Source organism: Myotis daubentonii, chromosome X, assembly GCF_963259705.1.
Source record: "Myotis daubentonii chromosome X, mMyoDau2.1, whole genome shotgun sequence".
NCBI classification, from domain to species: domain Eukaryota; kingdom Metazoa; phylum Chordata; class Mammalia; order Chiroptera; family Vespertilionidae; genus Myotis; species Myotis daubentonii.
This window is the reverse complement of record NC_081861.1, coordinates 4,203,519-4,272,185: the sequence shown is the minus strand read 5'-3', so window position 1 is coordinate 4,272,185 and position 68,667 is coordinate 4,203,519. Positions and strand designations below refer to the sequence as shown.

At 50.9% G+C, this 68,667-nt stretch overlaps 4 protein-coding genes and 1 pseudogene across 22 annotated transcripts in view; 2 read left to right on the top strand and 3 right to left on the bottom strand.

Annotated features, from left to right (window-relative positions):
* Window positions 1-885, bottom strand: part of CDK16 (cyclin dependent kinase 16) — a 10,520-nt gene extending 9,635 nt beyond the window's left edge. For 2 of the 7 annotated variants that reach the window (XM_059678836.1, XM_059678842.1), the window contains exon 1: window positions 497-885. In XM_059678836.1, the coding sequence (XP_059534819.1) occupies window positions 497-549 (53 nt within the window). In that variant the 5' untranslated portion in view covers window positions 550-885. Of the gene's footprint in view, window positions 1-49; window positions 462-496 lie in introns of those variants that run through there. The other 5 variants (XM_059678840.1, XM_059678841.1, XM_059678837.1 and 2 more) reach the window with 4 other exon arrangements.
* A 1,773-nt stretch (window positions 886-2,658) lies between these two features.
* UBA1 (ubiquitin like modifier activating enzyme 1) lies at window positions 2,659-19,640 on the bottom strand. Of its 2 annotated transcripts, XM_059678830.1 has the most exons (27): window positions 19,421-19,640; window positions 14,960-15,076; window positions 14,780-14,838; window positions 14,509-14,677; window positions 14,290-14,424; window positions 13,243-13,349; window positions 12,668-12,758; window positions 12,426-12,558; window positions 11,815-11,912; window positions 11,574-11,720; window positions 11,277-11,453; window positions 11,046-11,150; window positions 10,875-10,955; window positions 10,365-10,520; window positions 8,786-8,951; window positions 8,488-8,684; window positions 7,706-7,770; window positions 7,278-7,473; window positions 6,547-6,621; window positions 6,241-6,430; window positions 5,834-5,866; window positions 5,052-5,140; window positions 4,535-4,627; window positions 4,216-4,407; window positions 3,324-3,425; window positions 3,106-3,206; window positions 2,659-2,966 (listed from the first exon to the last, which is right to left on the bottom strand). In XM_059678830.1, exons 2-27 carry the CDS (start codon window positions 15,074-15,076, stop codon window positions 2,831-2,833), a joined length of 3,210 nt encoding a protein of 1,069 aa, XP_059534813.1. In that variant the 5' UTR covers window positions 19,421-19,640; the 3' UTR covers window positions 2,659-2,830. The 2 variants fall into 2 exon arrangements, with proteins under 2 accessions (XP_059534813.1, XP_059534814.1); XM_059678831.1 differs by lacking the exon at window positions 5,834-5,866.
* A 6,862-nt stretch (window positions 19,641-26,502) lies between these two features.
* RBM10 (RNA binding motif protein 10) lies at window positions 26,503-57,161 on the bottom strand. Of its 12 annotated transcripts, none has more exons than XM_059678978.1 (25): window positions 56,855-57,161; window positions 54,847-54,988; window positions 41,802-41,985; window positions 40,081-40,311; window positions 38,041-38,110; window positions 36,124-36,197; window positions 34,660-34,746; window positions 34,190-34,282; window positions 32,106-32,166; window positions 31,839-32,015; window positions 31,292-31,452; window positions 31,025-31,122; window positions 30,851-30,938; window positions 30,066-30,180; window positions 29,821-29,963; window positions 29,612-29,729; window positions 29,438-29,529; window positions 29,182-29,346; window positions 28,170-28,319; window positions 28,013-28,078; window positions 27,741-27,929; window positions 27,576-27,650; window positions 27,183-27,289; window positions 26,978-27,107; window positions 26,503-26,837 (listed from the first exon to the last, which is right to left on the bottom strand). In XM_059678978.1, the coding sequence occupies exons 2-25, from the start codon at window positions 54,861-54,863 to the stop codon at window positions 26,712-26,714; spliced, it is 2,817 nt and encodes a 938-aa protein (XP_059534961.1). In that variant the 5' UTR covers window positions 54,864-54,988; window positions 56,855-57,161; the 3' UTR covers window positions 26,503-26,711. The 12 variants fall into 12 exon arrangements, with proteins under 12 accessions (XP_059534961.1, XP_059534959.1, XP_059534960.1 ...); XM_059678976.1 differs by having other exon boundaries at window positions 30,066-30,252; window positions 56,855-57,158; XM_059678977.1 differs by having other exon boundaries at window positions 30,066-30,252; window positions 31,295-31,452; window positions 56,855-57,158.
* A 497-nt stretch (window positions 57,162-57,658) lies between these two features.
* On the top strand, window positions 57,659-59,875 carry NDUFB11 (NADH:ubiquinone oxidoreductase subunit B11). The gene is made up of 3 exons (XM_059678992.1): window positions 57,659-57,904; window positions 59,375-59,505; window positions 59,679-59,875. Exons 1-3 carry the CDS (start codon window positions 57,698-57,700, stop codon window positions 59,800-59,802), a joined length of 462 nt encoding a protein of 153 aa, XP_059534975.1. The 5' UTR covers window positions 57,659-57,697; the 3' UTR covers window positions 59,803-59,875.
* Window positions 59,876-59,995: 120 nt separating this feature from the next.
* On the top strand, window positions 59,996-61,274 carry LOC132223953 (reactive oxygen species modulator 1-like; annotated as a pseudogene).
* The last annotated feature ends 7,393 nt before the right edge of the window (window positions 61,275-68,667 follow it).

Here is a 68,667-nt window from a genome sequence, read left to right as displayed (position 1 = left end):
CTGTAGAAGAAAGGGCAGCCCCCACCCCACATCTCGGTGACGCGCTCACCGGCGGGGGCGCGCGAGCAACCTCAGCGCCGCGGGGCCGGCGCGGAGGCGCCTGGGGCGGCGGCCCGCGCTGAGGCCGCGCGACCTCCTTCTCCTCCTCCGGTTCGCCGCAGGCGCCCGTCCCAGTAGTCTTCGGCCATGGCTGCTGGGCCCGGGCCGCCGCCGGCTGAGGAGGAGGAGGCGGCGGCGGCGGCGGCGGTGGCTGAGGCGGCGGCGGCGTCCCGCTCAGCCGGCCATGAGCTTGGCCGCTGCGGGCGATGCCCCCGAGGTCGTCGGCGCCGCTTGGAATCCGAGCGCTCACGGCGGCTCGCGGCTCGGAGCCCACTGCCTGAGGAGACGCGGTGGCTCCCAGGGCCGGACTGCCTGCGACCCAACTACCGCGCGCGCCGCGCTCCGCGCATGCGCACGCACGCGCTGGCCGGGGCGCAGTGGGAAGGAGGGGACTCACCTCGGGCTGCGCGTACCAAAGGAGCCGTCCGCCGCGGGAGGGGGCGCCGCCATTGCGCGCCCCGCAGAGAATGTGGCACCAGCCCTGGGACGGCGCCAAGGAGAGGTGGAGAGGTTGCTTGGTTCTCGGTTACGATCGTGCTAGAAATCTGCTCGTGAGCGGGCAGCAGCTGTGAACCGGCGGACCAGTCACCACCTGCTCCCCCTACTCGGTCTCACTTGGTACAGCCCCATGGTAGCAAATGGGACTTTTGCAAGGAGGAAAAAGAAGAGGCAGCCTTACTCCCTTGAGGTGCTCTGGGAAGCAGGGATTTTAAAGGTTCGAGAGATGACTTTTCCCGGGAGAGGCTGCCCCGAGAAGCATTGGCCTTTACCCGCTCAGCAGCTCTCCCTCCCACTTGCCCCCACTCCCACACCGCTAGCTTATTCCCACTGTGACGGTGCGCGGCCCCGCCCTTTGAGGCCGCCCAGCCAATCGGATCTGCTCCCTGGGGTGAGGCAGTGCAAGAATGAAGGGCGTGGCTGAGCCGAGGAGGCGTGACTTCACTGCCTACCACACCTCTGCCTGGTTTTCATGGCCGGGAGGCGGGCCCTCCTTTTTGTTCTGAGCTCCTTTCATTATAGGCCAAATATCCCGCAAGGTGATTGGTCAAAAGAACGTTCAATCAACTTTTGTCCCGCCTTTAACCCTCCCTCCATCCTTTCTCAGCGAGGCCCACGGGGTGGAACCTAGGCTAAGAAAGGCGGACCTTTGGGCGAGTACATTACTGCGCATGCTTGCGACTTAGGGCTAAAACCGGGGTTTCTTTTCCGCTTCAAGAGAACTTTTATGTTTGCTCCCAGAATTGGTGTTTCCTGCCACCTCTCAACTTATCTTTTTTGCCCGCCAGAGCCCTGCTCTTGACTCTCCTGGCTCGGGTTTTTTACTTACTGGGTGCCTGTTGTGTCAAAGCACTGCCAGACAGACCTAATCCCTCACCCCTCTGCCTATAAGATTCCCCACCAAGCCCAACTCACAGGACAGCAACCTTCAGCAGGCCTTCCGGGACAACTCTACACTGCACCTCAGTCCAAAGCCAGCTTCACCGCCTGTCCTGGGCTGTCCTTTATGACAGCCTTGCTCACACCAGTTAGTTCTTCAGTAAGGTTTATCCTAGTGGCGATATACCAGACCATAATGGGAGAAGAAACACTGTATTTGACAAGTCTACTGTGGGCTAGTCAGGTCCATGACTTATCTGACCTCATCTCCTACCCTTCTTTCTCTCACTCCACTCCAGCCATACTAGTCCCCTAGCTGGTGCTGAATAAAGCCGGCACAATCCAGCCTCTGGGACTTTGCCCTTGCTGTTGTTCCCTTTGTTGGGAATGCTCCTCCCTCAGATAGTCACGGTCTCATCCCCTCACCTTTTCCAAGTCCTTGCTACAATGTCACCTTCATGAAGCCTGCCCTGACTACCCTCTTTAAAAATGTCTACCTGAAGCCCCATCATTCCAGGTTGTGCTACTCCCAATATCCAGACCTGAGTGAAGGGATGAGGCGTCTGTTTCCAAGTGGCTGGGTGAGGGACAGAGGGATGAGTGGCACCTTAGGCACAAAGAGGCCACATTGGTGCTTTCAATTGTCTGGAGTGTTCAGCCAAGATCAAGGGCAGACAGAGTATGCAGCCCTGTTGGGGGCCTGAGGTGAGCCTCCTATTGCCTACTCTAACCAATCAGCCACCCACAGCTGACTCTTCTCAAAGTTAAGAGGCCTCAGGTCAGACAGACCAGGTGGGGGGCAGGGGAAAGAGACGGGAAGGACGGGGCAGGAAAGGGTCCTTTCCTTTACAGGTGTCCTCAGCTAAACACTTTCATAAGCCCTGCTGACCTAACAATATAGCATGGCAGGGTGTTAAGGAGATGGAGAAGGTAGAATTGGAACCCAGCTCAAGTAAATTGGACCCCGGTACCTGTTCTCTATGGCCTCACCGGTGCCTCCACTTCTTCCTAAGCAGGGAGGGAAGGAGGAAGAAGGTGGCAATTCCCACATGTTCTCTGCCCAGAAAACAGGCAGCTGGGGTGGGGTGGTGGTGGTGCTGGGGTTAGCTTTTTGGGTTACCATCTGACCCAGACAGCTCCAGGAAGTCCTTTCCTTCCCTGGAACCAGCAGGACATGCCATGTCCGAGTTAATAACTGTTTATTAGGATTCAAGGTTCTGAACAATGTAGGAAGCAGTGGCAAGAGGGATCAGGTAGGGGGATGAGGGAATACCAGGCTTGGCTAGCTGGGCCACTGCCACAAGTCAAATGGGAGCCCTGGGCGGGAAGGGCTCTGGAGAAGGGGAACTTGGGGTCAGCGAATGGTATATCGGACGTAGGGGACCTCGACATCCTCGCCGCTCTCGTCGTTGCAGCATAGCTCAAGCACCAGTGCCCGCACATGGCGGCCCAGCTTTCGCTTCGACACACGGCTTACGATCTCTGTCATCCTGGGGGCAGGGCAGCAGAGTGTCAGGGAGGCAGAAGGGAGAGAGAGGAAGGGCAGGTGGGTGGGTGGGGGCCCAGGAGCTGAAGGGTGGTGAACAGGAGTGGGATAGCTGCAGGCTGAGGCTCTGCCACCCAACTCACGGTTGATCCAACCGTTCCTTGAGCTTGGCAGCTGGCATGAAGAAGGAGTAGAGCATCGACACGCCCTGGGACAGCATGGTGATCTCCAATTTATGCTCTGTCTGGAGGAGGAAAGGGGGGTGGGCATGTCACAGGGGTGGACGTGTCACAAGGGTGGACAGGTCAGTCACATGCACACTCCGCCTCTATGTGGGGTAAGAGTGAGGGAGGGGCCTCACCTTGAAGTAGTCAAGGAACTGTTTGAGGGTCATCTCCTCGCCATTAGGCTGCAGCCCCTGTACCTCAAAGCGATCCCACAACGTCCATTCTCGGTTATAGTACTGGGGGACAAGAAGCAGACCAGTGTTATGGGGGTCCAGCCCCATCACTCTCCCCCTCCACTTATGCAGACATGCTAAGCAAGATCACTCTTTTGTCCAAAGCTCTCGTGGCTTCCGCCTCACCCTAAGCACTGAAACCTTATGATAGCCATGACCAACAAGGCCCTACATCATTGCAGTCCTCCTCTCTGTTCCTCCCCTCACTCACTCACTGTGCTCTAGCTACTTCTTTCTCAAACATGCCAGGCAGGCACACTGCTACCCTTACAGAGACTGGTCCCTCTGTCTGAAATGCCCTCCTCCCAGAAGCCTGCATGGTCTGTCTCTTCACCTCCTTCAATATTGGACTCAAACTTTGTCTTTTCAGCAAGGTCTTCTGTGGCCATCTCACATTTAAAATCCCCAAACCAACCCCTTACCACCCGGTACTCTCAAGTCTTCCTTAGCCTGCTCTATTTTGGGGTTGCTCAAGAAATACTTAAGTGAATTAATAAATGAAGCAAGTAAAAGAACTTAGTAGAGTAAGCACCTAATAAATGCTGGTTGCTATTACTGTACAGTTATTAACAATCTCCTATTAAATGTCCCATCTTTTCTGAGGGCTTCCACAGGTAGAATAAGACCAGTGCTTAGCACACAGAAGGTGCTCAAAAAAACAAGGGGCACACAAAAGGAGCAGCTACACACTGACTGAAACCTCACCTGGCAAAAGCCTGTGAGGCAAACTAGAGCCAGCTCTAGAGAGAAACACCCCAACCAGAAGCCCACCTCCCCTGATGCAGACCCTCACCTGGTGACGGGGTGCAGGTAGGGGTTCAGAGAAGGCGAAGAAAGGCAGGGCCAAGTTGAGGAAACCATTCTTATAGGAGTCAAGCCTTCGGTGCCCCTGAACCACCTTGTATAGCTCCAGGCACACAAGGCCAACCACAGCGGCTGTGGTTGTGGCGATGGCTGGGATGATTTTCCCTGCAATCAGCTTGCTCTGTGAGGGCAGGAGAAATCAAGGAAGGTTGTAGTTGAGGAGGAGGATGCGCCCAGTCTACAGAAAGGATGGAATGCAGGGAACTCAAGCCTGGGAGGGGGTGACACATCAGTCTAGATCCCCTCACCTTGTGCCGGTCTGCAGCGGGAATGTCATAGTTCTCTGCCCGAAGGTTGGATGCAGCCACAATGAAGTCGATATGGAAGTTGGTGTCGTCATCCTTTTATGGGCAGGGGGAGTATAGGAAGATAATGAGATCAGAGGAGGAAGAGGACTCCTGGCCTTCGGGGACACTGCAATTACCTGCTGGGCTCTCTCAGATCACAAAGGCATGGCTGGGAACACCTATTTGTTCAAGGCCGCATGGAAAGCCTGTGATCCAAGCCCTACAAAGGCCTGGGGCCGCTTCCAGATCCCCAGGGGGGATGTAGAAGATACACGAAGGGGAAGTTGGGGGGAAATATGCAGACATGGATGTAGAGGAATGATATGGAGGGGGAGAAAGAAGACATGAAAGGGGAGAATAGAGGCATGTAAGAGGTTGAGACAGGCAGGAGATCTTATATACATTTTACAATTCTGTCCTGCCCAGCCCACGTGTGCTTAGCCCACCCCCTTGCCTGCCCAGGGTCCCCACCCAGCACCTTCTCAAAGTCGATGGGGTACATCTTGAACCCAGGGAGCTTTTCTGGACTAGGCAGTGTCGCCTTGAGCTCCTCTAGACGGCTGTCATCTGCAGGAAGAGAGAAGACACAACAGCTCCTTAGATCCCAAGCCAGGGTCCGAGAAGAAAACAGAAGCCCAGGTTGGGGCAAAAGGAGTTCACATAGATAAAGGATTTGAAAAGGAAAGCCATCCTGGAAGAGGGGGCAGGGGGAGAGTAAAGCAAGGCAACAGAGCATAAACCTGAAAACAGGAAGGGGGAGGCGGGATAGTCAGATCTCTAGAAATACTATGGAACTTAACACGAGAAAGTGGAGATCCAGGTGGGAGAGCTGGAGATCTTGGGGAGAATGTACAGAGAGGTGGGGAGACATGGAGGAAGAGATGGGGAAGGGGGGATGTAGAAGATACACGAAGGGGAAGTTGGGGGGAAATATGCAGACATGGATGTAGAGGAATGATATGGAGGGGGAGAAAGAAGACATGAAAGGGGAGAATAGAGGCATGTAAGAGGTTGAGATAGGCAGGAGATCTTATATACATTTTACAAATACCCCATATACATACAAGAAGAGGCAGTATATGGGTGAAAGTAAATGAAAGAAGTAAAGAGAAGACAGGAAAAAACATACAGAGAGGAACATGTAGGGATATATATTTGGAAAGGAAGATGGGAGAGGACGAGAGACAGAAGACATATGGAGAGTAAGGGGGGAGATGGAAGGAAAATGCAGGGGGAATAACATAGGTACAGACACATTACCTCTGGAGGGAGACAGATGGAAGGGAAGGGTACCTGGATAAACACATAGATCAAGGGTCAGCAAGCTTAGGCCAAGGGACAAAGGTCATTGGTGGATATCTTATCTCCCCCCCTCCATGAAAAGATCAAGAGGAAACAACACTTTTTCTTTCAAGGTGGATATGCGTGGAACAAGAAAAATAAACAGCTAGCTCTCCTGAGGGCTTGCGAGCGGTAAGGGAGAGGGAGTAAAGGAGAATATGCCCTAACCAACCCTCTTCATTTCAGAAAGGGAGGCTCAAAGGCAGGTGTGGGGGAAGCCTCGGGCTTGGAGTCGCAAAGCAGAGCCAGGGGGGCTAAGGACCAGTGGGGAGGCTGAGCTGGGCAGGGGACAAGTAGGATGGCGACTCCTAGCCAAAAACCCTCACCAACAGAGGCACTGGCGCTCTGCAGCTCCTGGTCAGAGACGTGGATCTTGACGCCAGACTTGGGGGTGAACTCGGGGACCTGAACAGACCGTAAGAAGGTGGCCACAGCAGCTCGGTCCTGAGAGCCTCCCAGTCCGTAGGTCTGGGCAAAGAGGTTAGCGGCAGCCATCACGTAGTCCAGATGCAGGGGCTAGGAGAAAGCAGGGCACAGAAGGGAGAGCATATCAGCCCTCATCTGGGGAGTCTCTGCCTCCTTCTCACCCACCCACTCACTGACCCTAGGAGACCCCAAGGGAGGAGACTTACATTGTTGACATCAAAAGTCAGTGGGTGTGGACATCGTTTGGGTCCAGACCAGAAGGGAGCTCCTGAGCTTGTGAGCTAAGGGAGTAGAGATTTTTGAGAAGGACTGTGAGTGGAGGCCTCTTTAAAATCCTAACTCCTCACCGTGGCCCTGGATGGGCCCTGACCCACTACAGCTTGGCACGCACAGGGTCCTGTAGATGGAAGTTCCAATGCCTGGCTGAAGCAGGGACCTTGTTGAAAAAATTACCAATTCCTGGGCATTTGCTTTGTGCAAGACACACAGGCATTCAATTAACTTTTATGGATTGGCAAACACTGTACAAACTTAGTATTAGTAAATACCAATAAGTCCTCCAAAAATCCCCACGAAGTAGGTACTATTATCTCTACTTCACTGAGGAGGAAACCGAGGTGCAAAGAGGTTATGTGACTTGCCCAAGTGCAAATGGAGCTGGGGTTTGAATCCACACAGATTCCTGCGCTCTCAACTCCAAAACTTCTCCCCCATAATCCCTATAGCCCTGGAAGTCGGTATGACTCAGCCCACAGCACAAGTAAGGGGAACAAAGTCTCCTGCTCAAAGGAAAAGGAATGGAAAAAACAAGCTCCCCATGCCTTGGGGCACCTGCCACAGTTGGACTAATGACCGGGAGGAGCCACGTGGTTGGGGTGGGGAAGCCCACAGCAGGTTCTTATTTCAGATTTTGTCAGACCTGGCAAGTGGGCATTACCTGGTCAGGAGGGAAGTTGTGCAGCAGCTGCCGGATGTTGTTAGAGTACTGGGTGTGCCAGTGGTGGCAGGCCCAGGTCACACAGTCGGCCCAGGTCTGTGGCCGCTGCAGCAACAGGCTGCGCTGCAAGGCCTCCAGCACCTCCAAGGGTTGGGTGCCCGCCAGCCGCAGGGTCCGCTCCACAAACTTGGGGTCTCTATCAGGAATTGGAGTGGTCAAAGGGGCAGGATTACATAGCAGCCCTACAGTGGGCTCCAGGGAAACCCCACTTTTTCCTCAGAAAGCTAGTCCTGACCCGCAGTGGTATGAAGCCCAAGCATTCACTAGTTCATGTGAAGTTTCCCTGGTGCTGGGTGTTATTGAGGAAAGCAGACAGGATGCCTTGGCTGGTAGGCAGGGGAAGGAGCAAGGGGGCATTTGGTACATACGTGAGGTATTGGTTGACGTTTTCTGCTGGCTGCTTGAAGAGGCCTTCAAACTCATCCCGAGCCCACTGCAGGCAGAGCAAACGAATTACTTGGGGGCAATGGCTGACAAAGTGGGTTTCCAGAGACATTACAGAAAGACCATCAGTGAATAAATCAAATACGAAGAACACTGCTCTGGGAGAAGGAAAGCCCCCCTCAAACACTGCTCCTAAACTTCCCCACTCCCCCACCCCTAGCACCTCAACTTAGAAACCAATGGTTACAATAGTCAATGTAACCACTTAAAAATGAAAATAAAGTATTCCTAAGCTTCCTGTACCTTACTTGATGTTAATCCTCAATAAAAAAAAAAAAGTCAAGGTTGAGACTTTGTATGTGGAAACACATCCTCCCTTTACAGAAGCATACTGAAGTATCAGGGAGTGCAGTGTTGTGATGTCCATGACTTACTTCAGCACAAAGAAAAAAACCCCATAAATCTAAGCAGAAAATGTGACAAAACAGGAACAACTGTTAAATCTAGATGACGAGTGGTATTTGAGTTCACCATACTACTCTTTATACTTGTTTACATGCTGAAAAAATTCTAAGATAAAAGTTAAAAAAAAAAAAAAAGAACCAACCATGCTAAAAATCTAGGCTGCTGGATAAGAAGTGAGGGACGAAGGTTTGGAGAAAAAGCACATCTTGTATGTACTTAGGCTTGTGACACCTCAAGGCCAGGGCCCTGGATGTCGAGAGGCAGGGTGCTGACTGCCTTCCCTCACCCCCCAGCTAATCACCTGCAGGGTGTGCTCGATGGCGTTGGGGAAGTTCTTCAGCGTGCAGATGGGGATGGACTTCTCAGGCGGGTCCTGGCTAGAGCTGTACGACTCTGTCAGGAAGGGGATCACCACCTGCACGTTGCCCTTGGTGCCCAATGTGCCCGACTCCAGCAGTGGCTTCCGGTAGTACACACAGCGGCGGTCCATGTACATGCCTGGGGCGGGCGGGAGGGACATTAGGAGAGGACAGAAAGGCACCCCTGACACACACACACCACCATCTGCCCTTGACCTCCTCACCCGCCTCTAAACTTACGGGCATCCACGTTGTCCAGGGCATTGGCCACCCCATCCAGGTTTTGAAAGAAATCGTCGTCATAGATGCGCTCCGTGTCAGGACCCACTCGGTTCTGGTGGCTTATCACCCGGATATGCGGATTCATCTGGCGCACAGCCGCAGCAGCGGTATCAGACTTTAACTTCTGGCAAGGGTGAGGGTGGGAATGGGGAAATAGAACTCAGTTATTTGTGCATTCACCAAACCAACCTCAGGAGGCTCCCTGGTTTAGCAGGAAACAGTCCATGACATTGCCACATGGCTGGGGCTGTGATGAATGTGGCAGGGACTCAGTGGAAAGGGAAGCAGTGACCAGACACAGACTGGAGACAACAGGTGACCCATCTGGTCTTTTGCCTACCCAACATCTATTATTCTTTCAGGTAACAGCACCCAGGGTTGGGGTACTCCCCCCACAAATAAAACAGGATGTAAGCACACAGATAAGCAGGATGCTCTCAAAGCCCCAAGTCAGGTCCTGTCCCTCCTCTGCTCATAACAATACCCCAGAACCCACCTCCACTGAGGGTCAAAGGAGCTGACCCACTTCCTCTATGTCATCTCCTACTACCCTCCCACTCTGGATCATGGCCTGGGCACTACCCTACTCCCTAACACCTTTCGAGTCTGCAGACCCTTCTTCAACCACAGTGATCAAAACTGCAAACCCAAAAAAAAAAAAACACAAAAACAAAAACAAAAAAAACCCTGCAAACCCATGTTTTGCTATTTCCTGTGCACTGCATTTATCATGAACTATAAACGACGTTGTCCCCCACAGGCAGCTTCCCAGCTAGATCCCTGTATAACCCAGCTCCCATGTGCGTAGAGAACAATGAACCTAGCAGGCATAAAGCACTCCCCGAGGAAAGGCCTGCTTGGAAGGCTGGCCCTTGGCTGGCATCTGGGAACTTGGATTTGGGGAGTGTTCTCACCATTCCTGATAAGGAGACTCTGTGCGCTTAGACTACCTATGCAAACAACGTGGTTTGTGCCCAACACCTGCTTTCCTTCTGGACGTCTGCAACTTAGGTATGTGCCCAGCAGAGGGTGCCTATGTGACCAGCCCACAGTAAAAACCCTGGGTGCTGAGTCTCTAAAAAGATCCTCTGGTTGACAACATTTCACATGTTGCAACTGGCTACTGGGGGGGGAATTAAGCGTGTTCTGTGCGACTCCACTGGGAAAGGAGACTTCACCGCCAGTGCCCTTTCCCTTTGCTGATGTTACTCTGCATTCTTTGGTGGAAGAATTCATAGCTGTGAATATGACTGACTATATGCTGAGTCCTGTGAGTTCTCTCAGTGAGTCACTGAACTTGGGGGTAGTTTGGAAGACCCCCAACATACTGTCCCAACAGCACTGATAAGAGGTCAAGGGGGGAAAAACAGACGAAAAATTATAGATTCAATGAAGGTTACTCAAATAAATGTTTGTTGAATGAGTGACAGAGAGAAGAAACTGAAGGAAAGGAAAAGGCGGAAAGGCCTCCTTTCCAGAATGGGAACAAAGAACAGGAGGAACGCTGAGATGAAAAAGCACCCCGTCCCCAACTTACCGTAACATCCCAGGGCCGGAACAGAAACTGTCTGTTCAGATTTGACTTCTCAATGGTGTCCATGTCTGTGACTACAACTTCTCCACCCTCTCCACAGCCCAACCCAATCATGGTGAAGTTCTTAAGCAGCTCACAGCCAATGGCTCCAGCACCCACCTAGGAAGCAGCCAAGAGACAGAGCCTGGTTAATGCAGACTAGCTTAGAGTCACCCATCACTCCTCACTCCCCCTAAAGACAGTAGGAGCCTGGATGAGGGTCTAGTGCCATATACTTAAGTCTCAGGGCTGTACGAAATAACCAACCAGTCATGTGAGGGAGGCAGCACCAGAGGGGGGTTAATAGAAGGCTGCACTAGGCTTTGCCTCAAGATAGGTAACAGCAAAAGGCATGTGATAGAGGTATAAGAACCGAAAGACCCTCCCTCAGGAGACAGGAGACCCCTGAAGGGATAGCCACAGGCCAGGAGAGGTGAGGGACAACGTGTCCGGGGGGGGGGGGGTGTCACTCACCAGGAAGTACTTCTGTTTGCCCAGTTTCTCTTGCATGTCTGAGCCAAATACGGCCACCTGCCCATCATAACGGTTGTGGCGCTGGGGAATGAGAAGGAAGAGGGTCAAAGAGGGGCCTTACCAGAAACGATCCCCCCAGTGGTGCCTTCCCCATGGGCCACACTCACATACCGGGAGGCACTTGTCCTCTGTGAGGGCCTCTTTGTCCTCAGGGAGACACTCCAGGGCATCAAAGTACAGCCATTGCATGATGGGCATAAACTTCCCAGAGCAGGCCTGGAAACAGGGGAAGAGAGGGAAAGTGGTCAGTGGTTAATGCGGGCAAAACATAGAATAGCAAGTGATGGAGTCAGGGAGGTGCCTGGCCCATCCCCAACCCTGCCATTCTACACCCATGCTGACCTTCATGACCTCTTGGGCAGCCAGGCCCCCAATGAAGGCATTGATGGGTGCCAGGTCCCCAGCAGCCACATATGCCAGCTTCCGGATGAGGTCCTCATCCAGACTCTCCTGCTGCACTCCTGGCAGGGCTCGAGCATTTACAGCCTGGGCTATGGCCACCAGCTCTGTGGCATCCTCCTGGTGGGGCAGAATGAACCAAGAATGCACCTATCAGACCACTGTGGGTAAGGGTGGAGAGGCAGAGAGGCATGGTGGGCCTTCAGTGCCAAGGTCACCTGCCCTGGCTCATCCACCTACCTTATTGTGGGGCCGAGGGGGCTGGCCGTGCTGAGCACAGAACTGGTGAAGGGCCTGGAAGCCAATATGCAGCTGAGCAGGGCGGGAAAACTTGGCAAAGTCCGTCATCACAAAGTCAGGCTCTACCAGAGAGGTCAGCAAAGATTTCTGTGGGAGGCAGGACATCAGAACCAGAAGAGAGGAATGGAGAACCTGGAAATTCCCAGAACCACCCCTAGAGCCCCTGACCCTCCATACTCACAAAGCTGATCTTCTTAGGTACTTTGACCTGACTGACGATACCGCCACGGATATAGTCAGAGAAGTTGGAGGTGTCACAGATACTAAAGGTGTAAGGACCTATGGGAGATGGGGAAGCTGTCAGGCTGCCTACCCTCCCGAAAAGCCACAACACCCACAAGCTAAGGAAAAATCCACTCATGATCTAGCTCAGACACCAGGAACCATCTCTCCTCCACCCCAGGTCCCACTTGGACATCAGAAACCATCTCCCTTCTGCCCTAGATCCAGCTCTGAGCCCACGGGACCCCGTGTCCCTGACCCCAAGTCTACACTGGAAGACATTCCCTTCTCCCTGTCCAAATCAGCTCAGACACAAGGGGATCCTTTGATCTGCTCTGTTCAAGTACCAGAGACCTTTCCCCCTCGGCATAAATACCAGGGAACTACTCTCCCGGGATCAGCTCCGACACAAGACAGCACCTCTCCCCCATGCCCACCAGCTGTGACTGGACCCCTAGGGTCTGTTTCTGGTTCAACTCAGCCACTCAGACTGTTTCTGGTTCAACTCCTCTTGCTCAGAGCCCAGGGACACACCTCCTATTTTCCAATTCCCCAACGGCCCTAGCTTACCCAGGACTTTGATCTCTATGGGCCGATTTCCGTTGAGTTCAACCATGCCCTGTACTTCTGAAAAGGAGACAAAGTCGCCACTCTCAAACCCGTGCCGGGCCTCGTCCAGGCAGGTAACCACACCAGGGTTGTCCTGGTTAAAGGAAGAATGAGTCTTCAGAGGCACGCTTAGGGTAACAGGAGCAGACAAAGCCTGCTACTGCCCATCTGCCTGCCAGGACCCCTGAGGCTGGTCTCCTCACCTTGGTAATCATAGAAACCATAGCACTGAGTGGCTGTTCCCCATTGGAATCAGTGAGGATCATTTCCTCTCCAAAGTCACAGAAGAGTTGCCTGTAGAGGGGACAACAGGGCTGATGCCTGAGTTCCATGCAGAGGGGGGCCCCATATGTCCCTCAAAATGCTGCAAATACTTGCTGAGCAAACTCAGCCCATCCCTACTGGGAATTGGACGGCATTCTTGCCACATGGGGAGGTGAACACACAGAAGCTAAAACCCAGGTAGCTGCCCTGGCCAGTTTGGCTCAGTGGATAGAGCATCATCCTGTGGACCAAAGGGCTACAGGTTCAATTCCGGTCAAGGGCATGTACCTTGGTTGCAGGTTCCTCCCCGGCCCAGGCCCTTAGGGCACATGCAGGAGGCAACCAATCGCTGTGTTTCTCTCTGTCTTTCCCTCTCTCTAAACATCAATGGGAAAATATCCTTGGGTGAGGAAATAAATATGTAGATAAAACCTGGGTAGCTGAGGGCAGTGAGAGCTTGGGGGTCTTGACCTAGACCTGGTAGGGGTTGGGGGAAAAGGGTAGGGACACTCACCCAAACAGGCCTCGTGTGTCTGCTACCACCAGCTTGATGCCACGACTGTGACAGAACTCACCCACCAGGAGCTGGTCTTCCAGGGGGGCGTTGGTGAGGACCACCACCTGTGGACAGGCAGAAAGGCAGAGGCTCAAAGGTGGGAGTAATGGAGGAAGGTTGGTGGGAGGGGTCAGGGAGGGCTTGGAAGGCTTTGCTGGTTCAGCTCTTTCAGGCAGAGTATCTAGCTACTATGTATCAGACTTAGAGCAGGCGAAAAGGTGAGACTCAAGAGAAATCGAATCCCTAGGAATCCCTAGAACACACCAGGCAAAGTAAAGAGGCAGCTGGGAAGAAAGAGTCTGGAGAACATCTGACTCATTCATTTGCCAACACCCACTGCTGCCTGCCTACAACCCTGCCATGCCCCGTGAGATGCAGAAGAGGTAAAACTGTCCCAGCCAAAGTCTGAGCTCACTCCTACCACACCCACTCGCTCCCAATTCTCAAGACAATGCCTACTCAGCCAGGATCCTTGGGATTTTGCTCTCTGCCTGAATGAGTACTCTTCCCCACCAGGGTGAGCTCCTCCCCCTACACCTCAGGGTTCCATGGCAGTGTGTCCCGGCTGCCGGGACACCCTGGGGCAGTCTCAGCTCCCAAGGTTCCTCTTTCTGGCCCAAGTTTTTATTTAACAAACAACCAGATGGCCCTTATCAGAGCCAGCTGCTATTCTAAGTGTTTAGCCCTCACAAAAACCCTGAGGTTGGTTTTACTGCCATTCCTGAGTCTACAAACAGGAAAAAGGCACAGATTAAGTGACCTGCCTGAGGTCATACTAATAGAAGCAGAGATTCACACCAAGGCAGTCTGGCTCCAGTATGCGCTCTGTCCACATGCCCCTGCCCCAAGGCAGGTCTAGGATCTAAAATCCTGCCTGCACCCCCTAGATGCACCACCAGCATGAAACCTGGCACAAGGCCAGCCCATTAAAAACACTGGACAAATGAACACACCAGAGATGGGCTCTGAGAGAACTGGGCAGGAGGCCGGGCTGTGTTGGGGTACCTGAAAGCTACAAAGGAAGTCCTCAACGAGGGGGCCAGTGTAGGCACTGACAGGCACGTAGCTGTTGAGCTCAGCGAGGCGGGGCTGGGAGACCTCAGCCCGGTTTTTACCAATGTCCTCCTCCCGCAGGTAGAACTGCAAAGTAGAGTGGGGGATGAAGTGAAGTGGCTGTGGAGCCTGGGGCCTTGGCGGGGAGGAAAAGGGGTCAGGAAGAGGTACCTGGGAGGAGAGGTCAGACCACTGGGCAGTGCCTTGGTCATGGAGGGTGACAGCCTTGACCCCACCAAGGATGATGTTTTTGGCAATCTCCACACCCAGACCCCGAAGGCCTGATACCAGTACGCTGGATGTCTGCAGCCGTTTCATTGCCTCATGGCCCAACACGTATCTGCCAGGTGAGGGGGGCAAGCAGGGTCAGGGCCTGGCCCTCCTGACCACATCCTCTCAGAGCCCCACCCCCACCTCTCCGTCCAACCTAGGCCCCACTCACAGTTGCCGGGAGTAAAGACCCTCATCTATGTCTGCTTCATTGCCGTTCTTTGCCATTCCCTAGGGATAGAGGGCAAGAACAGGGTCAAGGAAGCACGAAGGTGTAGGGTACGGACAGTGATACAAAATATATTCCCACCACCACCACCCCACCTGCCAGTTCCAGGAAGAAGACACTCACGTTGGTTGGCACCGAGGTCACTTCAGACAATCGAGAGTGGGCAGGGGAACAGTTAGAACCCGGCTTTGGATCAGGCCCGGACACGCGACGTTTCTTGGACAGCGGCGAGCTGGACATCTGGATGGAAAAAGGAGGGTCAGGTGGGCCTGATGAACACGTATGTGTCTGTTGATTAGTGGCGACTATAGGGGAAGGGAAGACTTAAGGGCTAGTATCTCCAGTTTACAGGAGGAGACAGGTACAGAGAGGTGAGGCGACTTGTCCAGGGTCACACAGCTATCAGAGCTAAGATCTGAACCCAGGTGGTCTGGCTTGCAATCCATGCTGCTGACCACCAGGCCACTGGCCTTTCTCCCTAGCCCAGTATGAGGGAGACACCACTCCTAAGGTGAAAGGAGTAACAAGAATGTGCTTGTGGGGAACTCAGAGGAGGGATGGAGATTCAGGTCAGCCTGCCACTCCTTATCAGATCACATTTAACCTCTATGCCAGTGGTTCTCAACCTTCCTAATGCCGCGACCCTTTAATACAGTTCCTCATGTTGTGGTGACCCCAATTTCATTGTTACACATTGAACATAATTACAGCATAGTGATTCATCACAAAAACAGTATGTAATTATAAAGTGTTTTCCAATGGTCTTAGGCGACCCCTGTGAAAGGGTCGTTCGACCCCCAAAGGGGTCACAACCCACAGGTTGAGAACTGCTGCTCTATGAGCTCAGTTCCCTCACCTGTAAAATCGGGTTGATAATACCACTTACCTACCCCCATGGAGTTGTTGAGAAAGAACACAGACCAGAGCCCGGCCCAGAGCAGGTGGGCAAGAACGAGCAGCCATTCTCCTCTCCCTTAACCCTGGCGACAGGGGTGTGGGAGGGAAACACAGCTTGGACATCCATCGGGGTGGCATGATGGCACAGAACCCAGTTCCCAGAGGGGCTAAGGGAGGAGTTTTACAACGTCCACCCCCTCCCCTTCCTCCCAGCGCAGCTCTGGGAGACACCCAGGCCAGTAAGTTGGCAGGGAGAGAAGAGAACCCCCCACCCCAGCCTTGTCTTCACAGAGTCCCTTAAGCAGGTTAGCAATGGTAAGTGCTTATTAGAGCCCTCCCTGGGCTAATCATCATACTAAGCACTTTATGCACTTTGCTCACAGGGCACCCTCATGTGGGTGGGAATGCTCTCAGTAACATTCCCTAACTCCCACTGAAGGGGGAAAAAAAATCACACAGGGATGTGTGGTGACTTGACTGAGGTTCCCAGAGACTGATCAAGCTGGACCCAGACCAAGATCTGCTATGCCTGAGTCCAGGCTGCCTCCCAGTGTGATCAGGTTGAGCATCTTTGCCAGACAAATGGGAAAACCTGAGGTTATAGGGCAAGTTAACTTGCCAAGTGTCACACACTAGGTGCCAGAGACAGAACAATACAGACAGCTGTGGAAATGAAACCTGGGGGTGGGGCCGGTGACTGGACACAGACGCGGGAGAATCATTTCCCCTGGCCTCTAAGGCTCCCGAGGGGCCTCTGTTCTACACGGGGCCGTTCTGACACACAATCACACGAGTGCCCCCCGCTGCACGTAAAATTCCATCTTGGCACCTGTCACACTCTAGCGCTAAGCAAGACGACAGGAGCTCCCTCCTATCTACCCAGGACTTACTGCCTGTTAGTCGGAGAGTAAAGGGTTTTGTCTAATCCTAACAATACCCAAGGACCCGATAACCTTATGCCCACATCACAAAGAAAACAAAGGCCAATCACCTGCCTAGGGCTTTGTGGGACTGTCTGCCAAATGCTTCCTGAGGGAATAGAATCAGGACCCAGCTCAGGGCCTAGGGCCCAGTGCTGAGGGATGAGGGGTGAGAGAGAAGCCAGAAGGCGGGAGACAGGCAGCTATATTACTAGGAATGCTACTAACCAGCCAAGGTAGGAAGAGATGTGGTGAATTAGGGAGAAAAGGCAAATTGTATTTTTCCATTTACTGGCTCTCTGACCTGGGGATCTTATTTCCTCTGAGCCCCATTTTCTCCAAAAGTGGGGACAAATGGAAATATCCTCAAGGGGCTTCTGGGAAGGTTAAGAAAAATCAAGTTCTGTGGGCAGAACTCAGTGATCTGAGCACATAAGCAAGCTCCTCCCTTGGCACATGCAGTGGCCTGCATTACTTAACTCTTTGCCTTGTCACTGGTTTGCTAGTTTGGGACACACCATCGCCCAGCTCACTAAATCAGAGATGATCAAGGGCCTGAGAGATCTTTAGTTTCTTCAGCTTCTACCTCTGGAGCCCTCACGCTAGCAGCAAGGGCCTGAGCAGGTTTTGGTTCATTGTTCTAGAGTGAATGTCAATTGCAGCGGTTTGAAACAGGCCAGTCTCAAGGCAAGCAGAAGGGGTCTGGGCAGAAACCCCAAGGAGGAGCTAAAGATCTCCCACCCCCAACACAAAACTGCTATCCTTTCTCCCTCAACATATGCTCAGACTGCAAACACTATCAACTGTGCAGCAAAGCTGAACTGGGGACTCAAGAGTTTCAGAACTTGCCTGAGGTCTCCATACTGGTGACTTTGAAGCCTGCACATTCTCTACCACTCAAACCAGAGAAGGTCTCAGGTAGGAGTCCTGGAGCAGGTTTGAGAGAGGGCAGGCACAGGGTGAGGTTACTAGGATGAACCTAGGGCACAGGATGCTGGGGCCTGTTAAGCCTCCTAGGAGGGATTAACTGACAAGTCCCCAGGAGCAGAAAAGAGAGGAGTCAGGAGGCAATTGTCTGAGTCCAGGGAGGCTCAGAGGAAGGGGATGTTAGAAGCCCTGGGGCCAGGTGGGATGGGGCGGGCCAGGTTGGTAAGACTCAGATTTTTGAAAAGGGAGTTTTTGGGAAGGGCCACGAAATTACACTGGAGGTCCCCAGAGGCTACAAGAAGGTAGGAGGGAAGCTGCTTGGGTAATGGGTGGGGGATTCTGGGGCCACAAGAGGCTGCAGGAAAATTCTGGGGCCTGGGGGGAGGGGTATTTTCCATCAGGAGGATGCTGGGGTCCTGAGGTTCTTTTGGGGGGCAGGTGGCAGAAAGAAATATTTGATAAAACATAAGGACTTGCACAGAAAAAAGATAGGGGCTTTTAGGGGGAAAGGTGTCTTTGACATCTATGCCAGAGTCCCAGGAGGCTAAGAGGGTGGATGCTGAGGCCCAGGGTGGGGCTGGGAAGGGATTTCTACTGGAGCACAAAGGCCTTGTTTAGATCTCATCGATGTAGGCTAGGCTAGGGATTGCAACTTCTCTGAGGGGGGAGAAAGGAGAGCCTGAGCCCAGATAGTTCTGGGCCTAAAAAGTTCAGTCAGCAGATACCGGCTATGTCACCAAGTGGGGTTGGGTTTCTTTGACTGATTATGTGGGATCCTATGGAGGCTTGGAGAGCAGAGGCTGAGAAGGGGGCTTTCTACTCTCCTGGAGAACAACTAGGACTGCTGAGGGAAGGGACATCTGACCATGATGCGGGGTTCCTATGAAACTGAAAATGAAAGCTGAGGGCCTCTGACTGAAGATGGTGTAGACCTCGAAAGGTTCTAAGGGTAGATTCTGAAGCCTGATGGGAGGTTAAGGGATCCGTAAGAGAGGCTGGAATGCTGGTCTGCTTCTGAAGGCAGAGGTTGAGTGAAAAAGGGTGGGGTTTGAGAGGCAAGTCTCTGGTGGAGCGGGCTAGGAGCCAACAGGGTCTGCGAGGGCAGATGCTGGCATGGGGATCTCTGATGGAGGATTATGTGTCTAAGCAGATCCTCTCTGGTGCCTGATCCCCTGGGAGGCTCTAAGGGAAGATACTGGGGGTTAGGTGTATCTGATGGGGGAGATGCTGAGGCCTGCAAGGGGTTGTCTCTGAAGAGAACACTGGGATCATGAAAAAGGAGGCATTCCTTTATAGTAGAGATGGTTTCTAGGAGCAGGTTCTAGAAATTGAAAGGAATCTCTAAAGACATATGCTGAAGGGACCCTCTGAATAGAAGCGCTGGGCTCGGGCCAGGAGACCTGAGATGTGGAAGAGGGGTGTCAGACATGAAGGCCAGGCCCAATGGCCTTTCATAGGGTCGAGTCCCCTTGGAAGCTCCGAGGGTAGACTGTGCATGTGTGTGTGGCGGGGTGTCTGACGGAAGATGCTAGAGAAGGAGCTCAGAAATGAAAGCCTACGAACCCTTCCTCCCCAGGGTCTGATCCCTCTTGGAAGCTTGCGAGGGCAAATAATGACGATCTACGGGTGTATGAAGGGAGATTCTAGAGAAGGTCCTTTAATCCTTGGCTGGTCCCTTATGGGAAATGTCGGCCCCGCCCCAAGATCTGCCCCCCTCCACGGATCCCCAGCATCCCAGTCAGCACAGTCCGCCCCAACATCGCCGGGCCCAGCGCTGGCCCGCTCCCCTCCCATGCATCCCGAAACCCCTGCCAAGGCGCTGAGCGCAGCCGTTCGTTACCAATGCCGGTTCCCCGGGTCGCGCCGCCGCCAACTCCTCTAGGAGCCGAAACCGAGCTCGGCCGCCACCCTCCTTCTCCTCCTCCTCCTCGCTGTCTGGGCTGCTAAGAGTCGCCGCTGCCTGCGCCGCCTTCTCCTCCCCCGGCTGTAGTGGCTGTGCTCGTCCCTGCCACCTCCTTTAACTCAGCAGCCGACACAAGATGGCGGCCGTTGAGCGCGAGGCCGGAACAAAACCTTCGGCCCCACCCCCAGGGACCCGGATGCAAGTAGACCGCGCCCATTTTGGTCCCTGCCCGTCTGTGACTCGTTCGAAGGGGACTAGCTCCATCTGGTGGCCACTATGGCACTAACTAGGAAAGCAGGTAGGGAAACAGGTAAAACAGACCACGCCCCATTAAACCTGAATAATGAATATATTGCCGTTGCTATGGAAACCAGGAAAGGGCATCAAACACACACTTCCTGGTCATGAATTATGCATGAAGCCGGGTGGTTGGTTGACTAACACCCGCCAACCAGAAAGTCAATGTTAAAACATGAAGCCACGCCGAAGCCGGTTTGGCTCAGTGGATGAAGCGTCGGCCTGCGGACTGAAGGGTCCCAGGTTCGATTCCGGTCAAGGGCATGTACCTGGGTTGCAGGCACATCCCCAGTGGGAGATGTGCAGGAGGCAGCTGATCGATGTTTCTAACTCTCATCTCTCTCCCTCCCTCTCTGTAAAAAATCAATAAAATATGTATTTTTTAAAAAGTTAGTGTGTTTACTATCTTTAAAAAAAAAAAAACATGAAGCCACGCCTCGCTGCTTATGAATAATGAATGAATTTGCAGCAGCCCGGAAGCCAAGGAGACCGAGGCCACATCTTTCATGAATAATGCACTAATCCCGGTGGGATGGAACAAAAGGGGCAGGTCAGGTCCGCCCCGCAAGCAGGGAAATAGGGCTACTACAGCCGAAACCGGTTTGGCTCAGTGGATAGAGCGTCGGCCTGCGGACTGAAAGGTCCCAGGTTCGATTCCGGTCAAGGGCATGTACCTGGGTTGCGGGCACATCCCCGGTGGGGGATGTGCAGGAGGCGGCTGGTCAATGTTTCTCTCTCATCGATGTTTCTGACTCTCTGTCTCTCTCCCTTCCTCTCTGTAAAAAATCAATAAAATATATTTAAAAAAAAAAAAGAAATAGGGCTACTACAGGGAAAATACCACACACACACACCTCCGCCCCGCCCCCGCCACCCCGCCCTCGCTCATGAATAATGAATAACGATGCTGCAGCAGCTTAACCTGGAAACTCAGGGAGGTCAAGAAAGGTCACACACACTTATCCTGAATTATGCATGAGGCTGGATGGACAGCCCTGCCCAGCAAGTAGAGATTAGGATACTCCAGCATGGCAATAAGACCACCCCTTCTTGTTCATGAATAATTAAAGACCAAGGCCAAGGATAGGAGCCACAGGGGAAACCCAGGGGAAATGTATTTGCCTCCTCCCCACCCCTGATTAACTGCACATGAACCAGGGCTGCCTTGGTCCAATCAAATCTAGGCTCATAATGCTTTTGACAGGTGCCTCAGTTTCCACAGCTGTAAAATGGGGATAGTACTCACCTCATAAAGGCAATGTGCATTATCAAAATCAGAGAATATGAATTATGTAATGAGTTCAGGGCAGTGCTGGAACAGGATGCTTAAATTACTATATAATATATAAAAATGTAAATATTATATATTAATACAAAGGTTATGTCCCTCCCAGAAGGACACTGGAATGTTAAGGCCATCAATGCCCATTAAATAGGTAGGGCAGACTACCAAATCACCAGATAAACCCTGGGCACACAATAAGTGCCCAACACTGTTGAATAACAGCAGATCCCATTCATAGATATGGTGGCTCCTGCGGTGTTTCCTTTCCATGCATTGTACCATTGATCAGGAAATTGGTTCCTTCTTGTCTTCAGGTCTCAGCTCAAAGGTAACCTCCTTAGAGTTCTTAAACCCTCACAAAAATCATCCCTACCCACTAATGACTAGCCGTGTGACCTGGGGCCAGACAGTTCACTGATCTGGGCCACTGTTTCCCCACCCATAGAATGAGAACAGTGACTTACCTTGTCACGGAGATTCAATGAGTAAACATGTAGAAAAGGCTTGGAATGGTGCCTGGCACAGAGTGCTAAATGACTGACATTAGTAGTAGTACCATTAAATTGGGGAGGGGGGGTCGATTATAGCATTTGATTAAAATTACAGACTGGAACTAGACTGGTTAGGTTTGAATGCTGGCTCAGCCACTCACTGACTGTAACTGTAGGCAAATTACTTACCCTTCTGGTGTCCCAGTTTCTTCATCTATTAAGTAGGATAATAATAAGCTACCTCCTAGGACTGTTGTGGGGATTAATGGGCTAATAAAGTGCTAAATGCATGTAAACTAATCTGATCATCATGTTTCCTATACCTATTTTTCAGGCTCACAGAAAGATTTGCCAAAGGTCACACAGCTGGCAAGGATCAATGGGATTGGAGTCTGGAGCCTTTGTTGATAATCTGGGATCAGTGGGTTTATAAAGACAAGAACCATGTATGAGGGAGGCCTCGTCCGTTCCCTAGACGAAAGGTTTAAATCCTGGCGACTCTAAGGGAAAGCTAACAGTGGATCCTGTAGATGAAGCCTTGTAAGTCACGCCCCTCATGAATTATGCATAACGCCCCTAGAAAAGCTACAGAAAACTCGGGAAGCTACTCACCTTTACGATTTATCAATGAGTTCTAGTTTGCCAGAAAGACTGAAGAACGCCCCTTCAGCATGCTCATCCAACCCTCTTGAATAATTCACAAGTCATACTTCCAGCGCACTAGGTGCAAAAGAGGCAAAAATGGTCCTAACAGCCCCACCTCCTCATGAATAATGAATAAAGCCGGGCTAATGAAGGCTCGGTGGAGCCCTGTCCCCTCGGGAAGCGCTTAGGGCTTCAGTGCCCCTTCCACAGTCCGGGTTAGGGGGCCCCTCTCCCTACCAGCCTGTGGGTCCCGACGTCTCCAGTCTCTCTGCCCCGAGTGCCCGAGCACGGTGGGTACCGCACCATAGAACCAGAGGTCACAAAGGCCACGGATACCCTTACAATGCCACGTTGGTCCTGAACGTTCCCACAGTCACTAGGACCTCCCCTGAAACAAGCCGTCCCCCAATACAGCCTTGACTTCAGGAACCTCAAATTTCACCTACCCGCTTAGGAAGTGCCCCAAATTCTGCCCCGTTAAGAGAGTACTCAGAATACTCATACATAGACCCTAAAGGTCTCCTCCAACATCCTCTTACACCCTGTCTCTGACAGATAGCTACATCCTGCCTCCGAGGGATACTCCCTAAAACAGATCCCACATCCCACCCACCTCGAGTCCCCGAAGATCACTTGCTTAGGATCCCTCTCCCAACAGCTGCCCCTAATAGCCACCCGGGGCCCGGAGCCTCCAAACATGCCCATTGGGGGTTCCCCGAAACAGATCGCCTCGCTCAGATGCTGTCCACGGGCTGGGGGGTACCTACCGTGCTCTACTCACCCCCTATGTCGAGCGGAAGCCTCTCCTTCCTACTGGAGATGAGCCGACGCCACGGGGTAACGGAAGAGCAAGGCAGCTTATCCGTCGCCCAACAGAAGCCAGAGTTTGCGCGGAGCTCGAAAGCGCGGGGCCTCGGGTGCCTCGGTTGGAACGTACCACGGACGCTCAGCTCAGAGGGGTGTCCGCCTCAGCGGCCGCGCCGTTCGGCAGCTCGCGTCAGACCCGAACACCCCTGCGGGTTGTGGTCCTTCCCAGAAGCATGGGGCATGCTGGGGGTAGTAGTTCAGCCCAGCTGGTGCTTGGTGCACGTGGTGAACATCAGCTCCAGAATATTGGAAAAAGTAAACCTAACTGTGGAACTCTGGGCGCGGTGCTCTGGGGCGTGGGAAAGGGCAGCGGAACGCTCTTCCATCAGATCATTCCCTTCTTATTTATCCTTTCCCTGACCTCAGAGACCTGCCCTGGTACCCCAAGTACAGTAGTCGCTGGATGCCTCTGGGAGAAGGTGACATGTGGAAAGTGAGGAAGTGAGGCCCCTGTAACACGAGGAAACCATCCCAGACAGGGAAACCATTCTGGACAGAGGGTACATCAGGTGCAAAGCCCCGAGGTTGCGAGTTGCTGTAATGTTTGAGGACTAGCACAACAGTCCACAGCTGGCAAGGCGTGAGGAAGGGAGGGCACCGTGAGATAAGGTGGAGGCCATAACAAGTAGGGCATTGTAAGTCAGCCAGAGATGGGAGAGCTGTAAGAGGGGGTTTTCAGCGGGGGAGTCACGTCATAGAAACTATCTGGCTGCTCTGTGTGGTGAGAGAAGAAATTAAGAAGAAAGGTGGAAGCAGAAAAACCAGTGAAAAGGCTACTGTCAGTCGGAGAAGTGATGAGGGGATCAGAGTAAGATGGCAGGTGTGAAGAGGGAGCACCCTAATCAAGACATGGAAACTGCCATGGGCAGTGGCTCGGTTGGTTGGAGCATCCTCCCGCACTGCTGGGGTCCAACCCCAGCAGGTCCAGGGGTCCCCAAAGGTGTGGACGGAGTCGGCGAAGAAGGAAGGACACGGAGACAGTGTTCAGTTGATCAGCAGCCTAGCCAGGATCTCTAGCCCGGATCTCCAGCCAAGTTCTGGTCTGGATCTCCAGAGAGATTCTGCTTCGGAGCTCCAGCCAGGTTCTGTGGCCATGTTGTCTCGCTAGGTTCTCCAGCCAGGTTCTGTCTGAGATCTCCAGCCAGGTTCAGTCACCAGGTTCTAGTCAGGTTCTCTTGCCATATTTCTGTAGTCAGGTTCAGTCCAGGATCTTTTGCCATGTTCTCTCCAGCGAAGTTCTTCTGTCTGTAGGTTCTGTGTAGGTTCTGTGCCTAGGTTCTGAGTGTAGGTTCTGTGTTCTGAGTTCTGTCTCCTGAGTTCTGTGTCTTGCTGTCTTGTTACATCTGTATTTATACCAGTTGATTCAATCCTATCAATCTCTATCACAAAGGTTAGGGCGTTTCTTATCTCCATTCCAGGGAGTAAAGATTATGTAGCTTAAGCATGATTGTTCATAGTTAAAGTGATTAATTACCCACCTGGCACTTAGTTGAGGGGTTTTATTCCCTCCCTAACTTCAGGGGAAAATCCCTACCTGGGGATTTAACCTTTCTCGGAGAGGTGACCTTGGTTAAAACACAGCGCCAAGAAGGTGAGCAAACATATTAAGAACCGTATGCCATATATGCCAGGTCCCTTGAAACAGCAAGGATGGACCGGCTCCCGGCACCGCACACCAAAAGGTTATGGGTTCCACTCCCCATCAGGGCACATACCTAGGTTGCAGAGGGTCCAATCCCAGGTTTGAGCACTAGGCAACTGATGTGAGGGAGTTTTCCCTCACATTGATGTTTCTCTCTCCCTCTCTCTCTCTCTCTCTAAAATCAATACAAACGTATCTTCTGTGAGGATTAAAAAAGTAAAAAATTAAAAAGATATGGAACCTCTTCATTATTCCAGAAAGCTATCTTGCAATCCTTTCCAGTAAACAACATGCTCTCCACCTCCATCCTACGCTGACTGCCATCACCATGTGTTCCATCTGATTGAGGATTCCTCAAAAGTGGACTCATACAGTCTACATTCTTTTTGTGTCCTTTCCCCTCAACATATTTGTGAGATTCAGTCATGCTGCTTGTATTCATATTTTGTTCCTTTTTATTGCTGAGTTGTATTCCATTATATGAATAGACCATAATTTATCCATTCTCCTCTTGTTGCATGTTTGGGTTACCAGTCCTGGGCTATTACGAATACAGCTGCTATGAATACACATATAACAAGTCCTTTTGTTGATGTTTGCATTTATCTGGGTTAAACATCTAGGAATGGAATTGTTAAGTCATAGGATAAGTATATGCTTACCTTTGTATGAAACAGCCAAAGTTTCCCAGAGTGGCTGTGCCGTTTACTGCTGCCAGCCATACAGGAGAAATCTTTGTTGGGGCCCCATGGCAACAGCCTGGAGAGGATGGGGACAAGGGTAGATCCAAATGGTCCTGGTAGCGATCCCTGGGACCTGGGATTGGCAGGCCAAGCTTCTCTCTTCACCCCTTGGGGTCATCAGCCCTTCAAGGGCACAGGGCCTACTGGTGCCAGATTGCTATTGTTATCCACTTGGAGATGCCCTAGGGCAGTGGTTCTCAACCTTCCTAATGCCACGACCCTTTAATACAGTTCCTCATGTGGTGATCCCTAATTTCATTGTTACAAATTGAACATAAAGCATAGTGATTAATCACAAAAACAATATGTAATTATGTATGTGTTTTCCGATGGTCTTAGGCGACCCCTGTGAAAGGGTCGTTCGACCCCCAAAGGGGTCTCGACCCACAGGTTGAGAACCGCTGCCCTAAGGCATTGTCCCAGACCCAGGGAGGGCCAAATGCAGTGTAGCCTTGCCATTACAGAACAAATTCCCCTGCAGGATGGGAAGGCCAGGGGATGGGGCAGGGGTGGGCAAACTTTTTGACTCGAGGGCCACAATGGGTTCTTAAACTGGACCGGAGGGCCGGAACAAAAGCATGGATGGAGTGTTTGTGTGAACTAATATAAATTCAAAGTAAACATCATTACATAAGAGGGTACGGTCTTTTTTTTTTTTTTTTTTTTTTAGTTTTATTCATTTCAAACGGGCCGGATCCGGCCCGCGGGCCGTAGTTTGCCCACGGCTGGGATGGGGTATTCCAAATCCTGGCTCTGACCCAGGTGGACCTCAAGCTTGCCAGTGCCCTGGTGATACTGAATTTCTTAGCACAGCAGGACCTTCTGGCCCTGACAATGGTGAAAGGCTGTGACCAGAATCTTGTGGGTTGGGCCACAGGCCAGAACCCATGTTCTGCCTGCCCCATGCCGCACTGAGCTGGTAGTTACCATGTATACCCACTTAATGCCATCACTGCCACCCACCTCAGCCCCTTCTCTATCTTTGTGTATGCTCCCGTGTCTGTGTGGGCCACAAACAATGCTGGGACATGAGAAAGAGACATGCAAGCTGTGGACTTTTCAGCTTTTATTACAAAAAGAACTTGATCCTAGCCCAGTTTTCCAACAAGTCACCAACTCAAAGTCTGACGTGGTCAGGGCCCGTCTGGCTGGGGAGTAGGCTGGTGGACAGGTGCAGAGCCCTGCTCAGAACAGCAGATATTCATTCTTCCCGTCCCGGGCTGGTAGGAGCAGATGTCGAAGTAGCTCTCACAGGTCCTCACTGGGCCTCGTTAAAGCGGGTCACCATTGTCTTGTGCAATGTTTCCTTGTAGGACTCGGTGGAGGTGACCCCATAGGAGCTGCCTCGGGCACCCAAACCAGAGCCCCGCACCCGTGTCTGGGCCTGTGTGAGGAAGGCAGACTGTCAGGGCACAGGGCCTACTGGTGCCAGGTTGCTTACAGTCATCCACTGGGGGGTTGGGGGTCAGGTGGGGCTGCAGCAGAGAGAAATGGAGGATGGGGGTGGGATCACAGGAGACTGACCTCAATGGGGGTCACAATACCCTGCTTCTTGCGACCCAGGCCACTGCCCTCTTTCCAGCCCATGGCCTGGAGCATGCGACTGCCGATGTTGTCACTGCCCAGACCATCCCGCGTGGGCTGCTCAAAGTCTCTGCAGGGGACAGCAGTACAGTGTGAGTGACTGGCCTGCTGGCCCCAGGCCCCCCACCTGGCCCTGGGCACTCACACGGAGGCGGCAGACATGCCACCATACTTCCTCCTCTTAGGCTCTGGTGGCTCAGGGATGCCATACTTCTCTCTGCGTTCGGCTGCCCGGTCTCGGTACTTCATTTGCTGAAAGTTTGTGTGTGTGAGAGAATGGGGGAGCTGGTCACTACTGGCAGGATATATGGGCATCGATGGGGAGTCCCATGAGGAGGATCCAGGTTAGGCAGGCAGGACATTGTGGGTGTGAGCAGCCGGCATGGGAGGATCGGGAGAAAGCCTCACAGGGACAGGATGTGAGATACCTGATGGCAGCCAGGCCGTTCTCAGCTAAGAACTTGAGCACCAGCTGCCCGAGGGGATGGACATGGCAAGGGACAGGGGGGATGGAGTCTAGGAGTGGGTCACACCTCACCTCCATGTCATTCTTCTCAAGTGCTTCTAGTTCATTTTCTGACAGGTGTGCTCGCCGGTGAATCTCAAGGTTTTGCTACAAGAGGACAGGAGGAGTGAAGCGGCTGGGCCGGGTTGGGCCGGGCTGGGCCGGACCAAGGTTCCCTGCCACACCTCCCTCTGTCACCTTGTGGAGCCCGGAGAGCTGCTGGTGCCGGATGAGTGCCTCCTTGCTGGGGAACTGGCGCCGGCAGAGCAGGCAGGCCAGCTTCTGCCAGTCTGTGAGCTTCTCTTCCCGCTCCGGGCCCCCTCGCTCCTGCTCCTCCTCACTGTCACTCTCCCCGCTGTAGGCGGCCACCAACCCTCGGGGTGGGCTCTGTAGAAGGCAGGAGGGCACAGGAGGTCAGGCCTGGCAAGGTCAGAGGCACCTGACCCCTCTTTTCTGGCCTGGGCACTCACTGGGCGGTCGTCGCTGGCCAGTTTCGGGAGATCCATGCTGGTGTGCTGCCTCTCAGCGAGTGCTCCCTGAGGTGGAAGGACACAAGTTCAGGGACTCCACAGGGACCGGCAGGATGATAAATGGGGCAAGGGGTGTGGATGGGCGGCCACACCATACCTTCTTCTCCAGGATGGCGTAGCCCGCATCTGCGGTAGCTGACTCCCGCCTCTCATCGTCCCGCAGGGAGCTGATAGGCTGGAAGCTGTTTTTGAAGTTTTCTTTCTGCTTGTTGAGACTGCGGGCCCAGCGCTCCATGTCCTTGGCGATCTAGGGGTGGGGGTGGGGGGGCGGTGAGGCGCTCAGAAACCCAGCTTCATTCACTGTCCACTGGCCCTGCATCAGCCCGCCCCACCCTGCCCTGCACCTCAAGCAGGTGAGACGGGCAGTGGGGAAAGCTCCCATTTCTTGTCATACTGTCATCGATGGTCGGCAAACCCCTCTCCAGCTATGCCCCCATTCTCCTGACAGACACCCGCATTATGATGTTCCCTGTGCACAGGGTGGCTTTCTCTGTCTATAATTTTTATTTACATCTGATCTTTTGCCACATCCCATATTATATTGATTTCCCCCCACGCACAACACCACTTTTAGAATTGACCAGATTGCCAATTTCTTGCTTTTAAGGGCTGCACTCAGACTGTCATACTCTCCCTATACACATGGACACTGAGGTTCCTGCCAACTGCCCAGACACAGAACACTGCAGTGGCTGGTTCCTACCCACCCCCTGCTGGGCCTGAGTTCTCTGGAACATATCTACACGCAGACACGGACACCCCATAGTGTGAGGTGGGGTGATCCCAAAGGTGTATGCAGGCCCACACCGGCCTACACTCCCACCAGCAGCGTGAGGCTTCCCACTGGGGGACAGGAAAGCTGACAAAGCTCACGTGGATGGCACTGGCCACCTCAGGGAGGTGTGAGGCCCTGTCCCGTACTGAGGAGACTGCCCTGGCTAAAGGTCACATAGCAAAGAACAGAGCTAGATCAGGGCCTGGTATCTATCCCTGGAGCAAAATCCCTGCCCACGTACGCATGTTCCCTCAGCAGCGGGGGTAACGGGACAGAAAGGCAGTCGTTAGAAGACATGAACAGCCAGCAGTGACTGCCGGGCCTGGGTGCTCACCTGCTGGGCCGTCTTGGTCTTGTGCTTCTCCTTCTTCTCTTTGCCCTCCTTGGAAGGTGCCCCTGTCTCCTTATGCCCGTCGGCCGACTGCTCCAGGGCAGGAACATAGGTCCGCCTCTCCCCATCCCAGTACAGGTACTGCTGGCTCTGAGCATTGTAGTAATACTGCGGGGGAGGAGGTTGAAGGGGCATAAGGGAGGAACTCAAGAAGGGAAAAGCAGGCCCCACCCGCTCGCTCCCTGAGCCGCCCCATCACCTGGGAGTTGGGATCGTAGTAGAGGCCAGTCTGAGGATCATAGTAGTAGCCGGATGTCTCATCGTACTGGTAGGTGGAGACGTCAGGAACAGCTGGGGATGGTAAGGGGGAGTCAAACCCCTCCCTGCCTTGTGAAGAACTCCCCACCTCCCACCCGCAGGCCGGGCTACTCACGGTACTGGCTATAGGACTCCTGGGCAGTGGGGCTGGTGGCTGGTGGCAGGGCAGAGCTGGGATGGGTGGGGCTCTGGAGCTCAGATTTGAGCACAGCAGGCGACATGATGGTGTATGACTGCTCACGGGGCCAGACAGGGGAACAGGGCTCAGTGTCTGCTCGTGCCCACGGCGCCCACCCCCTCGGGGTCTCCCTCCAGCTCCCTCACCTGGCTGTTGGCAGCAGCGCTCTGGCTGCCGCTGGCCTCGGCTGCCGACTGCTGGTAGATGCCAGGGGTGGCACCAGCTTGGGCGCGGGAGAAAGCCTGCAGTGACACAGAGTCTGCCCCCGGCTCTAGGGAGGCCTCGGCACCTGGAAAGAGGAACAGGGAGGAACGCGCCTGTGAATGGCGGGGCCCAGGACCCCGTGCCTGCCGGCCCGCACGTGGGATTGAGGAGAGACACTGGGGCTCACCTGCTCCAGCTGGGTCCCCTTTGGTTCCAGTCATGCCAGGGCCCTTGGCGCTCTTGAGGTAGCCATGGGCATAGAGGGAGGACTCTGTGCCCTGGCTGCCGCCATAGCCCTCATCCTGTTGATAGTAGCTGTAGTCCACCGATGATTCCTCAGTGGTGGCCCAGGCGCCCTCCCCACCCTGGGAGGCCTGAGGGGCAGGTGGGAGGGGCTCATTAGCAAAGGAGGGGAGACAGGGGGGAATAACCTGCTAAGAAGCGGCTGCCCACAGCTGAGGCTAGTGTCTGCCGACAGAAAGCATGCGGCCCTCAGACAAGTGAGGTGAGAGGGCTGCTGGGCACAGAGGAACAGGGAGGCAGTGGAAACAAGACAGGAACAAAGATGCATGCCAAACGCTCCTGGGGCTGGCGCTGGTACGTCTGTTGTGTGATGCATGTGCTGGGCATCAGATCAAGGAAAGTATCATACTCCCCTTCTTTAGTCTCAGCTCCCAATTTTCCTCTAGCCCCTTATCAATTCCTTTTTATTAGAGAAAGTTGTAATAATTCAGGACGATACAATAGCCGCCACACAGGAGAGAAAAGCAGCCACAGCGGCATGGAAAACGGAAGCCTGGGAGGTGAGGAGGAGAGAGTGAGGCTTTAGAGCCCACGGCAGCCAGTGTGAGAGGGTTTTGGGTCCGCGGAAAGCCAAAATAGCAAGCCAGCCCTCCTGATGGCAGAGAGGGTGCGAGAGGGTCGCGGTGGCCATCTATCCAGATGCCGGGGCAGAGAAGAGTCTTTGAGTACCTGTGAGATGGCCCACTGGGCCGCAGCAATGGCAGTGCTGGCCACAGAGGCAGCATTGATGCGGCTGCCTTCGTTGGAGGCCATGTCCCTGGGGAGGATGTCAGACACTGGGAGTGAGATGGGGGGCCCCCAGCTGGGGGACAAACTGGGAAGGGACACAGGTGGGACCCTGACCTCTTAGAACCCTTTGCAAACTCAACGTTGATGGTCTTGCCATCGATGGTGAGCGGCGGGTGCAGGGCCTGCAGGATCTGTAGCAACTGAGCTGCCTCCTAGGGGAAGGAGGGGAGGCAGGGGCAGAAGGGTCAGGCCCGGGGAGGTCCCCGGCTCCATTGCCCCATTGCCAGCCATGGGGCCGCGGTGGGGGCTGGGGTCAGGGTCCCCCCTCCCCACCCCGGGGGCCGGACACTGGCTGCCCGGCCCCCCCTGTGCCGCCCTCACCACGATGGTGGAGAGCTGGATGAAGGCGAAGCCACGGTTCAGTTGTGTCTGCTTGTCCTTGATGACTCGGACGTTGGAGGAGGATAGCACTGCGTAGGGTGCCAGGGCCCCCAGGATGGAGTCCATGGTGCTGTGTGGGTTCAGGTTGCGCAAAATGATGGCTGCGGGAAGGGGCCCAGCATGAGGGGGCGCCCTTGGTTCTCTGCTCCAGCCCTCCCCTTTGCAGGCTCCCACTGCACCCTCTCCTCTGGCCTCCACATTTTTGCACCTGCTGCTTCCTCTCACTTCTTCCTCCTGGACAAACTATGCCTGTCAGTTCCAAGTCCCAGCTCAGTCGCTCACCTGCCGAGAACTCCCAACACACCCCCAAAGTCGAGTCAGGCCATGCTCCTCCCCTGCTCTCCCCCCATCACCTGCCTATCTCCCCACTAGCTGGAGACCCCTGAGAGGACGACTAGTAAGTCCTGGTCAGCATCTCTCTGGCCTTGGACAGCGCAGCCCAGACACCCGAGGGCAGGGAGGAAGAAGGAACAAACAACTGACTCACTGTCGTTGGCGTTCTCGGAGCTTGGCTCTGAGCCCTGGGACAGGGACTGGGAGGCCAGCACTCCCTGGGCCTGGTAGGGCTGCGGCAAGGGGAGCAGGCCTTGGCTCAGCTCCCGTCCACCCAGCGGCAGCGTCTGCTGATCCAGCCTGGCACCCATGGGCAGCTTCTGCTCTGCCTCTGTCAGGGGAGGCAGGAGACAGGGTAGTGACAAAGGCGAGGCTCCAAGGCTGGCCACCCTCTTGGGAGCGGGGAGGTGTGAGGCCTCACCTGACTTGGGCACACCGCATTTGAAGCACTTCTCACGGCGTTTGAAGTTCTGGACGCCACACTGTGAGGCACAGGCCAGGCCGTCAGAGTGGGGCGGGGGGGGGGAGGGGGAGGCTTCCCGTTATGCCCTCCAAACCTGGATCCGTAGGTCCCCCAGGGAACCCTGGCCCGCCCCGGTAAAGGGAGGCTCCAGAAGCAGGAGGCAGGGGGCTCTGGCTGTCATTCTCAGGCCTCTGAATCTCCCCTTTACACGGTCTCAAATCTGTCCCTAGTGCCAATCCAGCTCAGGAATCGACAACTTTACCACCCAGGAAACTGCTGCCTCCTCCGAGGTACCAACTCCCAGGACCGTTCCTTTAGTACAGTGGTCGGCAAACTGCGGCTCGCGAGCCACATGCGGCTCTTTGGCCCCTTGAGAGTGGCTCTTCCACAAAATACCGACTTCTGCGCATGGGCCACGAAGTTTCAATCGCACTGTACGTGCGTGCCCGCACGTGGTATTTTGTGGAAGGGCCACACTCAAGGGGCCAAAGAGTCGCATGTGGCTCGCGAGCCGCAGTTTGCCGACCACTGCTTTAATAGGTTCCTCTTCCCCAAACTTGCTTCCCTGTTCAGAAACCTCCGATGTTTCTCTCCCTAAAAGCCAGGAGTCCCTCTCTTGCCAGATTTCCATTCTTTCTTTATCTCAAGGACTAGGTTGGGTCCTGCTGCTCTGGAGAAATCTGCCTCTGGAGACCCCCCCGCCAACGCAGCTGCCACACTTCTCTGCTCCAAGGTCAGGTACGGAGCACCACTCTTGTGCCAGGCTCTGCCCTGCATGCCCAGGATGTGGCCTCTGCCCTCAGGGCTGACCAAGAGCACAGAGGGGCAGGTGAGTGTGTGGGTCTGGGCACCAGCAGGGCCCTGAGGGGCACCGCTCACACGGCTTGGGCAGGTCAGCAGGGATGTCTGATCTGGGGAAACCAGAGGTTTGCTGTAGCTGGTGAAGGACAGTGAGGAGACAGGCAAAAGCCGAGGCTGGGGAGGAAAGGTGATGCTAGGTGATGGAGGATGGTGCCACTGAAGCTCAGAGTTATGGGGGTTTTAAGCAGAGAAGGCCAGGGGCATGTGGTTCTGAGGAACGTTACAGGTGAGAAGGTAGGAAAGACGCCAGCATACCAGAGAGGGGCCATGGTGACTGTCTGGGGGAGGGGAGGACTGGCCTGTACTGTGGGAATAGCAGGGAGGGCATCTCTTTTTCTTTCTTTCTTTTTTTTTTAATCCTCACCTGAGGACATTTTTCCATTGATTTTTAGGGAGAGTGGAAGAGAGAGGGAGAGACAGAGAGAAACAGCAATGTGAGAGGCACACTTTGGTTTCCTCCTGCATGCGCCCTGAGCAGGGCCCAGGTCAGGGAGGAGCCTGCAGCGTGCCCTTGACCGGAATCGAACCCGGGACCCTTCAGTCTGCAGGGCAACGCTCTAGCCACTGAGCCAAACCTGCCAGGGTGGGAGCGTATTTCTATAATGGCAGTGACAGGACCCTATGACCAACAAGATGTGGGGGGTGAAAAAGGGAAAGGAGAGAATTCCCTGGTCTTGAGGAGTGTGAAAATATAGGGGGAGATGGAGTTCCACTGTTGCTTTGTCCCTACCTCTCTGACAGTAGACACCTGCCTTCTGGCATCATTATTATTTTTTTTTTAACACAAAAGCCTAACCCCATTCCTAGGCAGAATTCACCTTGAGGAGAGGGCCGGGGACTCCCCAAGCCTGCCCTCCCCTCCGGTCTCAGGACTGCCACCCAGCTGTGGGGGGTAGGGCTACAGCTTAGGGCTGCTTGTGAGGCTGGCCCCGGGCGAGACCTGCACCCATGGCCCCTGTAATCAGGAGCAAGTCATGGCTCAGGGCTCACCCACAGTGCCACCTCTCCGGAACCTCAGCTTCCTCTCCGGGGCTAGAACTACAAAAGCCTGCAGCCCGAGCCCCCAGTCTCAGGTGGACATGGCTCTGTCACAGTGGCCTTTAAGGTCAGGTCACCTAACATGGACTCTCGAACACCCTGTGCCTTCCTTCAGAATAACGGCTGACGGCAAACGGTGCTACCTGTGGGCCAGCAGCTGTTCCAAGTGTGACCTTCTCATCACATTTTAATCCGCCCAAGCACCTTTGGGGCCATGTCTCATTACTATTCGCATGCTAGAGATGGGAAAGCGAGGTAGAGAGAGGGAAAGGGCCATGATCAGAATCCAGGTGGAGCTGGGAGAGTCTCATTCCAGCCAGTCTGGTCTGAGGTCCGCATCTTACACACCATGTCATGCCTCCACTATCACTAGTTCATCGTTTACATAAGTATTTGTTGACCATATACTGGGACTTCCAGCAAGAACACGCTTCATGAGGGCAGAGCCTGGCACCGAGTAAAAGCTCAGTACACACGGGTGGGTGGGTGAGTGGCAAGGAACTGTGGCCACTGGAGCTGAGCCAGCCCTCAGAGGTCCCAGGGGGACAGAGATGTTGCCGCCACGGCTGCTGCTGTTTCAGTCCGTGGCCGCCCCTGCCCACCGCCCCTGTACCTTGTTACACAGCCAGTCCTCATTGATCTTGGGCTTGGGGTCGCTGTAGTGCATGGACACCTTCTGGCCCAGGATGCTGAGCGAGTGCTGCAGGAAGAAGCAGAGCCGAGTGAGGCGCAGGCAGCAGTGCCCCAGCACCGCTTCAGCACAGGAGAAGAGAGTGAGCGAGCCCTTCAGCTGGATGGATGAGGGACAGGGAACGGAGGGAGGTCGGAGAACTGACGAGGGAAGAAGGAAGGGAAGGAGGGAGGGAAAGCGCCACAGCCCTGGGGCGCAGCTGTTTGCTGCCTTTGCAGGGCACGCGCGCACGCACACGTGAACACAAGCCAACCGGGCACACAGGGCTCGGCTGAGCGACGCTTGCCTGACAGTGGGGAAACCCCCACTCGGCCCTGACACTGCTAGGCCACACTCAGGGCCAGCACTACACAGGCTACACTGGGGATGAGGGGGGGCGGGAAGGGAGGGAGAGGAGAGGAGAGGAGGGGAGAGAAAGAGAGAGAGAGAGAGAGAGAGAGAGTACACGCGCACTAGTGCTGGAGAAGGGGAGAAAGAAAGAGCCATATTGAAAAGATGGAAGTTCCTGCTGGGAGGCTGTCTCCCCGTGGCTGGCTGGGTCCGGCACTAGCCTAGGGACCGGCATCAGCCTAGGGACCGGCAGAGATGGTCCCAGGGGCGGCCCTGCTGAGCCCTCTTCCGACACACCTGCCCCCAATGCTTCCCGCCAGTGTCAGTGCCACACACCAGGGAGCCAGGCTCTGGGTGGGCAAGCAGATCCTTGGGTCTCTCAAGGTCCCAAAGCTGCTGGGGGAGCAGCCCATGCCACCCCGGGAGAGCAGGCTCCCCAGCAGAGGGCCGGTGGGGACTCCTGTGCAGGTAGGTGCATGGGAGGACTGGGGCCGCAGGTGAGTCCTGGGGAATAAAACTAACACGCTTGACTGGTACTTTATTTACATCAACAGAGCAATGCTGGCCTCTTGTGTAGGAATCAAAGGGCTGAACTCACATGTGGGAAGAGCTGGTAAGACGGGACTTGCTAATGATTGTGCCAACAGCTACATTCCCCCATGGCTGGATCCAGCCATGCCTGAGAGTGGAACGAAGTACTGGCTCTACCTAACCCCAGGGCAGGACAGTCCCCCTGGGCGTGGGAACCTTGGTGGAAGACCCTTCCTTCTAGTCTTTTCTCTGAAAGCTCTGCCCGGAGAGGTGGAGGGGCAGAGCTGGTGCCTGGCAGGGGAGGGGCAGGTGGTGACTGTGGGCTCTTGATGGGCTGCCCAGTGGGTAGCGAGAGATGGAAAGAGGAGATATTGAGGGTCAGGAAGGGGGAGAGAGAGGGGATGGGGGAATGGGACACAGGGCCACAGGGCAGGGAACTGTGTCCATAAGAATCAGGCGATGGGGAGCGCTCGATTACAAAGTAGTATTTGTTTGGGGGGGGGGGTTCAAGTGCGGCAAAGCAACCTGATTGGCTTCCATCCATCGTGTAGCGTCCTGCAAGTGACTAAACTCGACGAAGGCGAAGCCCCGGCTCTGACCTGGAGACAGCATTCAGATACAGACGCAGTGGGTTAGTCAACAGCTTTGGACACACGGCGTTCCCGGGGGCGGGACCCGAGGGGAGAGGATGGGGGCAGAGAGGGAAGGGGGAGAGGAGAAAGGAAGAGAAAGAAATAATCAGAGAGAAAGACCATGGGGTGGGAGGCCAGGTAGATGACTGGGAGGAGCAGGAGAGAGGAGAGGAGGAGGAAGGAAAACAGCCAGAGAGAGGAGGGTGGGTGGGAAAAGATATACACACGCCAGCTGGGAAGAAAGACAGAAGTGGGGCTCAGGCCAGCCCGGGGTGACAGAGACGGAGAGAAGGAGCTGAGAGGGAAAGGGTACGAGTAGAGATCTGTCTCCAGAGAAAGAAGGAGGGCAGGTGGGCAGGCTGCTGGCTCCACATGGGCCAGGATCAATGACAAATGGGCAGGGCCCAGCACAAGGCCAGGGGAGCCCAGGAGGGGCCCTGTAATAGGTGTTGAATCAAAGGAGCCAAAGGAAAGCTGGGTCGAGCTGCTCGGTGAGGCTAGGAAGGATCCAGGCCCATCAGGAACCTGGAAGGTTAGGGAGGTAATGTCACCTCAGCCTTACCACAGTACATGGGAGGTGGGCCCAGTGGGAAGAGTATAGCCACCCACCGTCCAGGTCCTCCTAAACAGCAGGAGAACGGGGGCCGGGATTGGCCAGGCAGGCCTTGAAGAATCAGTGGGTATCTGGGAGACGTGCCCAGGGCCAGAGGAGGCTGCACCTGGGGCACGACTGTGGGCAGAGACCAGAATCTTAATAGCACGTGGCTGGGCCAGGGTGAAGTAGAGCAAGACCTGCAGGCTATCAAGGGAGACTCCAGGCCTGGCCAGGGCTAGGAAAGGAACCCGGGCCTTGAGTCTGCAGGAAGCAGCTGTACCTTCAGAGGCGTACACAGGGAGGGCGGAGATGTGGCGGGGCTTGAGGGGTGCATGCTTTATCTCCAAAAGAAGAACTGTTAGGATGCACAGGAGGATGGAATGGTATGATGAGAGATAGATAGATAGATAGATAGATAGATAGATAGATAGATAGATACAGAGAGACATAGTGAGATAGATAGATAGATAGATAGATAGATAGATAGATAGATAGATAGATAGATGATAGATAGAGATATGAAGGCATGGGGAGGAGAGAGTCTGAGATGGAGAGAGAAGCCCAGGCAGAGTGAGGCCCCACTGTGCCTGCCTTGGGGAGCCTGGGCCAGAGATCCTGTAGAGACAGCTCCCCCCAAAACCCCCTACTACCCTCAGGCCAGCTCCAAGCAGCCTGCAAGAGGGAGGGAGGGGACAGGTGGGCCAGAAATTCTGGCTGCTCCTTGGGATGAGCCCTGGGGTGAGAGCCATCCCCTGCCTCCCCTCTTGGGATACATGGGTGGGGCCATGCCGGACCTACTTTCTGGTCAGAGGCCGTTACCAGAAAAATGTTGGGGCGGGGGGGGGGGGGAGTGAGGGCAGGGAAAGGAGAAGAACGGAGAGGGGAGGGGGTATATTGGGAGGTGGTTACCATCTCAGATACTCAGAGTCCCAGAGAGGAGGTTCCCCGGAGCCTGGCCCTGGCCCTGCCCCTGGGGAGCGCTCAGCTCGCCTCAGAGCTGCACCTCCTCCCCAACAGCCCCTCCAAAGAGACTGCTGGCCAGAGCTGTGAGGAGAGCAGGACGAAGGGGGGAGAACAAGAGGGGGACCCCAAGCTGCCCATCCCCAGCTGTGGTAGGAAGGCAGGGGAGGGAGGGTGAGGAGGAGGCAGAGGCAGGAGGAGACTGGTGGCGGAGGCTGGCCAGCAGCAGGGGGAGGCACTGGAACAAAAGCTCACCTGAGGATTTGTTCCTCATCAGCCGGACCTCGCGTGCTTGGATGCCATGGGACTGCAGCTGGCCACGGATCTGTAAGGGGAGATACAGATTGGGGCCGGCTCAGCACAGGGGGCTGCTGGGTAGCTGAGGCCGGCTGGAGGCCTCTAGGCCTGAAGGGGCCATCGGTGATGCGCGCACACACACACCATCTCCTCTTCCTCTCAGGGCTTTCCCCCAAATGACCAGAGCCCCAGACCCACACCAGTACCCAGTCTCAGCGTTCGGCCCCGGACTTGGAGAGTTAATTGCAGAACCGGGCCTGGCGCAAGGTGAAGCATGGCAGCATGATGAGCCTTGGGGCAGAGAACGATGAGAGCAAGCGAGCCTGGCCATGGAGAATGGTGGGCGGGGGCGGCCTGACCAAAGGCTTGGTGCAGCCACAAAGCGAGGAAAGCTGGGATGCAATTCTGGCCCTTGGCTAAGGGGCTGCCCTCTGCTTGCATCAAGAGACCCATGACACACATACGAAACCAAGAAGGACTGGGGTCTGAGCCAACGCCAAGCCATGTTTGCTCCTAGAACCTGAGTGGAGCAAAACCTGGGGCAGACACAAAAAGGTGTGGTTTGAAGTCAGCCGGAGGGAAGCTGCAGAGGCAGTTCGGGGTCTGGCCCAGGTGCGGCAGGGTCTCTAGGCCAGTGGTGGCGCTCACAGAAGCCTGAACGCCTCTGGGCCTCGGTTCCCTTATCAGGTTAAACAACAGAAAGGAGATTAAACACGCACACACGCACACGTAGGAGGATGAAAAAGGACACACACAGGAGGTCATCAGGACCACAAACACTCAGGAAGGGCTCAGGACACAGCAAGAATTAGGGCTCTGGGGTCCACCTGCTCGGTTTCAGACCCCAACTCTGTCCTGCCACTCACTGGCTGGGACTTGGGACAAGCCACTTCACTGCTGGGGGCCTGGCTTCCTCATCCAGAGAATGGAAAGACAAAGAGTACCTTCTCCGAGGGGTGGCTGTGAGGATTAAGTCAGAAATCCTCAAGAGAGGCCAGCACTCAGTACTGTCTGACCAGGAATGGGCCAGGCGGGTCAGACTGGAGGGTGGCTGGCAGATCTCAGAGGAGAGCTGAGCAGAGAATTCACAGGGAAGGGGGGTGGCAGGGAGGAGGAGGAGAAGCAAGGAGGCTGTTCTAGGGGCCCTCTTGGGGTTTTACTGGGGCTCCTTAGGGGAAGTCTCCAGGAGCAGGAGCAGGAGAAAAGGGAGGAAGATGGAAGGGAACACAGTGTGGAGAGACTGTTAGCAGCGGAGGAAGGAAGTCAAAGAAAAAACCCAAGGCTTGTCTGGCTGGAGTGGCTCAGTTGGTTGGAGCATCGTCCTGTGCATGGTTCAATTCCCGTCAGGGCGCACACCCAGGTTGTGGGTTCGATCCCCAGTTGGGGCATTTACGGAAGGCAACTGATCAATGCTTCTCTCTTTCTCTCCCCCTTCCTCTCTGAGCATTCTTTCTCCTCCCTCTGTTTCTGTCCCTGTCTCTCTCCCCCTTCCTCTCTCTAAGCATGAGGATTAAAAAAAAAGAAAGAAAAAAAAGAAAAAACCCCAGGCTTGTGGCCAGGCCAGTGAGGGGATCTGATGCAGGTGACAAAAGAGGGCAGGGGGAGGGGTGAGAAGAAAACCTCAGAAAATCCCATGGGGACCCTTTCCACCAGCATCACCTCTACCACCAGCAATGCCTGGCATTGGGCCTGGCATTGGGCCTGGCCAACGTCTGGCCCTCGACCCACATACGCAGAATGGACGAAGGACCAGGGGCATGTGCGGGAGGAATGCTCTGCTCCCTCCCGCATCCAATCTATCCGCCACTCCGCTCCTCCTTCCAGACCAGGAGACAAGGCCTGCCCGAGGCCAGGTCAGTGCAGGGAGCCGGGAGCCGGTGGGGAGAAGGGGTGAAGGTGCTGAGGGCAGGGTGAGGGAGAAGTTGAGGGCCCTGGAGGAGGAAACCCAGCCTGGCCTCCTGCTCTGCCACCTGCCCGGGGTCATGGGGGGGCACGTACGTCATCCTCAGTGGCTGCCTGTGGCAGCATCCTCAGCATGACGATGTTACTGGCCTTCTCCTCCTCCTCCTCCTCATCCTCCTCCTCCTCCTCCTCCCCTTGCTCCGTGCGATAGTCCTGGTCCCGATAGTCGCCGTCTCGGGGGAAGCCCGGCGGGCCAGTGGGGCTGTGCCTGTGCCGCCGCCGCCGCCTACGCTGAGTCTCGGAGCCCGGGGAGGCCTCGTAGGAATCCTGGCCAACAGAATAAGATGACAGACACCAGACGCGTAGTCAGTCTGGGGTGGGCCTGGGGGCTGGCCACTGGCTCTCTGAGGCAGGCAGGCTCTGAAAGCCAGGGCTGGGCGGGCTCCGGCTAAAGGCCTGGGGCAGGCAGGGGGGTAGGGGAGGCCCTGTTAGTCATCCTCCCCGTGACGTGAGGACTCTGGGGGCTGCCTTGGAGGGGAGTGGGGAGAAGCCGGTGGCTCTGTTGGCGGGGGGAGGAGCTCCCACAGACTGGTGGCCAGACACTGCTTCGATCTCCTTGGGAAGAGGTGGTCTGAGGTTGGCACGTGAAGCCCCGCCCTCTGTGTCTCCCTGCTCCTCCCCAGGCAGCTCAGCTAGTACTGTGCACAGTTGTTCCTTGTGCCACAGAAGGCCGTGCATCGCTTGTGATTCCCAGCCTGCGCCTGGGCCCTGCAGCCAAGCTGTGGGTATAGGAAGAGCTTAAGATCTTGGTCAGAGCCAAGCCAACGTGCAAGGGCCACAGCACGCCTCGTGGTTCCTGATCCTCCGCCTGCCCAGCCTGTCGCCACTAGGACCCCTCCTAAGAGGGTGTGGGTGCTGGCTCCTTGGATGCTGCCCAACCCATCCTTCCAGGACTGAGCAGGCCAGGCTGGGTCCACCCCCCACCCCCCGCCCTCGGGAGGGCCAGATGATTCAGCGCTCCACTCCTATCCTTCCCACCGCAGCTACCCTCCCCAACTGGGAAAGCTGGGCTGCTTCCCACAGGGGTCTCTGCATTAGACACCCCCCACCCGGAGGGAGGCCAGCGGCCCACACTCTGCCCTTCCAGGGCTGAGGCTGCAAGAGCACCCTTCCCACCCGCCAAGTAAGGGAGCTGCCTGCTGGCTTAGACCAGGGCCCTGAATGCCCCTCAAATGGGGTTTCCCTACGGCAAGGCTGCCTCCCCCCTCAGCTGAAGGCTCCCTGATGGGGTGCATCGTGCCTCCCTCCTCAGACTAGGGCTGACCACCAACATGGAGCACAGAGGACAGGCCTCAGCAGGGCCCTCCCTTCTGTCTAGGGGCTCTGGCAGCGCGGGAAATGCCCACGCCGGCGTCCCAGAGCTGCTCTGTGTGGTGAGAACTAGTTTCCCAGTGGCCCTCCCGCCCCTAGACGCCGAGTGCCACTGAGAGGCGCTTCAGGAGCCTTGTACTGGCTGGGAGCAGGCATGCACGGCTTGCAAACCGTGGGCCCTAACTGAGTCCTGGGGAAGAGGGAGAGAGGTGGTGGCGAGGGGCCCCCAGAAATACAGAGCCAAGCATATGGAAGTCAGGGAGCCCCAACTAGGGAGAGGAGCCCCCCCCCCCCCGAGGGGGAGTGGGGACAGACCCTTCAGGTGAGGCAAAGCCACTGAGCACAGTCCAAAGGCATGGGAGCTGAAAGCTACCTGCAGTCAGACGGAGGCCCTGCTGGAGCCACCCCCCGCCCCCACCTGGCCAGACCGGCCCTGCCGCCCTCACCTCTGCACTCTGCTCCTCGGAGGAGTCATCATAGTCGTGCTTGCCCTCCTGGCTGCCATACTCGCGGGGGTACGAGCGGTAGTCCATGTCTCGGTAGTCATGGTCCCGGCTGCGGTTCTCCCCACTGTCGTCCTGGGAACGGTCGGTGGCTCCATATCGGCCAGTCCTGTCCCCACGACCACCCCTGGGGGAAGGCAAGTGGGAGGGGTCACAGGGCAGTCCTTTCTGAAACGTGCAATAGGTGAAGCTGAGCCCGACCCACTCACTCTTTGTAGACCCTCAGCCCCAACCCGCGACAGGGGTCCCTAAATCCGGATCCCGCGGGGCGAGCGGGCTCCCACCTCTCTCACCAACACAATCCACTCCTCTCCTTCCCTCCCTCGCCTCTCCATTCCATGCTGTCTTCCTCCCCTGGGCTGCGGGTGTGGAGTCCTGACCTCCACCCAGGACTCCAGCCCAGTTCACTCTCTACACCCCAAACGTGAGTGAGTGCTCTACAAGGCAAAGCCAACTGAGCCCAGTCCTATCATTCCCTTCAGTGTCTCCCTCTTACTCTCAGGATAAAACACCAAAATGCTCACCAAGGCCCTACAAGGTCTGCAGGGTCCTGCAGGCGAAGGTTCCTGCCAACCTCCCTCTCTATCTCTGCCTCACCTTGCATTTTGCGCCCTGCCTGTCTCAGTCACCTTGCCAGCACTAGCAGCTGTTTCGTTTAAACTCCCACTGCAATAACTGTAAAGTCATTATTGCAAAGTTGACTTAATGTGCATTTCTTCAATGACTTAAAAAAAAAAAGTATTAGACTGGCCCAGCCGGCGTGGCTCAGTGGTTGATGTCAACCCACAAACCAGGAGGTCATGGTTCAATTCCCCGTCAGGGCACATGCCTGGGTTGCAGGCTCGATCCCCAGTGGGGGGTGTACAGGAGGCAGTCAATCAATGATTCTCATCATTGATGTTTCTGTCTCTCCCTCTCCCTCTCCCTTTCTCTCTGAAATCAATAAAAATAAATTTTTAAGTGCCCTCCTCAAAAAAAAAAAAAGAAAGAAAAGAAAAAGTAAACTAGATTGAGTTCTGGGAAATGAAAGAATCATACCCATTTGGTTTACTGCCCTAGTCTCCAAAGCTTAGCTTAGTGCCTAGTACTCAGTAGGTGCCCAATATTTTATTTTTTTGATAAACTAATGATTTAAAAAGTATTCTAAAAGCAACGAATACATGTTTACTTAAAACAAAGAAATACAGCCCTAGCTGGTTTTGCTCAGTGGATAGAGCATCAGCCTGTGGACTGAAGGGTCCCAGGTTCGATTCTGGTCAAGGGCACATGCCCGGATTGCAGGCTCAATCCCCAGTAGGGGGTGTGCAGGAGGCAGCCAATCAATGATTCTCATCATTGATGTTTCTCTCTCTCTCTCCCTCTCTGAAATCAATAAAAATATATTAAAAAAACAAACAAGGAAAAACAGACACCATATACACTACCACCAGCAGGAGCCCAGTCTTGGTCAGGAACAACACTAGCATGTCTATTAGTAACACTGTTCTAAGACACTAGCTAAAACAACTCAACAAAGGAATGAAGAAAAGAGATTAAAAGTTGGAAAGGAGAAGGTAAAATCAGCAGTACTTGTCAATGATATAAGGATATAATCTGCAGAAATAAATACCTGCCTGTATTCAGGGTGCCACTGTTTAGAAAACAGGAAGATCCCAAGTATAACTGCATCAAGAAGATTAACTAACCGACACGTGCAAGATCTTATGACTGACTACACTTCACTCATATAAACCAGGATACATTTAAAATGGGTCGGTAATTGCTCTAGCTGGTGTGGCTTAGTGGATAGAGCATTGGCCTGTGGACTGAAAGATCCCAGGTTCAATTCCAGTCAAGGGCACATGCCCGGGTTGCAGGTGCAATCCCCAGTAGGGAGTGTGCAGGAGGCAGCCGATCAATGAGTCTCTCTCATCATTGATGTTTCTATCTCTCTCCCCTTCCTCTCTGAAATCAATATATCTATATATCTATATCTATATCTATATCTATCTATATATGTTTAAAAGATCCTTAAAAAATAAAATGGGTCAACAATTGACTGATTTTTTTAATCCTCACCTGAGAACACGCTTAGAGAGAAGAGGGGGAGAGAGAGAAACATGGATGTGAGAGAAACAGGCTCTGACCAGTGATCGGACTCACAACCTTTTGGTGCACAGGACAACGCTCAACCAACCGAGTCACTCTGGCCGGGCTGAAATGGGTCAATGATTTAGATGGAAAAAAATGAAACATTAAAAGTAGAAGAAAACATGGGATAAATTTCTTGATAAGCTTGAAATGGGGAAAACTATGACACAAATCCAACTGCCATGGAAGAAAAGATAACTAAATCCGACTTCATGAAAATAAAACATGTCTGCTTGGAAAGAAACATAAACCATCAAACACCAAGTGAAGACAAACAACAAACTGGGGAAGATACAAGAAAAGGAAAAAGGAAAGGAACAGAATTCACAGTAAAGAAATATACACGATTTATATTTGAAAAGATGTTCCATCTCAATCATAATGAAAGATGAAAATTAAAATCACATTGGGCCCTAGCCCGTTTGGCTCAGTGGATAGAGCGTCGGCCTGCGGACTGAAGGGTCCCAGGTTCAATTCCGGTCAAGGGCATGTACCTTGGTTGTGGGCACATCCCCAGTGGGGAGTGTGCAGGAGGCAGCTGGTCGATGTTTCTCTCTCATCGGTTTTTCTAACTCTCTATCCCTCTCCCTTCCTCTCTGTAAAAATTAATAAAATATATTTTTTTAAAAATCACATTGGATACACCGTTTAAAAAATAAACATTTAAATGTTATTTTTGTGTATTTTTCTGAATCATTCCTATTGTGGTAGTATATACAGAAAAATGTACAATTTTAATCATTTTTATGTGTTCAATTAAACGGCACAAAGTATACTGATAACAATGGATAATCTCCACCACTATTTCCAGAACCTCTTCATCACCCCAAACAGAAACTGCGTGCTCACTGAACAATAACTCTCTGCACAACCTCTATTCTACTTTCTATCTCTGTTAATTTGCCTATTCTAGGTACCTCTTTTAAGTGGAATCACATATGTCTCTGTGTTTGACTTATTCCACTTAGCATGTTTTCAAGGTTCATCCATGTTGTAGAATGTATCAGAATCTCATTCCTTTCTATGGCCGAATATGTATGTATGTATGGTATATACCACATTAAATTTTTTTAAAATTCCCACTGAGTCCTGACTGGTTGCTCAGTGGTTAGAGTGTTGGCCAGCAGACTGAAGGGTCGTGGGTTTGATTCCCAGTCAAGGGCATGTACCTTGTTTGCAGGCTCGGTCCCCAGCCCAGTCGGGGCGAGTGTGGAAGGCAACCAGTCGATATGTCTCTCACGATGCTTCTCTCTCTCTCCCCCCCCCTTCTCTCTCCCTCCCTTCCACACTCTCTCTAAAGATCAATGGAAAAAGATCCTCAGGTAAGGCTTAAAAAAAATCCTTACCCAAGGATATGTAACTTTACAAATTGATTTTAGAGAGAGGAGGGGGGGAGGGAGAGAGAGAAACATGGATGTGAGAAACATTGGTCCATTTCTTTTAGTATGTGGCCTGACTGGGGATCGAACCCAAAACCTGGGTATGTGCCCTGACCAGGAATTAAACCTGCCACCTTCCGGTTGTACTGGACAATGCTTCAACCAACCAAGCCACCCCGGCCAGGGCTGGTATACACATTTGGTTTATCCCTTCATCTGTTAATGGACACCTGCATTGTTTCCACCTCCTGGTTGTTTGGGTTATTGTGAATAATGCTGCTACAAACATGGGTGTACAAGTATCTGTCTGAGTCCCTGCTTCCAATTCTTTTGGTATATATCCGAGAGTGGAACTGCTGGATCACATGGTAACTCTCTATTTAATTTTTTGAGAACTGCCAAACTGTGTTCCACAGCGGCTGCACCAGTTTACATTCCCATCAGAAACACACAAAGGTTCCAATTTCTCCACATCCTCACCAACACCTGTCATTCTCCATCTTTTCATGTGCTTACTGGTCGTTTGTATATATTCTTTGGAGAAATGCCTATGCAAGTCTGTTGTCTATTTTTGAATTGGGTTTTCTGTTGCTGTTATAGGAGCTCTTTATATATTCTAGGTGTTAATCCCTTATCAGATATGTGACTTGGAAATATGTTCTTCATTTTATGTGGATTGTCTTTTCACTTTTCTGAATAGTATCCTTTGATGTATGAAAGTTTCTAATCTTGATGAAGTCAAACTTCTTATTTTGAAATAATTTTAGATTTACAGAAAGCTCAAAGATAACAGAATTCTAGTACACCCTTCACCCAGCTTCCTCTAATGTTAACAGAAGTTAACTAAGCTGTACACTATATTAGGATTTCACCAGTATTTCCACTACTATCCTCTTTCTGTTCTGTTCCAAGATCAAATCGAGGCTACCATATTATTGCATTTAGTCATTACGGCCCCCTCTGGTCTGTTAAAGTTTCTTGGTCTTTCCTTGTTTTTTGTGTTTTTTTTCCTGTTGTTGTTTTTATGATCTTGACAGTTTTGAACAGTACTGGCTAGGTATTTTGGAGAATGTACCTCAACTTGGGTTTGTCTGATGTGTTCTTGTGATTAGACTTGAAGTGGTAGAGATTATGGTGTTTTGGGGAGAAGAATACAGTAGATATGAGCTGCCCTTCTGATCACATAGTACCAGAGTGCACATGGTATCAACATGTCTTATCACTGGTGATGCTGACCTTGATTATCTGGTTGTGTGGTAGGATCTGTCATATTTCTCTGCTGTAAAGTTTCTCTTTTTCCCTTTCTACTCTCTACTCTTTAGAAGCGAGTCACAGTCACTAGGACCAGCCCATCCTCAAGAGGAGGGGAATTAAGTTTTACCTCCTAGAGTGAAGAGTATCTATCTATCTATATATATATATAATTTGGAATTCTTTTATAAGGAAGATCTGGGATAGAACGCTTTTAACTTAACAGATCTTCAAAAGTCCAAATGTCTGACAGTAAACTGTTGGCGAGGCTGTATGAAGAATAGGCATTCTAATATTGCTGGTAAGAGTGAAAGTGGAACAATCCCTATGGAGGGGACTTTGGCAATAGCTGGCGAAACTAAAAAATCTATATACTCTCTGACTACCAGTTCTCCTGGGAATTTAATGGACTGATATGCTTGCATACATACAGAAACATTATTCACTGCAGTACTGCTTCTAACAGCAAGGGCCAAGAAGCAACTCAGCAGGGTCAGGAAAATTCTGTTTAAAACAAAGACTAACCAGAGAGAGAGAGGAGCCCCATCAAACATTAAAACATATTGTAAAGGTGGGACAACTGATACACAAATGAACAGATCAGTGATGCCAACATGTCCACAGTACAAACACAACATATGGAAATTTAGAATAAGCCTAAGGTTGCATTTCAAATGAACCGGGGGGGGGGGATGGATTAATCAATAAATAATAGTTGTAATAACTGGTCCAGGAATCGGCAAACTACAGCCACTGGGCCAAACCCAGTCACCTACATAAAGTTTACATATTGTCTGTGGCTGCTTTCAGGTGCGTAGCTGTGACAAAGACCATATGGTCTACAATGCCAAAAATATTTGCTATGTGGTCCTTCACAGAAAAATTCTGACCTTTAAGAATATAAAGTTGTTTATCTACTTCACTTCTTACACCAACTAAATTCTATATGGATAAAAAATTTAAATCCTTGAATAGAAACCATAAAACAATTAGAAAGAAAAAAAAATGATGACCTCAAGAATGGGAAAAGGCTTTCTAAGCAAGACAAAACCCAGAAGACATAAAAAAGAAAAAAGAAAACCTGCTTCATAAACATTTAAAAATATCTAGAGTGTAAAAAAATACCATAAACATGGAATGAAGCAAGTACGGTGAAATGTTAACGATAGAATCCAGTGGACGGGTACAGAGGTGTTCACTGTAAAATTCTTTCGACTCTGCTGTATGCTTGAAATTTCACAACATGATACTGAAAAAACACCTATAAAGCTAAAAGATAATTAACAAATGGGGGAAAATAAAATGTCTCCAGACATTTTGGTTGGTTTCCAATATTTTAAAAAATATATTTTATTGATATTTTTACAGAGAGGAAGGGAGAGGGCTAGAGAGTTAGAAACATGGATGAGAGAAACACCGATCAGCTGCCTCCTGCACACCTCCTACTGGGGATGTGCCCGCAACCAAGGTACATGCCCTTGACCGGAATCGAACCTGGGACCCTTCAGTCCGCAGGCCGATGCTTTATCCACTGAGCCAAACCGGTTAGGGCATTTCCAATTTTTGATAATTGCTCATTCATTTAACAAATATTAACATAACATTTGCTATGTGTCAGGCACTGCTCTAGGTGCTACGGATATTACCTTGAATGAAATGAAGTCCCTGTCCTTGTGAGCTCCGCTTGGAACCAAAATTGTTTCCTTATGATAAATGGCTCAGCATGAAGTGGCTGGTATGAGTATTCTTAAGGTTTTTTATATGAACAATGCTTTTTCATATTTGCTTACTATAGGTATCCCTCAATATTTGAACTCGTCATCAGAATTTAACAATTGAATAGATTTGAATAAATGTTCAGATTAAATCCTAACCCTCTGACATTGAGAATATAAACCAAAAAAATTTGGATATTAAACTCTTACTATCTTTTTTTTAAAAATATATTTTATTGATTTTTTACAGAGAGGAACGGAGAGAGATAGAGAGTTAGAAACATCGATGAGAGAGAAACATTGATCAGCTGCCTCCTGCACATCTCCTACTGGGGATATGCCCGCAACCCAGGCACATGCCCTTGACCAGAACCGAACCTGGGACCCTTCAGTCCGCAGGCCGACGCTCTATCCACTGAGCCAAACCGGTTTCGGCACCTCTTACTATCTTAATTCAGGAAGAGAGCAGCCCTGGCTGATGTGGCTCAGTTGGCCCAGTGCTGTCCCATGCACTGAGAGGTTGCAGGGCATATGATCCCCAGTAGGTGGCATGCAAGAGGCAGCCAGTCCATGTTTCTCTCTCTCTCAAATTAAAAAAGGCCACCATTAATAAAATATGTAAAAATCAGGAAGGGAACAAATTTAGATAGTAAGGGAGACTTTTCATTGGCCTAGGTGCATTTTGATTAAATACCATTCAAAGGCCGACCCTGTTCATAATACATTTCTAGGAAGCTGGACTGAATCATAATATATGAGGACTTCCACAAAATGAGTATATTTCTAGAAAACATAAAATGCCAAAATTGGTAGACGTAGACAAAATGATAATAAAATACTCAGGCCCTTTTACTTTTTATTTATTTTTTAAAAATATTTTTATTGATTTCAGAGAGTATGGGAGAGGGTAGAGAGATAGAAACATTAATGGTGAGAGAGAATCATTGATCGGCTGCCTCCTGCACACACCCGACTGGGGTTCGAGCCTGCAACCCGGGCGTGTGCCCTGACCGGGAATCGAACTGTGACCTCCTGGTTCATACGTCAACACTCAACCTCTGAGCCACACAGCCAGGCACAAGCCCTTTTAAAGGTGAGTTTTACCAAGCTTTTAGGGGACAGATAATTCTTATATGAGTTTCTTCAAAAAAGAGAAATAGCAAAAGTTTCTCAATTCATGTCATGAGGCTGCTTTGTTTCAATGCAACATAAACAGAAAAGGATATTATAGGACCACTTCACTGATGGACACAGATGCAAATATCCTAAATACAGTCTCTAATAAAATGTGTTTAAAAATATTTAAACATTTCCTAAATAATTATTCTGCCAAAAATTCATGAGTAAAGATTAGAAAAATCCAAATGGAGAAACATCTACAAAGCAACTCACTTGTACTTTTTCCCAATTTATTCTTTTTTTTTTTTACCATTTTAATTTAGTAAAATGTTTTTCAATTACAGTTTACTTTCAACATTATTTTGTATTGGTTTCAGGTGTACAGCACAGTGATTAAACAATCATATACTTCATTTCTTGAACAATTCAGTTCTCCACCAAGTTGTTCACAGAAAAATGTCTCGGTTGTCAAACCAAACTTCGGTTTTCATCCTGACACCCCTTTCATGCTGAGGTATCAGCATGACAAAAAGAAGCATGTCTCAGGCAACAGATGAGAGAATGCTTTCATTGCTGGTGAAATCAACCATTAGCACAATTTTAAAACGTAAAGAGGCCACCAAGAGTGGTAATGTTATTTGGTAATGTTATTTCACTTCTCTCTTTTCTGGTTTTGTTTATTTGGGTCTTCTCTCTCTGTTTCTTGATGAGTCTGGCCACAGGTTCATCAATCTTGTTTATCTTTTTGAAGAACCAGCTCTTGGTTTTATTGATCTTTTTTTTTTCAATCTCTATGTCACTTATTTCCACTCTGATCTTTATTATTCCCTTCCTTCTGCTTACTCTGGGCTTTTTTCTATTTCTTTTCTAATTCTTTAAGTTGTAGGGTTAGTTAATTTATTAAAAGTTTGTTTTTGTTGTTGTTTTTTTTTTTTTTTGAGGTAGGGCTGTGATGCTGTGAACTGCCTCTCAGGATTGCTTTCATTGTGTCCCATAAATTTTGGGTTGTTGTGTGTGTTCACTGTCATTTGTTTCCAGGATTTTTTTTTTATTTCTTCTTTGATCTCTTTGGTAACCCATTCATTATTTAATAACGTGCTATTTAGCCTCCATATGTTTGAATGTTTTTGAGTGTTTTTACTCTAATTGATTTCTAATTTCATGCCATTGTGATCTGAGAAGATGCTTGATATTTCAATCTTCTTGAACTTGTAGAGACCTAGTTTGTGTTCTAAAATGTGGTCTATGAAAATGTCCCATGTGCACTTGAGAAGAATGTATATTCTGTAGCTTTGGGGTGAAATGTTCCGAAAATGTCCATTGATTCCATCTGATCAAAACCCATGGATACAGACAGTAGATAGGTGAAGGCCTGGGAGGGGTGGGTATGAGGTGGAGGGGGTCAATGGGGAAAAAAAACCCACAAACAAAGAGGACATCTGTACTACTTGTAGCAATAAAGATAAATTTTTTTTAAAGATTGGTAATGTTGCTAAAGGTGTGAAAGAAACAATGATCACAGACAACTGAAGAGGTAGAAAAACTGTTGTTGATTTGGAGAAATAAAAAGCAGTTAGCATTACGGAGGCAGTGATATATGAGCAAGCTAAGATGCTGCATGCTGACCCGAAAGACATCCCTAGACCCAGTCTGAAAGTGAGGTAAGTAAGGCTAGTAGGGTAGTTTGATAAATTTAAGAAAAGAAGTGTTTGTTTATAAACAGTACATTAGACATGTACTGTATATAAGAAAGGTAAAAACAGGGAATCATTTGGGGGTATGGAACAGATTAATTCAATTTACATTATTTCTAATAGGAAAAATTATTTGGTTTTCGAACAAATCGCTTCTCAAATAGCCTCCTGGAAGGAATTAAGTTCGAGAACCGAGGTTCCACTGTACTTTGCAAAGTGTTCCCCCTGGATATTTCCAGTACCTACCTGGTACCATATCCACTACAGAGTTATCACAATATTATTGACTATACTAGAGGCCCGGTGCATGAAATTTGTGCACTGGAGGGGGGTGTGTGTCCCTCAGCCTAGCCTGCACCCTCTCCAATCTGGGACCCCTCGAGGGATGTCCAACTGCCCTGTGGGATTGGGCCTAAACCGGCAGTTGGACATCCCTCTCACAATCCAGGACTGCTAGCTCCCAACCGCTCACCTGCCTGCCTGCCTGCCTGATCACCGCCTAACCACTCCCCTGCCAGCCTAATCGATGCCTAACTGCTCCCCTGCCAGCCCGATTGCCACCAACTGCCCTCCCCTGCCAGCCTGGTTGCCCCCAACGGCCCTCCCCTGCAGGCCTGGTCGCCCCTAACTACCCTACCCTGCTGGCCTGGTTGCCCATAACTGCCCTCCCCTCCCAGCCTGGTCGCCGCTAACTGCCCTCCTCTGCAGGCCTGGTCGCCCTCAACTGCCCACCCGTGTTGGCTCAGTCCTCCCCAACTGCCCTCTCCTGCTGGCCATCTTTGACCACATGGGGGCAGCCATCTTGTGTGAGGGCGTGATGGTCAATTTGTATATTACCTCTTTATTATATAGGTTTCCTGATGTTGTACTTTACTGACCTGTACTTTTGAAACATATCAAGGTCATAAAAGGCAAAGAAAGACTGAATAACTCTTCCAGATTAAAGGAGACTAAAAATTCAATGCTATGTGTATGCTCTTGAACTGGATCCTGGACTAGGGAGAAACAGCTATAAAGGACATTATTGGGACAACATAAAGTCCATAACTTCTGAATATGGACTTTATATAAGATAAAGTATTGCATCAACATTAAATTTCCTGATATTGGCAAGTGTACTGTGGTTATGGAGGAAAAAAGTCCTTGTTCTTACGACATACATGCTGTAGTAAGGGTCATGTCTGCCACTAACTCAAATGATTGGTGGTGGTGGGGAAATGTTATATGGGAGGAGGGGGTGAGAGGGAAGAGGAAGCAGGAAGGAAGGGGGAGAAGAGGAGAAGAGAAAGGCAACAAAACTGACAATACTCCCTGAATTAATATATCAATTCAATGCAACCTCAGTAAAAATTCTTGAATGTTTTTGAGGGACTTGGCTAAATCAACTTTTAAAAATAAGAGAAAAGTGGGAGCTATTAAGACAGTCTAGCCCTGACCAGTTTGGCTCAGTGGATAGAGCATCGGCCTGTGGACTGAGGGGGTCCCAGGTTCGATTCCAGTCAAGGGCATGTGCCTTGGTTGCGGGCATGTCCCCAGTGGGGGGGGGGGGGGTGCAGGAGGCAGCTGATCCATGTTTCTCTCTCATGGATGTTTCTAACTCTCTATCCCTCTCCCTTCCTCTTTGTAAAAAATCAATAAAATATATATTTTTAAAAAAGACAGTCTATAAAGCCATAATAATAAAGACAGTAAGGTTCTAGCACAAGAAAGAACAAGTAAATCAATGAAACAAATTAGATCGCTCAGGACAGACCCATGTACATGAGGCAACTTGAAATGAGATGAGCTACTACTATTTAGGAGATGGTACTAGGGAAACTGCCCACTATATGAAGGAAAATAAAACCAGAATCTACCTTATACCATATTCAAAACTGAATTTAAAGACCTGAATGAGAAAGGTAAAACTATACAGTGAAAACAATTGTTGCAATCCAGAGGTAGGAACACAGAAGATTCTGAAGGCACAGATTGTAAGACAAAAAAGTGATGATGAATTTTAGCACCCTCAAATTAAGAGCAGGTATCCATCCTTGGGGGAATCATTAAGCAAAATGCAGGAGGCATATCCTACGGTGTCTTTGGGACCAATTAGAAGCAAAACACTAATATACACATGGCAATACAGACAGATCTTTTAAAAAAATGCAGTGCTGAGGTATACAAAGTTCAGGGGGGAAAATGAAGACTATAACACTGTGTCATCTGTGGAAAGTGAAAACACAGACAACTCTAAACAACACTAGATATTTTCAAAGAATACATTTCAAACACGACAGAGAAGCTGCCTACAGCTATGGGAATTGGGGCTAAAAAGGGAAAGATAAGGCAAGAGAAGGCCTTTGTACTGATCTACGATAGAAACTTACTGTGAACTAGACAAGCATGAATAACTCAAACCTCTGCACTTGAGGTCCTTTAAAAGCCCAAAAAAGAAAGCCAGTGGCTTTATTTGGTAATAAAGTCTGAAGCAGGCAAGTTATGTCACCTACTTCCACTCAGAAACGGCACAGAGCACTTCCAGCGAATCCCATCCAAAATTAAATGCCTTTCAAAAGACATTTTTAAAGAAGGTCAAGGCTGAATAACACATCTCAATTTGGGCTTCACTTTTCAGAAAACAAAATATTATAATTCTACTTTTTTTGTTCGTTAATCCTCACCCGAAGATATTTTTCCATTGATTTTTAGAGAGAGTGGAAGGGAGGGGAAGAGACACATTGATTGGCTGCCTCCCACACGCACCCCAACCAAGGCCAGGGATTGAGCTTGCAACCAAGGTACATGCCCTTGACCAGAATCAAACCCAGAACTCTTCAGTCCACAGGCCAACGTTCTATCCACTGAGCCAAACTGGCCAGGACTAATTCTACATTTTTAAAAGGGCCTGTTGGTAGAAGAAGCCCTTTGCAGGACATTAAAAATTATTTTTTCCTGATTTTTTATAAATCTAATGACTCTTAATAGAGGTCTGCTTTCCTACGTAATCCTAATATGTAAAGAATAGATCACCTTCATTAGAATAAACTGGGGTGATACAGCAGGATGGTGAGGGAATGGCCTGGGAAGTCTGTATTTATCAAGTGTCCCAACTGTTTCTTGCTCTACCAGAGTTTAAAAATAACTACATGAGTGCCCCATTCCAAGGCAAGTATCATACCAACTTCAGCCCACTCTGCCCCTGAAATCTCCCACCATCTGACCTGGCTTGCCCCATACTTGTCCTGGCAAATTCCTGACTCTGAAAGCACCAGTCTCATCCATCCCTTCAACCCAAAGCTACAGCTCACACCTCTGCTGAGAATCCACAGGCACTTACAACCCACTACCCATCTCTGCCTCTCCTCCCACAGTGGCTGTTCAGACCTTGGCCAATGGCACCATATACCTATCTGGGTCCCCCCTAAACTAGAAACACCTTTCTCTTGATCCCTTCCTACGCTCACAACCGTGGCACCCATCCAACTGTTTCGGAATCACCTGTAAACTGTGTGGGCTCTGCTGTGAGACCCCGAGTAATAGAGAGAAGGCTGCAATCTTTTCTGTCTCATTCACCAGGGCACTCCCAGAGCCTAGCACACTGGTCCTGGCTCACACTGTCTCCTCAGCCTGAGAGCCTCCTCCTAGTACCTTCCTGGATCAGTTCTTCACACGGGGATGAGCCTAGGCTGTTTGGTCAAGGAGGAAGCAGGTAACTCACCGTCTTTCATACTCCATGTCCTGATAGGACCTTCGGGGGCTGCTAGGGCCCCTCTTCAGCCGCTGGCTCCGTTTCACTTCCCAGCCACCCCCGCTACTGCCACCATGATCTGCCAGCCTGGGTGGTGCCTCCTGCAGGGACTCTGGGGAGAGAGGCAGGAAGAAAGGGGTCAAAGCAGTTGGGGCAGAGAGGGCCTCCTTGAGAAACCCTTGTTGTCAAGGCTCTCTGCTGTCTCTTGGTCCAGGCACGTTGTTTCTCAACTCCAGTGGCCCAGAGCGGGACGGCAGCCCCTGCTTGGTCTGCTCCTTTCCTTTCCCCACAAACGTGAGGCTAGAGCTCACTGCCCTAGAACGAGCAAGGCCTTCAGCAGACACGGAGCATCCTGCAGAGAGAGAGAGACCTGGTGGTATCACCCATTCTGTGATCGGAGCTTTGACATCTGAAACTGGTAGACACCTTCAAGGCCGGAGCTACCTGCCTGCGGGAGCTCTGGGTGCTGAATGACTTGTTAGAGATCAGGCACATGAGGCATGGATGCGAGACTGCACAGGAGCAGTCCCAGGCGCCCACCAGGCTCCTGCCATGGGTCCCCGGGTGCCACTTCATCCTCCCAACAAGATGCTGGCTGCCCCTTACAAGACAGCAGTAGACCAGGAAAGGCTTAGGGGGTGAAGGGGCTAACTTGGCAATGAGACAGCTGCCGCCTCCCTGGGCTCCTGGCCAACACAGCTTTGGCCCTCACAGGGCAACTGGCTCAGCCCTGAGTGCTGTCTCTTATGTGCAGCCAGGTCCCAAGGCAGCTCTCCCTAGGGTTCTGGGCCCAAGTTATTCAGAGGCAAAAGGAGCCCTTTCGGGGGCTGTTCCCAAGCACTGTGCTATTCTACTCAGAAGGGCGGTCATTTCACCCAATCATTTCACCCAACCCTCGGGGCTTGAGATCCAAGGAAGTCCTGAGAGCCACGTGACCTGGCCAGGGGTCACCAGGCAGTATCCCACAATCTTCAGGCCTGCCCTCTGGGCAGCAATTAGGCAAAGCCAGGCAGTAACAGCACCTACCCAGCACTAGGTTGCCACCACACCTTTCCTCCATGAATACACACACACACACACACACACACATAAATTTTCTCTTCCTCCTCAGGCCACAGGGAACCAGAGTTGCCTCCTCCTAGATGGGTAAGAGTTAGAATCACAACCAGGGGCCCCAGTGGATAAGTGTCCATACAAAACCCTCATTAGACTCTGGCAAAGGGGCCAGAGTCACACACCGGAATCCACAACAGATGGGGGCCAGTTAGACACGTGCCCCAAATAACTATGGGCCAAAATCACAGACAGGAACCCACAATAAATACGGGCCATAAGCACCCCGTTTCAATGGATGAACATCACAGTCACAGACAGACAGCCCTTCAAGAAGGGGCAATAAGTCACACACCCTTTCCTTGCATTCCCTCCCTGCCCAGGAGGCAGGTTAGGGCCAGTCGCCAGAAGACTCCTTATGGATAAAGACCTCTCCCAGGAACAGGGAGGGACCAGAGTTAGACACACGCTCCAAGGATAAAGACCAGGGTCATAGAGATGTTCTCCGTTCTCCCTCTTCGTCCTCCAACTCCTAAGGACCCGAGGCACAGAACACTTTCCCACGCACAGATTAAGTACCAAAGTCACACAGAACAGGCAACACATCCCCACGCCTGTAGATAAAAAACAAAGTCGCAGACACCTCCCTCCCCACGGAGAAAGTTCCGTGTCGCAGATACCACAGCAGCCCACTCCCGTCCGTCTCTCCCTTCCCCCAACCCGCGTGCACCTATCCTGCGACCCGATAGCGCACGAGCCCCTGTTTCTCAAAAGGAGTAAAAATTAAAGACAACCCCTCCCAGGCTCAGACCGCGCACGCGTTCCTCGGCCGCGGCCCGCAGTCCGCGCGCTCACCTTGTCCGCGCTCCCCCCGGCCTCCGGCCCCTTCCCTCCGCCCCCACGACCCGCGGAGGTCGATGCTCACCTCAGCTCGGGCTGTCAAGGGAGGGCTTCCCTGACATCACCTCGGCCCTCAGCCTCCTCCACCAACTCGCCCAGCTCAGCAGGAGCCGCTTCGCGCAACCACCGAGTTCAAAGCTGGAGGCAGCAAGGCGGAGGGAGGAAGGGGCGAAGCGCCGAGCGCGCTGCCCTCCCCGGGAGCCCCTCCGCCGCCTACTCCCCGCTACCCGCAACCACCAGCACAAAATGGCGACCAGGAGCAAGGAGCCGGCGCTCCGACCACCATCCACCTACTGAGGGAGCGCGCTCTGGCTGGCTGCGTCTATTGGTCGCCCTCCGCCATCGGCCAGCCCCGGGCTGCTCTCATTGGCAAGCGACTGCCACCTCCCCGGCCCCCAGCCCCGTGCAAACGCCTTCTAGTGGAGGAGAGGAGTACTTATTGGCCAATCAGGCGAGGCCCGCTTTTTAGACGCTTAGCTTCCTTCAAAGATGAAAGCCAAGCGGAAGCTCAGCCTCTTGCACCGAGGGCAAGGGAAACCCGGTGCTATTGGCTGGGAATTGCACCCACCCACCCCAAATGTCATCGCTTTCTTCTCACCAGGGAAAGGAGAGGACCTGACAGGCTGCTCGGGCAGAACTACCATAGCTCAACCGAGGCAATCCGGAAATGGTTGCTCTAATGAGGCTGTGCGACAGGGAGGAGAGGGAGCCACTCAGTGCCTTAAGTCACGTGAAAACACTAGCTACACGGACTGGGACCTATTTCGTGCGAAGGGGGCGGAGTAACAATCAGCGCGCCCGGGTCCACTGCGGCTGCGCAGAGTCCCATTTCCGTCTCCGCCCCTGAGAGTCGGCCCAACCGTCTGTCATGGCGCCCGGACTGTTAGGTTTGTACGCTCGCCGCCTTTTGGCAGCAGCGACGACGCGGGGGCGCGTGGCTGCCCCGGTTCGCTGGGAATCCAGCTCTGCTAGGGCTGTAATCGCTCCGTCCGCTGCGGTGGGAAAGCGGGCGCCGGAACCGACAGTGCACTGGCAGGAGGACCCAGAACCCGAGGACGAAAACCTCTATGAGAAGGTGAGAGAGGGGAAACGGGACGCCGGTAGGGTCAATCGGGGGCCGGCGGACGGGGCGCCGTAGAGGACTTTCTTAGGCGGTTGAGGATTGCGCAACTGGTAAATCCTGGAAGACTTGGGTATTTTGCCTAACTTATTCTCCTCAGTTCTCCGTGTTATCTTCGGTTCAGAGTCAGAGGCGAGACTGACCTTATTTTGCAGAAAGGTATCAAACCTGATAGGACGCTTTTGCGGTGCCAGACTTTTAAACATGTTACATGCATTAACTTATCTGATCCTCCAAACAACCCTGTCTCTTAGGCCCTGTTAGTATACTCATTGTATAGATGAGGAAACTGAAGCACAGAGATGCCAAGTGACTTGCCCAAGTTCGCATAACTGAATGTGCGACAGGACACATTTGAACTTAGGTCTCCCAGTTCTGTGCTGTGTGATAGCAGAGGCTCCGAAATCAGAATGCCTGGGTTGGAATACAGTCACTGGCAGTTACTAACCTAAGTGACCTTGGGAAGTAACTTCACCCCTCAGTGCCTCAGTTTCTTTGTAAAATGGGAAAAGTATTAGGACACCTTTTTAAAAATTCTAAACCTGCATCGTATAATTAAATGAGTCAAAATGCTCAGAACAGCATCTGGCACTTAGTAAGTACTCAGCATTTAGAAGGTGTTACTTATTATTGCTATTTTCCAACTCACGGGGATATTGTGAAGTCTGTGTATGTGATAAGGCCTGACACATAAGAGGTACTTCATCAATATTAATCTCTGGTTGAGGGGCTTGGATATATAGGATGCTCATTCATTCATCCATTCATTCTGTAAATATGTATTGAGGGCCTACTGGATGCCAGGCACAGTTCAGGGCCCTGGGGGTCCAGCAGTGTAGAAATCAGATAAAGCCCTTGCTCTTATAGAGCTTATATGATAGTGGGAAACACAGAGGATAAATATGTAATATAGAACATGTAATTGGTAACATAAGATAATATGATATACAGGATCTGTGGGATGTTACTTTGGCAAACTAATAAATGCTAGAAAGAATGTTAAGCAGGATAAATGGATCGAGAGTGACTTGGGGGTAGGGGGTAATTTTATTAGGTTGAACCATAGGAAATGGCCAATATTCAACCATTTTTGACCAAAGAAAATGGCACTTTCCAATAGTTCAACTTAATAGACAAGGTGACTAGGGAATGCCTCTTAAGAGAAGATGAGAAGCCAAAACTTTGAATGAGGAGGCAGATCCAGCCAAGCCTGCCTGGGGGAAAAGCTTTCCAGGCAGAGGGAGCAGTAAGTGCAAAGGCCCTGTGGTGGGAAGGAGCTTGACAAGTCTTAAGGACAGAAAGAGGGGAATTTAGGGAGTGAGGGGAGACTGGTTCGAGTTGAAATTGTAGACCAGCTTATGCAGGGCCAGCATAAGGCTTTGTGGAGCAGCAGGCAGCCCTCATTGACCTCTTCTCCTTCCACAGAACCCCGACTCTCATGGCTACGACAAGGACCCTGTTGTGGATGTCTGGAACATGCGGGCCGTCTTCTTCTTTGGCTTCTCCATCGTCTTGGTCTTTGGCACCACCTTTGTGGCTTATCTGCCTGATTACAGGTTCATGGGGTGTCCAAGAGAATGGGATGGGTGGGGGCAGAGGTAGGGGTGGAACTCAAAGGGGACTCTGCCAGGAGTCCTGTCCTGTACGTTGAGAAATGGGGAGCTAAGGTGGGGATTGATGTCCAGTGAGGCTTCCTCATGTCTCCCCTCCCCCATGCTGTTGCCTGCAGGATGCATGAGTGGGCCCGCCGGGAAGCTGAAAAGCTTGTAAAATACCGAGAGGCCCATGGTCTTCCCATCATGGAATCCAACCGTTTTGACCCCAGCAAGATCCAGCTGCCAGATGAGGACTGATTGGATCTTCTCTACCCCCTGCCTGCCACTCTGCCCTCTCTACGGAGCACTGTATTAAAGGGACTGAAAAATATGACTGGCTGGTGTTAATTTTGTTGTGAGGGGGTTGTGGGAGTGGGGGTGTCAGACCTTAAGAGGGCCACTGCAGCCTTTCCTGGGTGTTCTGGTTATCTGTTGCTGTGTAACAAGCATCCTAAAACTTAGTGGCTTGAATGACAATTTAATATTGTCTTTCATGGTCCTATGCTTGACTGCGCTCAGTGAGGTGGTTCTTCTTGGGGTCAGATGGTGGCTGGGGCTGGATTCATTTGAAAGCTCAACTGGGCTGGACATCCAAGATGGCTTCTTCACTCACCTGTCTGGCACTTCAATCTTCTTCCAGGGCACCTCTGTCTCCAGGAAGTTCCTTCAGGTCCACCCTCCCCGCCCCAAGGGTAAACACTCTCCCAACTTGTAACAGTACAGGTTCATTTGTCTAGTTCAATACTTCATTTAAGTGCAGGGAGACATTTTTGCATCTGACTTCTTTCATTTAGCGCTATGTTTGTGAGACAGATCCACGTTGTTACATGGTCTGTAGTTTGTCCATCCTCATGGCTGTGCTCTTCCATTGTGTGAATAGACTACACTTCATCCATTCTAGTGTCAGTGGGTATATGGGCACTTCTCTATCTGGGGCTATTAAGAATAATTCTTGGAGTGACTGAGTCCATAAGGGAGATGCCAGTGGCCATGGGTCCCTATGGACAGTCCCATCCAAGCTGCTTTGACCACGCAAAGATGGGCTTGGTGATAGGTTGCACCATGGGCATGGTGGCTGGGGCACTCTTTGACACCTTTTTCTGTCTCAGGATCGGAATGTGGGGCCAGCAGCTAATGGCCTCAGGAAAGCTGCGATGGCAAGTGGTGGCACCTTTGGCACATTCATGGCTATCGGGATAGGCATTTGATGCTAATCAGAGCAATGGTTGCCCACATCTACTCCATCCCATCAGCCCCAGCCCATGTACTATAATAAAAAGACTGAGAAAAAAATTATTCTGTGAACATCTTTTGATGGACATATGCACTCGTTTCTCTTGGGCATATATCTGGGAATGGAATTGCTATCATGGGTAGACAGGTGATGGCCTTAGTAAAGCATGCCAGTTTTCCTAACTACACTTCCCCTTTTGTAAATGCTACCTCTTCACCATTGCTCAACATTCTCCATCTTTCTCATAGTAGCCATTTTGCTAAACAACTGGCCTTGTAAGGACCACATTGGGATGAAGGGGTGGGAATTGAGTTCCTCCTGTGTGCCAAGCCCTGACAGTGTGCCAGACACTTACAGACACCAGGATCTCCATCCTGAGGAATTTCCCAGGGTGGGTGTGGTGGCCGGTAGGAGTGGTCAGAGAAAAAACAATGTTTTCACCCTACTGTTTGACCCCAAGGATATTTGAACCATGATATTTTAAAATACTTTTTAATTGAATTTTAGAGAGGAAGAGAGAGAGAGAGAGAGAGAAATATCGATTGGCTGCCTCCTACACAGTCCCCAGCAAGATCAAGCCTGAAACCCCAGCACATGCCCTGACCTGGAATCAAACTGCAACCTCTTGGTGCATTGAACCTTGACATTTTAGACCCAGCTTTGCTCCAGCAACATAACAGATAAACACCTTCATCCTTCAATTGAATAGAGCCTTTATTATGTGCAAGGCTCAGTGAACAAGACAAATAAACTACTTGACTTCAATCCTTGTCCCAGGGTCTGCTTCTGGAGGGACCCGGACTATTCTCAATTCTCAGGAGGTTTACCTTAAGGTGATAGGTAAGACTGAGAGTACACAGCACAGAAACAGGTAAGTCCCACCAGAAGGCTGGCTGGCTGAAATGTTAGGATTACTTGAATCTTCCAGGAAAAGAGTGGCTAGAGATGAGGTTATAGAGGTGGACATAGGCCATATCCCTAAGGCCCCATGGGCTGTGGTTAGGAGGAGTTTATATTTTACACACTACACAAAGTTGACCAGAAACTTACCAAAAACCCAACTTAGCAAAGCTCATCTTAGACAATCCTAGATGGAGATTGCTTACAGTTTTTCCCATGGATCATCCAGGAAATAAAAACGAACTCTCTTACCAGCTTCACAACGACTATTACTGATAGACATACACACTGCAGAATAAACCAACAGCTAAAACTGTGAACTTTGAAATATGTTGAGGGAGAACTGATGGAAGGATCCTATGTTGCCAACAAAACATGAACCTGCAAATTTTGATCCTGAAATATTAGACTTGATGAAAACTAGCCACAAATAAAGTTCAGAACGACAGGAAAGCTACTCGACAAATATTTATTGAGTGCCTACTACCAGGTGCTTTCATAGGCAGTGGGGACACAGCAGGGAAAAAAGATTAAAAACTTCCCACCCTGCCCTAGCCGGTTTGGCTCAGTGGATAGAGCATCAGCCTGCGGAGTGAAGTGTCCCAGGTTCAATTCTGGTCAAGAGCACATGCCTGGGTTGCAGGCTTGATCCCCAGTGGGGGGCGTGCAGGAGGCAGCCAATCAATGATTCCCTCTCATCATTGATGTTTCTATCTGTCTCCCTTCCTCTCTGAAATGAATAAAATATATATTTAAAAAAACTTCCCACCCTCAAGGAGCTTATATTCTAGCAGAGGGAAACAGATGATAAACAAGGCAACCAATCGCATTGTTTGCATTAAGTGAACACTAAAGCCAGTGAAGAGGATCAGGCATGTAGGGTGGGAGAAACTTGTATTTAAATAGGGTTGTCAGCTTAGGTCTCGTTGAAAAGTGATTTTTTTTTGAGGGGAAAAAACTGTGAAGAAAATGAGAGATGAGATACACAGATGGAAGAGCATTTCTGGGAGAGGGAACGCCCTGTATAGGCCCTGAAGCAAGAATTGCTTGAGCAGTTCAGGGAACAGCCTGAGGCCAAGGAGATATCTGGGACAAAGTTATTACTGTTGAAATATAATCCAGACAAGAAAACTGATGCATGGATGGAATCATCACTGTAAAAATTAACCTGAAAATGATGCATCCCACAGAAAACAACTTCAGAAAAATGAAAATGGCCCAAATTGGCCACTGTATGACATTGAAGAAGGAATTAAATTGGTTCAGGATTCACTCGAGGGCAAACATTCTCAATAAAAATTCACCTGAGTTGGATAATTCCAATTATAAATGTTAATATTTGTAAGCAGAGCCAATACATCTGAGTCAGCGGGGCGAATCCAGGGCCAACCAGGATCTAGGCAAAGCAGTTTGGTATCAACTGTCATCAGAAAAGGTTCATTTACTCATTTATTCACTCATTTGTCCAACAAATATTTACCAAGTGCCTATTGTGTGACAGGGGATAAAGCAGTGAATAAAACAGGCAAAAGCTCCCTGCCTCTCTTGGAGCTGACTTCTCTATAGGAGACAGATAACAAATGTAAAGAATAACAATTTTGAGTAATAATCATATAGAGGTAAATAAGTAAAATGTAGCCCGACTGGTGTGACTCAGTGGTTGAGCATCGACCTATGAACCAGGAGGTGGAGGTTTGATTCCTGGTCAGGGCACATGCCCAGGTTGCGGGTTAGATCCACAGTGGGGGGCGTGCAGGAGGCTACCAATCCATGATTCTCTCTCATCATTGATGTTTCTATCTCCCTTCCTCTCTGAAATCAATAAAGATATATATTTAAAAATAATTAAAATGCATAATATGGTGATAAATGTTAAGGAGAAAAATGGAACAGGTCCCTAACCGGTTTGGCTCAGTGGATAGAGCGTTGGCCTGCAGACTGAAGGGTCCCAGGTTCGATTCCGGCCAAGGGCATGTACCTTGGTTGCAGGCACATCCCCAGTGGGGAGTGTGCAGGAGGCAGCTGATCGATGTTTCTAACTCTCCATCCCTCTCCCTTCCTCTCTGTAAAAAATCAATAAAATATATTTTAAAAAATGAAACAGGAAAAGGTATAATGTGTGTGTGTGTGTGTGTGTGTGTGTGTGTGTGTGTGTGTGTGCAAAAGGCCTCTCTTAGATGACATTTGAGAAAGACCTACAGGAAGTATCTAATTGAAGAAAGAACTTTGAAAATAGCCATGATTGCTAGCTAGGCGGTCATAGTGGCTAAGGACACCAATTCTAGAGCCAGACTACCTGGGTTCAAATCACAGCCTCCTCCATACCAAATATGCGGCGACCTTATGTTTCCATTTTCCTCCAGTTGGGACTAACGACATTAACTACCTCCTAAGGATATTTAGAAAGTTAATCTGAGCCCTAGCCATTTTGGTTCAGTGGATAGAGTGTCAGCCTGTGGACCGAAGGGTCCTGGGTTTGATTCAGGTCAAGGGCACATGGCTGGGTTGCAGGCTCGATCCCCACTAGGGGGCATGCAGGAGGCAGCCGATCCAGGATTCTCTCACATCAATGATGTTTCTATCTCTCCTTCCCTCTTCCTTCCTCTCAGCAATCAATAAAAGTCTATTTTTAAAAAAAGGTTAATCTGAGAGTGCTTATAACATTGCCTATCACAGATTAGGTGTTTATAAATATTGGTGGGATGAATCCTCATGAACATTAATGTAGTTCCATGGAAGTTCTTAAATTAGTGCCCTAAAAATGAAATCATGGTAATCATGGTTTTGTGGATGTTCCGATGGCGCATTTAGAGTGGAGGGTGGTTTGGGGAACCTGACAGTCACTGTGGAGGGGTTTGGGGCCCGGGATTGAAAGTGGTGGCTTCTGAAGACAAGGTTTGTAAACCTACTTAGGCCAGGTGGGGCCTTTAGTAGTAGTCAGAAAAGCTGCAGGATTCTGGCAAGTCAGTCATCTCAAATGTAGAGAGGGTCTGAGGAACTCCGGGCCAGGTCTCAGCTGAAGTTTAGGAAAAGAACAGCCATTGATGATGCCACGAGGTGTCAGTCAGAGGCACACCAGCCTTGTCTTTTTATTCTCGCCTCCCTCGTCTCCTTCAAGTTTTTGCTAAATATCAGCTTCTCAAAGAGGACTTCCTTATTTGAAGTTCCACCCCCTTACTATTCATTCTCTACATTTATTGTTGAGTTTTTTTCCCCTCCACAGCACACACAAACTGCAGTGGATGTGTTGTCCTCTTAATTGTGATCATGCTGCCAGGAATTAAACAAAAAATAAACTGGGTCGTTATTTTAATGAGAGAGACACAGGGAGAGGAAGGAGGAGGAGAAAGAAGGAGTAAGAGAGATAAAAGGAGAGAAGGAGGGAAGGAAGGGGAGGAGGCAGGAGTTCTTCAGAAACCCTAAACCCATCAAGATGGGGCAGGGCTGGTGTGAGGGAGGAGGGGGTAGATTCAAACAGATTCCATTTTAAAGAAAAATACTCTCTACACACACTATCCAGCCTCTGGGCCACCATTTTTCTTACATGGAATCCACTTTCTCCCCTTTCCAGAAAATTCCACTCATGCTACAAAGTGGCCTCTTTGGGGGAAGCTTTCATTTTGAAAAACAAGCTCAGATGGGTCGGTTTGGGATCTGACCCTGAAAAAGAGTTTTGATTAATAAAATTTACCATTTTTAGTTAAAAGTTTATTTTGTCTGAGGTAAGTATAGCTGCACTTGCGTTTCCCCCCTACCATTTGCTTGAAATATTTTTTTCCATCGCTTCACCCTCAGTCTATACATTGTAGGGCAAAAGTAGGTTTACAGCTGTATGTGCAGCAGTTTATTGCTGAATTATTATTGTATTATTTGCCATACAAACGACTGTAATGAGTCTCTTGTAGGCAGCATATTGTTGGCTCTTGGTGTTTTGTTTTTTTAAAAATTCATTTAGCCCTTCTATGTCTTTCAATTGGAGAATTAATCTATGTATAAAGTAATTATTGATAGGTAAGGAGTTACTCTTGCTATTTTGGTAATTGTTTTCTGGCTGGTTCATAGATCTGTTGTTTCTTGTTTCTTCTGCTGCTGTCTTTTGTTTGTTTGTTTTTGTGTGTTGTTATTGTTTTTGCTGCTGTCTTTTTTGTGTGTGTTTTGAGGTATTTTGGTATCAGTGTGCTTTGACATTTTTTTTATGTTCTTTTGTGTAATTACCACAGGTTTTTTTGTTGTTGTTGTGGTTACCATGAAGCTTCAAGTATTTTAAATTATAACATCCTATTTTAAATTGATAACAACAACTTCAATAGTATTCCTAAACTCTACACTTTTACTCACCCCCCCTCACAATTTAGGTTATTGATAAAGTTCTTATTTTTTATATTGTGCAACCAAAAATAGATTATTAGTTATGGTTATTTTTACTACATTTATCTTTTACATTTTAAACTAGAGTTGTATTACGTACTCTTACAGAAAACACAATTACAGAAAATTGAAATATATTTTTAAAAAGTCACACACATGCGCATACGCGGATAAAGTTCCCACGCCAAGATTCAACTTGGGCGGTCGGAATGAAAGCCAATCCCTAAGGGCGACAAGTGAACAACAAAATAGCGGGCGCTTTGACTTCATCTTTGAAAGTGTTTTGGACCCGCCTCAGGTTTTTGCTTTCCCTATTGCGGTTGCACAGAGACTACTCCCATCCCCCTTGCTGCTCACTCACAGTCGGGGGAAGTCAACATTGCTCCATCGCCTCGGTTCCCTGCCTGGGTGGGACTGAGCAGCGGAACAGGACACCTTAAAAGGATCAGCAGAAAGTGGCCGCGGGGGATGGGCGCCGACCCTCTCTGCAGGCCCGCCTGTCTGTGTCCTTAGATGTCCGGAAAGAGGCGGGGCCAGTTGTGACAGATCTGTGGCCTCTGGTGTAAATCAGCTGTTAATCAGAGCAGCGTTGACACCTTTAGCGGGTGGGCTCTCCAGCTGAAAGGCAGCAGACGACCAATCAACAGCTCTTGCTCCTGAAGCCCTGGCTGGGCTGAGCAAGAGGGCAGAGGGCTGATTGACTAGCGCTGATTGACAGCTCGACCTGTCAGTGAGCGCGGGGTCTGGACCCACCCACCTCCCAGCTCAGGGTGCTGGAATGGAGACTTGACCCTTTTGAAAACATCTGAGCCTTGAGGAGTCGCTCTTGTCTTTTGGCAGTTGAGGGGAGGGTCTTGCTTTGACTGACATGCTTATCATCCAATAAGCATGTTTGCTTGAGCTGGGGACGGGGCGACTGGTTGCAGGAAAGGAGGGGTCCTTGACTGACCCTTGTTTCACTGAACAAGGAAAACCAGATTCCACGAGTAGCCGCCCACCCTCACCTTATCCGTTTTTAAAAAGGCTCATGATTCTTTAAAAAGTTTGAAAATCACAACTTTGGAGCAATTTAACTTTCCCATGCTGGACAGAAATGGCAGCCTTACTGCACTTCTGAAAAAACAGCAGCCCCTTAGAAAGGCGATCTTAGAGGAGTGGGGACCAGAAATAGAAGGGGTTCTCAGAGCAGCTTTACAGCAGTTGACAATTTTAGTAAATTGGAACTTGATTTGAGGTTTGGGGCCTGAGAGACTTTGACAGAGGGTTTCTGGTGAGAGTATTGGGGTTTCTGGGGACAATGATGGGGGCCTGCGGAGATCAGTAATAGATGGTTAGTAGTTGAGGTCAGTTAGGGTGACTCATGTAGACGCCCATAGTAAGGGCCTGCTCTCCAATGAGACCATCTGGAATTAAGCTGCTGACGGAGCCAACTGCCGTTGCCTCCTGGGCATGGCAATGCACCTACCATCAAAGACTGGACACTGTAAAAGACTCATGTTTCTAATGCAGATGGTTTGCAGTCTGACAGTGGTGCACCCAACAATGGGCCAATAGTCAAAGTATTTGGTAGACATTCCAGCTCCCTACCATCAGCAGTATCTAATATTGTTGAACATTGAACAGCTTCCTACAAAATGGACTAAAAGGGATTTCAGACTCTACCTCTCTCACCCCCTCCCGATCCACATACCGTAGGAAGGCAATTTGATCACGGAATGTGGCTGTCCCCCAAAAGGGGTCACCTCTTGGATAAAGATCAGGACAAAAGGGGTGGATTATAGAACCCTATTTTGAAAATTTGGGATTCAGCCCATTCTTGGACAGGATGTAGCTTTCCTTCCCCTCACAGCAATCCCAGGCCAGCCTAGTTCGTAATCTCCAGGTGACAGCTCAGCTCAAAAGGGACCTAGGGGATTTGAATTGAATTATGGTTCAGTCACGTAGATTCTCTTGTTGGATGGACATGGTCCTAGAATAGATCATAGGATTAGAGCAGTGATGGCAAACCTGTTGAGCTTGGCATGTCAGCATTTTGAAAAACCCTAACTTAACTCTGGTGCCGTGTCACATATAGAAATTTTTTGATTTTTGCAACCATAGTAAAACAAAGACTTATATTTTTGACATTTATTTTATATATTTAAATGCCATTTAACAAAGAAAAATCAACGAAAAAAAATGAGTTCGCGTGTCATAGGTTCGCCATCACTGGATTAGAGTGAAGCCTGGGGTAAGACTTCTCTTGTTGGATGGATACAGTCTTAGATCATAAAGACAATGACCACTTGACTGAGTACATTGTTCACTGAGTTCCCTTCCAGTGGTCCACACTGACAAAGATAAAAGACATAAAAAATCTGTAAATTTTATAAAAGTATCTTTGATCCTCTTGCACCTGACCTTTCTGGATGAAAGGTCAGGTACAAGTAGGGGATGATCAGATAAAAGTGAAGTTACAGGCATTGGGATGAAACAGACCAATTTTATGGCAGTGGACAGAGTGTACTTGGGGAAGGAACACTTTAAACCTTGAGAGGTGCAAGCTGGGAAGATGGTTAATGCTCTTTGTCCCCTAGACCAGTGGTCAGCAAACTCATTAGTCAACAGAGCCAAATATCAAC

Excerpts from the sequence above, each read along its gene's own strand:
- UBA1 (XM_059678830.1), bottom strand. The coding sequence starts at position 15,076 with ATGTCCAGCTCGCCGCTGTCCAAGAAACGTCGCGTGTCCGGGCCTGAT. Across the intron at positions 14,839-14,959 it reads TGACCTCGGTGCCAACCAAC|GGAATGGCAAAGAACGGCAA; the intron begins GTGAGTGTCTTC and ends CTCTATCCCTAG. Across the intron at positions 10,956-11,045 it reads CAGAGGACAAGTGCCTCCCG|CGCCACAACCGTTATGATGG; the intron begins GTATGTGAGTGT and ends CTCATTCCCCAG.
- RBM10 (XM_059678976.1), bottom strand. Across the intron at positions 27,651-27,740 it reads AGCTCTCCGGGCTCCACAAG|CAAAACCTTGAGATTCACCG; the intron begins GTGACAGAGGGA and ends GTCCTCTTGTAG. Across the intron at positions 27,290-27,575 it reads TTGAGAAGAATGACATGGAG|CAAATGAAGTACCGAGACCG; the intron begins GTGAGGTGTGAC and ends ACAAACTTTCAG.
- NDUFB11 (XM_059678992.1), top strand. The coding sequence starts at position 57,698 with ATGGCGCCCGGACTGTTAGGTTTGTACGCTCGCCGCCTTTTGGCAGCA. Across the intron at positions 57,905-59,374 it reads ACGAAAACCTCTATGAGAAG|AACCCCGACTCTCATGGCTA; the intron begins GTGAGAGAGGGG and ends CTCCTTCCACAG. Across the intron at positions 59,506-59,678 it reads GCTTATCTGCCTGATTACAG|GATGCATGAGTGGGCCCGCC; the intron begins GTTCATGGGGTG and ends TGTTGCCTGCAG.